The sequence below is a fragment of the Oryx dammah genome, unplaced genomic scaffold (assembly GCF_014754425.2).
Source record: "Oryx dammah isolate SB20612 unplaced genomic scaffold, SCBI_Odam_1.1 HiC_scaffold_27, whole genome shotgun sequence".
Taxonomy (NCBI): Eukaryota; Metazoa; Chordata; class Mammalia; order Artiodactyla; family Bovidae; genus Oryx; species Oryx dammah.
The window spans coordinates 110176555-110244206 of NW_024070211.1; the positions used below are offsets into that span (position 1 = coordinate 110176555).

At 40.2% G+C, this 67652-nt stretch overlaps 1 protein-coding gene across 5 annotated transcripts; it reads left to right on the top strand.

The window, feature by feature from the left end:
- The first annotated feature begins 21694 nt into the window (after positions 1 to 21694).
- On the top strand, positions 21695 to 57485 carry ERICH2 (glutamate rich 2). Of its 5 annotated transcripts, none has more exons than XM_040229315.1 (6): positions 21698 to 22022; positions 33578 to 33608; positions 45452 to 45636; positions 49787 to 49844; positions 56597 to 56668; positions 57290 to 57485. In XM_040229315.1, the coding sequence occupies exons 1-6, from the start codon at positions 21825 to 21827 to the stop codon at positions 57406 to 57408; spliced, it is 663 nt and encodes a 220-aa protein (XP_040085249.1). In that variant the 5' UTR covers positions 21698 to 21824; the 3' UTR covers positions 57409 to 57485. The 5 variants fall into 5 exon arrangements, with proteins under 5 accessions (XP_040085251.1, XP_040085249.1, XP_040085250.1 ...); XM_040229316.1 differs by having other exon boundaries at positions 21712 to 22022; positions 45545 to 45636; XM_040229318.1 differs by having other exon boundaries at positions 21715 to 21852.
- The last annotated feature ends 10167 nt before the right edge of the window (positions 57486 to 67652 follow it).

Genomic DNA, 67652 nt, shown 5'->3' on the forward strand with positions numbered 1-67652 from the left:
GCTGCAGCCTCAGTGCGGGATAGCTCATAGTCTCCAACCTGAAGAATGGTCCCCAGTCATCCTTGTCTCATATCTGCCTCAGACTAAACGAGACACATTATTTCTACCTGCTTCCCTTTGGTAAGAGTTAGTCCCGTGAACACGCCTGTATGCATGAGGGGTGGAAAATATAGAGATGTACATAGCTATTTATTAAACACTAACAATGTTTCACCAACATACTCATAAAAATCCAAATAAAAAACAGAGCAGAAAATAAAAGGGCCACTTTATCCTTTCCCTTCATAGATAACCACTGTTAACATTTTGGTTCTTTCATTCAATCAGCACATCTTTATTGATCTCCTGCACTGTCCCCGGCCCTGACCTTGATGCTAAATATGCCAGAGGTTCCTGATCTCATGTGGCTTCCAGCTTGAGTGTGTGTGTGTCTCCTTCTGGGTTTGGAAACTGCCTATACCCACACCTAGCTATATAATTTCAGGCAATCTACTTAATTCCCCAAGACTTGGTTTCCTCATTTGCAAAATAGGTATAATGATAGTACCTCATTTATAGGGTTGTTGGGCATGCATGCATGCTCAGTCGTGTCTGACTCTGCAACCCCTTGTGCTGTAGCCCACCAGGCTCCTTTGTCCTTGTAATTTTCCAGGCAAGAATACTAGAATGGGTTGCCATTTCCTTCTCCAGGGGATCTCACCAACCCTGGGATTGAACCTGTTTCCTGCATTGGCAGGTAGATTCTTTTTCACTAGTGCCACCTGGTAAACTCTATAGGGTTGTTGAGGCAGGGGGATTAAATTTGATAATATAAGTTAAATAAGAATAAAAAATCTGTTACTGTTGTTTTATATATAATGTTTGCTTTTCTATAAACAGGATTATATCACTTAAATGCAACTATGGTCTACTTCTTGAACCCTTTAGATATTTCTTCTTCCATTTCAAAGTATAGAACATGAAATTCATTATTTTAACTGCTTTATGGAATTCTGTTGTTTGTATTTATCCTAATATATTTGGCCGAGAGATTCATGGACATGGGGGTCCATGAATGGGCACTGTATGCCAAGTTCTTTCTGTACCTTTATTTCCCCCTGGACAGTGGATACAGAACTTAGTTACAGTCTGAAAAGATTCATAATCCACAAACAGGACCGTGATTGAAACAGGCCAGTCCTTGACTTGATCATGTAAGTTCGCCTCTTTGCTCCAGTCCTTCTATCTGTGGGTTAAGCTCAGTCAGGAAAGAATTTGCCTACAATGTGGGAGACCTGGGTTCAATCCCTGGGTCGGGAAGATCTCCTGGAGAAGGAATGGCAACCCACTCCAGTATTCTTGCCTGGAGAATCCCATGGACAGAGGAGCCTGGTGGGCTACAGTCCAAGGGGTCGTAAGAGTCGGACACGATTTAACAACTAAACCACCACCACCTCTTTCTCTTAGAAATGGGAAAGCTTTCTAGAAAACAGACAAAAACAGAAACACAGAGACTGAAAACCAACAGTTTTACTACGTTTAAACTTAACGATTTCATTTTACTTCCAGCTCCTCACTGGAGCAGGGCTAATGGCCGGCTTCTATTCTTGAGTTTAAACAATCCCAGGTACCTTCCCAGCTCAGGGTTTAGAAACCAGAGTTTCTGTACTGTTTATTCATAAGGTCTGTTTGTTTTCCTCTGTAAATTGTGTCCTCATTTATATTTTCCTCACTTTGATCTTCCCTGAAGGCTCAGATGGTAAAGCGTCTACCTACAATGCGGGAGACCTGGGTTCAATCCCTGGGTCGGGAAGATCTCCTGGAGTAGGAAATGGCAACCCACTCCAGTATTCTTGCCTGGAGAATCCCATGGACAGAGAAACCTGGTTAGGCTACAGTCCATGGGGTCGCAAAGAGTTAGACACGACTGAGCGACTTCACTCCACTTTGTATCCATCTAAAGTACCACTACTGAGAAGATACATATGCTTCGTTGAACCCTACAATTTAATGCCACTCTCTATACAGTCTAAATTTGTGATTGAAAATATTCTCTTTGAATACTAATGATTTTAATATTAAACTGCCTCAGATACAGTCTTTAAGGGGAAAAATACAACTGTCTATTGTGATTTAGGATTTCAGTTCTGAGATCCACACAGCGATTGCTCAGGTGTCTCAGTGTCTTTCGCGGGCACAGACTCGTCACGGAAGTTCCCTGCAGTCTGAAGACTTGTGGACCACAGAGACGAGTCTTCAAGTCTTAGGTCCTTTAAAGGCCTATTATCTATTGGTCTGAAATGGTTCATGAGGCACCATCTTACATATTCCTGAGGCCTTCAAAAAAATGTTTAAAGTCACACTGTTGGCTTCCTCTATGCTCTGAGACACTGTTTTCCTGATTGCACCCTTGATTTGACCTTTACACTGACCTTTACACTCTGAGGATGCTTTGCTGCTTGAAAAGACTGACTGGAGCTCTTTATACTTCCTCTAAATGTTGCTGCAAAATTAAACATAGCTATATTTTGTCATCAGTAAGTAAAAGAAACCAGTGGACACTTCCAGCATTCTTTCAGGAAATCTCCTTAGCCAGATCCACTAGTTCATTTGCTATATCTTCTATTTCTCATGTTAATCACAGGTGACGATGTTGCTAAACCTTTTGCTACAACTTAGCCGGGTCATCTTTTTTCCACCTTCCAATAACAATTTCCTCCTCATCTCTCTAGCTTTCACTGATAATCTTCTCAAGGTTCATCCAGATTTCACTAACAAACCTCTCAAGACCTTGAGAGACTGAATATACAAACAGATAAGGGCCAAATAATACATAAAAATTCTTACCCACAATCTGTAGCAGGCAGCCTAGGAAACTAACCTATTATCTATAGTAACCAGCCCAGAGAAACAATGGCAACTCACTCCAGTACTCTTGCCTGGAAACTCCCATGGTCGGAGGAGCCTGGTAGGCTGCAGTCCATGGGGTCACGAAGAGTCAGACAAGACTGAGCGACTTCACTTTCACTTTTCACTTTCATGCATTGGAGAAGGAAATGGCAACCCACTCCATTGTTCTTGCCTGGAGAATCCCAAGGACGAGGAGCCTGGTGGGCTGCTGTCTACGGGGTCGCACAGAGTCAGACATGATTGAAGTGACTTAGCAGCAGCAGCAACCAGCCCAGAAATCCAGCCTGCTATAAGACAAACTATAGAAAAGTAGATAGCTATCTCTTGCAACATTTGGCCCAAAATGACCAGGACTTGATTACTAACTTCAGCTTCCCTAATTTTTATCCCTGCTTCCAATTTAGGACCAACCAGTGAAAGCCAAATGTTCATCCTAACCAATCACATAGGATTTCCCACTTCTAGTTAGTCTGTGCACAGTATCTCCATGCCAACAGCCTCCAACCAGGGCATATTTGAAGTTTTCCCCTTTTGTCCACTACAAAACTGCCCCACTCCTCTGCCTGCCTTTGACTGTTTGCCAAAATGCAAATGGTGGTGGCTGACTCCCTTCAAGTTTTGAATAAATAGCCTTTGCTTGTTCTCATTTTATTGGTTTTCCTTTGTTTCCAAAGCTTTTTCCAGCTTTCCAGTCAAAAGCCAGTGGGTTGTGGTTTTGGGGTTTGTTATGGGAGAATCCCACTTTCAGGTACCAAACTCTATTCTCATTATCTACTGCTGTGTAAAAACCACCCCAAAACTTAATGGCATAAAACAACAGTTGTCTTACTATGATCACAGATTCAGTGGGTCAGGAATTCAGACAGGGTAAATAAGGATGGCTTGGCTCTGATGCACAACATCTGGGGCCTCACCTGGGAAACTTCAATAGTTGGGGGTGGGACCCACCTAGAGGCTGCCTCACTCACCATCATGATGACCCCTGGTACTTGAAGATCGGGCTCAGCTGAGGCTGGCAGTCAATTGGCTGGGCTCTTCACAGCTCTTCACAGCCATTGGCTGGGCTCTGTGAGGGCTTGTCCTGAGAGGCTCAGCCAGGCAGTGAGTGAGAGAGAAAGAGGTGGAAGCTGCAAGCCTTTTCTGACCTGCTTGGGAAGTCACGTGTGCTGGTTCAGGTGAGTCACTAAGTCTAACCTAGATTCAAGGGGAGGGAATTAAACTCATCTCTTAATGAGAGGGTGACAAAATCCCTCTGCACAAGGACGCACAGAGTAGGAGATAACTTTTGTAGGCATTTTTGGTAACTGATTTGCCGCCCCAGGCCACCCTCTTCTTCCTTTCAAAAAGAATTTGGAGACACGCAATTAGAATATGGATTGGCGAGCATGGAAACAAAACACAGGAAGTTGGTTGATGTCAAGTGATAATCTCATACAGGTACTGATTTATTCATCCCATACATCTTTTTAAAGTGTTAACGATGGGTTCCACACTGGAGACATAAGGAGATATGAGGTGAGCAAAATTGACACACCTCTTATTCTCATGAAGCTTAAGTCCAGTGGGAGAAGCAGCCATTTAAAAATAATCCCACAGGTAGATAACCACAGGTATTGTAGGCTCTTAAATGTTATGTAGCAATGGCCTGGGAGATGCACAGCACAGGAGCTTGTTAGATTTCCCTGCTCGGGGGGAAGGAGGAATATTTAAGCTAATAACTCAAACATGAGGAAGAAAAAGTCAAGTAACTAGGGTGTTGCAGAGCATGTTATATGGACCATTAGTGATAGAGAAATACATTATTATTATCATTATATATTTATTTTACAGTTTTGCAATTTATGACAGATGATATTGGTTTCCATTTTGTTGGCAGATGAAGTTTCCTTGTAAAATAAAAGTCTTTATGTTTAACAAAGTATCAGTTTAAAGGAAGGTGGTGATTGAAATGCCAGCTTCCCAGGTGGCACTAGTGGTAAGAGATCTGCCTGCAATGCAGGAGACACAGGAGACCCGGGTTCAGTCCCTGGGTCTGGAAGAGCTCCTGAGAAGGAAATGGCAACCCACTCCAGGCAAGTGTTCTTGCCTGGGAAATCCCATGACAGAGGAACCTGGCGTGCTACAGTTGGCATTACCTAAAAAAGGCAAATATCATGTAGGTGATATGTGGATACCTGAAGCTCAGTGTAAAGACTGAAGTAGATGTGTCAAGGGATGGGGTGGGGAGGGGTCATGGTCAGTGAAGGGAGCATTCTGATGCAGAAGCTCTGAGGAAGAAGAGTGGGGGTCCATGAAACAGAAAGGTGCCCAATATGGCTTGAGTGGAAAGCAGGAGGGCATAGTTTACAGTGAGCTGGAGAGGCCTGCAGGCCCCTGAGAGTCAGGGGCTTTTTAGTTCAGAACTGAAATCTCCGAAACTCAACATGAGCAGTTGCACTTTTTTTTCCTTTAAATGCTGTGTCTATGGCAGGATTAGTACAAAATCCTGGCATTTGAATAGTACATTCATAGTAGAAGAAATTTAGATGATACAGATAGCAAGAATATTAACCTGCAGTGTCTGAGAACCAATATTTCCTTTGGAGATAAGTTTGTTCAACAGGTTTAACTGTCCTAGAAGCAATGGAATATCATTGAAGGATTTGGGAAAAGGGAGTAATAAAACCGAGTTTGTGAGATTTAAAAAAAATAATTTTTGTCACTGTAATTCATGCATGAAACTATTGTCTAGAAAAGCTAATAATGATAATAACCAACATTCTACTGTCCAACCCTTCCCTGTCCCGGAGGCAACCACTTTAACTCTTCACTGATTTCATTCTTCTGATCGTTTCCTTCTTATCTCCAAAAAAAAAATGCTTGTATCTGTGTCTCTTGATTTATCAGATTGGGGTCTTATATCAGATATATCATACGGATTTACTCAGATTTCTTCAGCCTTCCCTTCCTCCCAGTCTCTCAGCTCACCTCGCCCAGGCCATCCCAGTGGTCACCACCTGAGTCTGAGCTGTTTCCACCCCAGGAGGCCATCAGGCCACATGCACAGATCTGCTTCCCCAGCGGCTCCTACAGGGGCCAGTGACACAGCCTGCATGTGTGGGAGAGTCAGCTCTCCAGGCAGCAGATTCTGACCAGCAGAAGAGAGAAAGCAAAGGCAGATTGTAGGTACGATTTCTCTACCTTTCTCCCTCTGATGGATTGTTCCAGGCACAGTATTACCAACCAGCCTGCCCAAAGAGCTTCTTTATGACTGAGTGGTCACCAGCTGAGGAACCAGCTATGGGCATTCCTGGCACTCTATGAAGCAGTGGCCAATGCAGTAACTCATCATTCATCAATGCAGTAACTCATTGTACTTGCTGCCAATCCTTCCCTGTCTGTCTTCCTTCTAACTCTCTCAGGGCAGGGGTTGTACCTCCTAATAAAACATTAGCCCTTAAGCTTCACCTTAGGCTCTGTGTTATAGGGAAATCAGGCCAAGACAAATATTGCCAATATTTTCTACTGACTCACAACAATGACTTAACATCATCACTCACATGTCCCACGTTCCTATAGAGAATTCATTGTTCTTAGTTATTTTAGTTCTGCTTCTGACTCTCACTTTGGTGCTTATAACTTTACTTCTTTTTCCAACCACCAGAAAGAGTACCTCTTGTCTCTGATATTTTGCAGGATGAAGATACTGGCATCCCTTCCCTTCTTTGTACTTCTCCTCTTTTCATCTCCCAACTGCTGCATCACACTCTCACATCCTTAAGGTTGATAGCACTTGCATTCTCTTCTGTAATCATGATGGTCTTCTGTTATCTTCCTAAGTGCTGCTTCTACATTTGAAAATCCATGCGTGTATATATTGTGTATGCTGCTGCTGCTGCTAAGTTGCTTCAGTCGTGTCCGACTCTGTGCGACCCCAGAGACGGCAGCCCACCAGGCTCCCCTGTCCCTGGGATTCTCCAGGCAAGAACACTGGAGTGGGTTGCCATTTCCTTCTCCAATGCATGAAAGTGAAAAGTGAAAGTCAAGTCGCTCAGTAGTGTCCGACTCTTTGCGACCCCATGGACTGCAGCCCACCAGGCTCCTCCATCCGTGGGATTCTCCAGGCAAGAGTGCTGGAGTGGGGTGCCATCGCCTTCTCCGATATTGTGTATAGTACTGGTATATATAGTACTGGTATACTATGATGACGATCCATTGAACAATAAGTTTCTTGAAAGTCTGCTATGTCCCAGGTCCTGTTCTCTAGGCTCTGAGGATAACACAGTGAACATAACAGACAGAAATCCTTGCCTTCATGGAGCTTTCATTTCAGTGGGGAGACAAACAATAAACAAGGTAAATATGTAGAATGTATGGTATGGCTGATAATGAAAAGTACTCTAAGGAAAATAAAGCACGGAAGGAGAATAGGAAGAGCCAGCCTGGGAGGCTGAAATTTTAGGTGCTCTGAGCAGGGAGGGCCTCGGGGCCCTTCTCAGTGAGAAGGCAGCCGCCAGCGAGCAAGGGAAGCAAACAAATGACCATCTTGGCAAAAAGAACAACATTCTAGGCAAAGGGGACAGAATGTCCCGTAGCCCTAAGACATGGATGTTCTTATTGTGTTTGCACAAGAGCAAGGAAGCTCATGTGGCTAGAGCAGACTGACCAAGGGGAGACTTAGAGAAAGAAGCGACGGGGAGTAGATGATGGGGGCTGTGTGAGTCACAGCAAGGACTTCAGCTTTTGTCGTAGGAGAGATGGGAACCCTTGAGAGAGTTTTGAGCAATGGAGTGACAGGATCTCAGGAACATTTTAACAGAATCACTCTGGATATTGTGTTGGAAAGAGACTGAAAGAGGCAAGGGAGGAAGTAGGGAAACTAGTCAGGAGATGATTGAAATCATCTAAGCAAGAGGTAACAGAGGCTTGAAGTAGGATGGAAGAAGTGAGGGATAGGAGAAGTGGTCAGACTCAATATATTTTGAAGGTAAAACCAACGCGATTGTTGAATAGTTGGATGTGAAGGGGGGCAAAAAGGGAGCCAAGAAAAGGAGCTGTCATATAAAGAGAAGGGAAGACTATGAAAAGAATAGGTTTGAGGGAAAAGATCAGGGACCCAACGTAGGCAGTTTGAGTTGCTATTTTGGTTCTCTATCACTGCATAACAAGTCACCCCAAAACTTCGTGTCTTAAAACAACAAGAATAATTATCATGTCTGATTATTTCGGCCAGTAATTAGATGGTGTTCAACCAAGCAGTTCTTGTTTAAGGTCTCTCATTGAAATGGTCCCAGTTTTAGAACTGAAAGTCTTGTGTCCTAGAAAGCCCCTCCCAAGGATGCAAAAAGTTCTAGGTTTCAGAATCGTGAGGTGGGGCTAGGGCAACCTCAGATACAGTATATGTCATGTCAAAGACTTTCAAATAAATGGTTGACAGACTGAGTGAATGAAAAGAATGGAAAAAGAAACCTTGTGTTTATTTTACTATTTTAATAGTTTAAATTTGAAGTTACTTTGCCTTCAGTTCAGTTCAGTCGCTTAGTCGTGTCCGACTCTTTGAGACCCCATGAATCGCAGCAGGAAGTTTTATTTTCATTTTCCTCTCTTGACCCAGATGGAAGAAGATTAATATATTTAAGTTTTAAAATTACCAAACCTATGATCACAGTGAGGTAATGTTAAATTGGGAGAATTTTAGGCCCAAGAAAGAATTGCATAAATCTTCTTTACTTAGTTAACTAACACAAATGTTCAATAGCTGTCTTTGTTGTCTGAGCCATAAAGAGGATCCCAGGGAATTATGTCTGAAAATGGAGAGAATAATGATGAGTAAATAATCCTACCAGTTAGGAATGCATTTAGCTAAAAGTAGCAGAATATCTGTGGCCAAAATATAGGGACTGAAAACCAGGCTGTTATTAGAGTCAAATGGATACAATATGAACTAACTGCCCTTAGTCGCTGTCACTGATCTTTCCCCTCACCGCTGATGTTGGCAACCACAATCTGTGGTTCACAATAATGGATCACGCATTGCTGCCTCTTTTCGAGCGATGTAAGTTAAGTGTGAAACGTGTGTGTGTGTGATCATGGCACTGAGGCATTGACAGTCTGTGTTTGACTTGGCCTATGAATTAACTGTTGTGCTTTGAATTAAGATTATAGAGGCCACCTTGAATAATCAGGCTAGATCACCATCCCCAAATTTGGTTCAGTCAGATGTTGATATTGATACACACAGCAAGAGGCTGTGAAAAGATTATTTATATCACTGAGGTCTCTGGGGAGGGCAGGGCAGGGCAGGCCTTTCAAGGAGGTCTAGAATGCTTTGCGAGAGCTGGTACAGAAGACATAATACTGGCTTGAGGTTTTTATTGTGGTGAGGGGAGGGGGTGGGGTTTTTATTGTGGTGAGGGGAGGGGGTGGGGTTTTTATTGTGGTGAGGGGATAGGGGTGGGGTTTTTATTTTGGTGAGGGGATAGGGGTGGGGTGAGGGTTCTCTGTATGGGAAGGGGCCTGTGTGTCTTCAATCTCCTGCCAGAACCAAAGGAGAGAGCACTCGGGCTTTCCTAGCTGCTTGTAGGGCAGAGGGGTAGAGGGAGGATGAGACCTAAAGCTGCTGGTAGTCAAACATCAAAATGGAGTCAATTCCTTATAGCAGAGATGGTGCTAGTTTAAGCTGGTTTCTTGGGGGATATTGCTTTACAATGTTGTGATCTCTGCCATACATCAGCGCAAATCAGTCATAGTCATATATACATGCCCTCCCTCTTGAGACTCATCCCCCCACCCACCTGGCCCACCCCTCTAGGTTGTCACAGAGCACCCTGGGCTCGCTGTGTCACACAGCCACTTCCTGCTAGGTATCTATTTTATACATGATAGTGTATACATATCAATGCTACTTTCTCAATTTCTCCTACCCTCTCCTTGCCCTGTAACTTTTAATGTTGTGAATATTGTGACAATGTTTTTGAAAGTTCTGATCCCAAAGATGGGAACAATTATGATATCACTGGCATTGACCCGGATACCACTGAAACAAGGGGCTAAATGGCTGGGTTCTTTTAATGACAGAAGGAAAGACACATACGACTAGACTAGGGAGGGAAATAGCCAAAGCAGAGCATGCTGTACAATATGCAGAAGGGAGTCTGGGATTGGACAGGGCAGAGGAGGAGATGGGAAAGACATGGAGACTGAAGCCAAGTCTGGGATTAGACAGAGAAATTCCTCTGAATTAATCAAACGGTTCTGTGGTCTCCCAAAGACACCAGTGTTCAGTGGGAAACAGTGAGCAAAGAATTAGTTTGGGCATACCACACGGCCATCACACATTATTATATCATTCCCTCTATGGCTCTGTGGAACTGAGGAGAGTACCATTTACCGATTCATAGGTTGGAACTAAAATGTCCTGTGGGGAAATTTGAGAACAAGTATGCTAGCCTCTCTTATGTTGCTAGGGCCGCAATAACAATGTCCCGTAAACCAGGTGGTTTAAAACAAACAAGCAAAAAATCATTCTTCATGGTTCTGGAGACTAAAAGTCTGAAATCGAGGTGTCAGCAGGACCATGCTGCCTCTGAGGTTCTAGGGACAAGTCTGTTTTATGCCTCACTCCTAATTTCTGGTGGCTCTCGTGACCCTTGGCATTCGTTGGCTTGTAGCTTCATCATTCCATTTTCTGACTGCATCTCCCCATGGCCATCTTCCATCTCTCTCTCTCTCTGTGTATGTATGTGCAAATTTCCTTCTTATAAGAACACCAGTCACAGAGACTTTCCTAGTGGTCCAATGGTTAAAATGCTGAGCTTCTTGTGCAGGGGGAGCAGATTCGATCTTAGATTCCACATGCTGTGCAGTGCAGCCAAAATAAATAATTCTTTAAATAAATAATCTCTTGTAGACAATATTAAAAAGTCTAAAAAATTTTTTGAAAGAACACTAGTCATATTGGATTGAGGACCACCACCCCCAGTATGACCTCTTTTTAACTTGACCCTATTTTCAAATAAGGTCTCAGTCACAGGTCCAGGTGGACATGACTTTCAAGGGGACATTAATCAGCCCAGTCAGCCCCTTACCATGTTGAGTCCATTCTGTCAAATCTTACCTGTGATCATGCTTTCTACACTATACAGAAATGAGTCAAATAATAGCAGTAAAAAAAAAAAAAAGTTTATCCACTCTTAGGTATTTGCATTTAAAAATGGAATTTCAAATCATTTTCTTGATTTCTATGATTTTAATAAAACTGTAGAAAACACAAAACAAATGAGTGTTGCTATCTTGTCCACATAAACACTAGAGTTTGCTCACCTGTCTGTAGATTCAGCAGAGAGTCCAAATGTAAATCTTGGCAAGTCCTATTCAGCTTATAAATACATATAATGTGGACTTGATAATAGTTGCGCTGCGAGTCAGAATGAATTTGCATTTGACTATATCCAGTTTTACCACTATATAAAAGAAAAAATGGATGTCTTAAAGGCCACCAGAAGTTCAGAGAAATATTTCTGGAAAAGCAAACAAGGAGATTAAAAATAACCTACTCCATCATGAGACAGAAGAAAACATGTCATTGTTACTGTTCATTAAAAACAGATAATATCTGTTTAATTAGTACTTTGTATTTATGTTCTCCTTTTAAAATATATTTATAGATCTTAAGACTATACAGTAACATAGCCCATACAATTTAAATATCCAATGTAGAGTTTTTTTAAAAAATAAAGTGCTATATCAAAGGAAAAGAACTATTAAAATATTGTTACATTTCTCTACATATTATTTGTTTAATTAGCCTGCTATTAATCACTTCTAATTGCCATTGGTAACTAGTCTTATTATTATATATTTAAATAATAGCATTTATATTTATATATTGATCTCTAACATTCTGCCTTTGAGAATAATTTAATAAAAATTTCAAATAAAAATTAGAAATAACCCCACTTCCTTAGACTTCATAATTACATTTTCCTATTTGTTTAATGAAATTGAAATGCATACCCAGCTAGAAGAAAAATTTGAATCCAGCAACCATTATTTTAATAGGAGGTAGACAATATTGCAGCCCACTCCAGTGTTCTTGCCTGGAGAATCCCGGGGACGGGGGAGCCTGGTGGGCTGCTGTCTATGGGGTCACACAGAGTCGGACACGACTGAAGCAACTTAGCAGCAGCAGCAGACAATATTTAACATTTTAGAAGATGAGGATTAACTGTAACTGAAATCAATATTTCATGATAGGATTTAATAAAATAGATACTAACTACATTATTTAATAATGTTCACCCAATCTGAAGGAAATCACATAAAAGTTTCATCTGTAGCCTTTATCTAATGCATCTATTAAAAATTAGTAGTCCCAGAAATCATTCCAGTTACACTGTAAAGAATCAGCATTATTAACTTACACTGATTTGCTGTTCAGATTCTTTTCTTTCTAGCTAATGGCATGGCCCTAAGGATGAGTATTAAGAATATCTAAAAAGATTTGCCAATATTAAATACATTTTAAAAGCCATTTTTAGCATCCAGTATTTTTCACCAATCCTCTTTGTTCTCCTGGAGTCCCCCCAAGAATGCTCTGTGACCTTGACAATAGTCCAGGGTGGAGGAGACTAGGTCAAAACCTGTCATCACTTAGACCACCCAACTCCGTGATGTATCACAACTGAAACCATTTCTAAAGTTGGTTTCACTTTAACTGAATATACTTAGAACAGAGGAAGACAGACAGTCCATGTTCAGGAGGACTTGATCCATCACAAAAAGTAACTGCCCTTTGACTTGGTCCAGGAGGCATGTACAGCAGGGCAGTCACTTCTGAGATTTAAGATGGGTAAGGGGTATGCCTTTTTTTTGTAAAGTGAGAGGAGAAGCAGAAACATTTTAGGAAAGAGTCCAGACAGATGTTAAGGATCCAGGAGCCAATTCCCTTAACTGTTTTCCTCTTGAAAGCAACCACAGTTTGAAGACCACTGGTGCAGGAGAGGAGAACAGATGGACATGTGGCTTGTGGCATGATGGTAAGGGCAACACTCAGGACCCCCTTGAGGTTAACCATAATGAATTTAAAATGAAACTAGTCATGTGTTTTCCATTAGCCACAGTCTGCTGGGCTGATACAGGCAGGAAGAAGGTAGAGAACTGGATTTAACCAGGGTTATGGATTTAACCAAGCAAGTAGTTTTGAGAATTCAAAGATGTGATACAGGCAGATAATGAACAACAGAATAAAAAGAAAGAAACTAGACTGTTCAAGAAAGGAAATGTAATCACAATGCACTACTAGACTGTGTAGCAATACATTTTTATGTAGATTTTAGCTCCTGCCTTGTCATACTGCCTAAGACCAGATTCAAGTAAAGGGTAGTGGCAGCTTGGTCTAAAGTGGTAGAAGTGGACCTGGAGAAAAGTACATGGTGTGGAGAGATATTCAAAATGACGTGACTTAACTTGGTTATGGAATAGAAATGGGGAATGAAAAAGAAATATTTGTCCAGGCCTCTTGCTAATGTTGCTTTTTTTTTTTTAAATGGGTGAAATTTGTATATATGTATTTATTTTTGGCTGTACTAGATCTTTGTTACTGCACATGGGCTACTCTCTAATTGCACTGAGAGGTCTTCTCTTGTTGCAGAGCATGGGCTCTGGGCACATGGGCTTCAGAAGCTATGGCAAGCAAGCCCAATAGTTGCAGCATGTGGGCTCAGTAGTTGTGGCACACAGGCTTAGTTGCTCCTTGGCATGTGGTATTTTCCCAGACCAGGGATCAAATTTATGTCCCTTGCACTGACAAGCAGATTCTTAACCACTGGACTACCAAGGAAGTCCCCTTGTTAATGGCTATACTCACTAAGATAGGAAGCACTGAAGTAGGAAAACATTTCTGGAGGAAGATTATTACTATATTTTTAGTGCTACTGAGCTTGACGTATCATTGATATATCAAGTGAAGAGATCAAGGAGGCATATGCTATACCAGTTTAGAGGTAATGCCTGAGAAGGACATACATATTAGGGTGTTGATGGTGTTATCCATGGGCAGTGAGCCAAATGAATGGATGAGCTCTGTTAGGAAATGAATACAGATATTGTAATACAGAGTAAGAAGGGGATTGGAGTATATTGTTATATAAAAAAAAGGGTGCGTATTCCTCTCATCCTGGTTTGCATGATTTTATGTGATGTTGCCTCCCATTAAGAGGTTGAATTTATTTCTCCAAATCTCTTAAGCCTGAGACTTCCTTGAACCAACAGGAAACAAGAAATGTAATGTTGGGAGAATCAGAATCTAGATATCAAGAGGCCTTAAAGCTTCCACTCTTGCCCTTGAGGCTGCCATGTTAGGAAGTCTAGAGTAAACCTTCTTGAGGATAAGTGACGAGAAGGAGGCTCAGCCAACAGCCATCGCTAACCAACACACATGTGCATAAGTTCATATTAGATCAGCCAGGCCTGAGTTTGCTCTCACGTGACTATCACTGCGTGAGTAACCACAGCCAAGAACAGCGGAACCCCTCAGCCAAGCCAGACTCAATTTGCTCACTTATAGAATCATGAACAAATAAAATATTTGTTAGGTTTACATCACTAAATTTTGAAGGTATGCAGCTGTAGACCACTCGCTGATGCAAGAGCCCAGGAATGAATCTGGAGTAACTCTAATATTTAAATTTTAGGTAGAGAAATAAAAGTGGTCAAAAAGAAGAGCAAAAAGCAAAAAAAAAAAAAAGTGGTACCTGGAGAGAGAGGATGAAAATCAGGAAGGTATAGTGTCACAGCAACAAGGAGTAGACCCACAGAAACCAAGAGGTATTTGGAATGATGGAATATCAATAGTGTCAAATATGGCTGAAAGGTCAAATAAGATGAAATGGAAAATTCTGTTGGATTTAATGACATGAAAGTCATGGCCACTCAGTGACATTTAGGACAGAGGAAAAATTGATAAGTTCAGGTATAGACAGACTTTGAGATGCCTGTAGGGTATTTAGATGCATCTGCCCAGCACATAGTTAGATTATACGAGCCTCAAGCCCAGTGGGAAGTTTAGGGCTAGTCAGCATGTAGGTGGTAGGACCATTAGTGTGGATGAGGTTCCCCAGCGAGACGATGTGGAGTGGGATGGGGGCAGGATTTTGGGGCACATCAAGGGCTTTGGAGGATCCACACTGGTAGAAATACAAAGACGTCCATGGATTAGGAGAACTAGGAGAAAGAAGTGTATAAGAGTGAAAGTACCAGTGTTTCAGAAAAGGGATGAGAAGTAACTGCATCAAGTGCAGCCTCTGCTCTAGTACGGCAGGAACCAGAAGGTCCCCCCTCCCCACCCCCGACGTTGAACATGGCACCATTTGCTAGAGATGTTTGAGCAACACTAGGCAATGGCTGAAAATTAGAAGGTGGATGCCAGTGGGTAAAGAGAATCACACAGAGGAGAGGGAAAGAGGGCACTTTCGAGGACCAAGGATTTTGCTTTTTATTCATTTTAGTTTGTTTTAAGGCTTTTTGAGTTAAGCTTGCTTATTAAACGAAAGAAAAGAAGTAGTTTGAAAAGACAGGGTTACACCATAATGGGATATTTTTTCCAACATTTGCTTTTCCAACTTTCACAAGTTCTTCTACATTTATTTAGTTTTTACAGCATCACCCTTTCTCTTGATATATAGTTGGTTAAAATTCACAGATTTGTTTGCTTTTTCCATTAGAATTTTAGGCTAGCTGATTCTTAATTAAGATGGGGAGGGACAAGGCATTTTTTTCTAACTTGGAGCTATTTTCCAAATCACAAAGGAATTATCTAATATTCTAAGAATTCTCAAGTGATGCTAAGAAAAGAAGTGAAATTTCCTGGTTAAAAAAATTTGAAAAAGACTATACATTTGAAATTTCCCTCTGAGAGACTGACAGAGTATATTAGACTGATAAAATCTCCATCCGAGACTTCCTACCTTATGCAAAAAAAAAAAAGCAAAAACCAAAATAAAAACCAAAAAAACCCCACCATCCCATTAAACCAATTACCCAGAGAATGCTTTTTTCTCTGGATGTTATTAACACATCAAAAGAATTTCGCCTAACACCAGTATATGAAACCCTGCCACAGCAAATTGGTTCTAAGTTCTGTAGATTCCCATAAGGTTTTACAATAGAGAGGGTCTTCCTCTTACCTCTGGATTTAGAGACTCATCTTACCCCAGGGACTTGGAGCCCACTGTAGACTACCTACAGTGAAGAATAATGGTGTCACCACCAATTACCTTGGGGACCCTTTTGTAACACCAGGGGAGGGGGCGGAATTAACAAAAGATTTGATTCAGGATAAAGATAGTCAAGGAGAGGTCAGCAAGAGACAATGTCTTTAATTAAGGCTAATGAAGTTTCCTGTTCTGTGAAAGGATTGGTCATTTATTACAAACCTTCCTAGAAGGACGTAAGTTGAAGACAGGATAAAAGTGCCTCCTTATATGTCTGGAGGAAACAAGCACCTTAAATTAATACAAACAATTGGAGATGGTAACGCATTTAGAAATTCTGATGGACTAAAGAAGAGTCAGGAGAGACTTCCCTGGTGGTCCAGTGGTTAGGACTCCATGCTTTCACTTCAAGGGGCAGGGTTTAATCCCTGATCTAGGAACTAAGATCCTACATGTCTTGCTGCTGCTGCTAAGTCACTTCAGTCGTGTCCGACTCTGTGCCACCCCATAGACGGCAGCCCACCAGGCTCCCCCATCCCTGGGATTCTCCAGGCAAGAACACTGGAGTGGGTTGCCATTGCCTTCATGTCTTGCAGCTCAGCCAAAATTAAAAAAGGAAGAAGAATCAGGATATAATGCCCACGGTAATGGGATGATCCACATTAGGGGTTGAAAGAGGGAAATCTGTGGAGCACAGATTTGTCAGTGTGGCCATGTGCTGTCTCCAGAGTGACTCAGAGAAAAGCAGAGAGCAGTGGGATTCAGGTTGGATCCACTGTGAACTCTGATGGAGTCTAGCCTGAACTGATGGCCAGTCTTCTTCCCCTTCCCATCTTATTAAAGTACAACCAGCCTTTAAAAAAGAAAAGATTGTTATTTCACATATATACTAGTATTTAAATTCATCCACACATGAAGAATTGGAAGATAATCATCATTTACATGAGACCTAAAATAACAGTGTTTTGGCTCCAGGCTCCCTCTACTGTCTCTGCAATAATAAACAAACATTTTATGGCACTCTCCTGACTGGATGCCAACATTTATGAAAATCAAAGCAAACACAATCTTGTATAATAATAAAGGCTATCCTTAATATGATAATCAGAAAGTTCACTATTTGAAGAAAGTTGACTATAATAAACTAGTTAATGAAATATTTATACAAACAGAACTATATGAAGTTGGTTGACCATTCTTAATCCACAAGTGGCAATTTCATACGTTTCAACCTTATGTATGTTCATTTAATCATCAAAGAACAGTAGGGTGTGTGTGTGTTTGGGGGAGTGATTATTACCTTTAATAATCTCTCTTATGAAATTCCCTAAATACATTGGTTAACTTACATGATATTTCTTGGCCAAAATTAACTATAAAATATGTTAAATCTCTAGTGTCTTATAGGAATGTTTATGTGATAACTTGGGGTTAGGAAAAAGAAATCTGCCTTCAGGTTAAAAAGTGTAAAGATACAAAATGTTTCACACCGGAAGGCAAAAGAAAGAAATGCGGAAAAGCCTTATGTTTACAAGAGGAAAGCTGGAAATAAAACAGTTAACATTTTAACTGTGAGAGGAGGAAGTAGGGCAATTTGCATATACTTCAAACAATCTCACACTGTTGAGAAAACCTGCAAATCCTGCAAAGAATTAGAGGGAAAAGCCAAAGTCAATACACTTCAAATACCCTTGATATTTCACAGACACGAACAAGAAAGCATCTTCTGGGTAAGTTCACACATTGCACAAAATAAATATTAATTCTGTTGTTGGTAATTTTCCAAAAAGTTAATATTTTACAGTTCAGAATTTTATTCCTTAAGTTTGCCTTTGAAGCTGGAAAATTGGTTTTTGAAGTTATGTTTTCATAATCCTAGGAATTCAGTCTAAGAATGAAAGATGCTGTTAAAGACCTGTTTACAAAGATGTTCACTAAAACCTTATTTTTATAGTCACTGTTCATCACTTAAATCTTATGCCTAGCATAGTGTCTAATATAAAGTAAATACTCAATAATTATTCTTGAAAGGAGTAAATTACAAATAAACTGTGGCTTATACATATTATATAATATATGACCACTAAAAATGTCTTTGAAGACTTATTAAGATTGGGGAAACAGGCATTAGAGAGAGTGTTAAGCAAAGAGGGATGCTAACAATGTATACACTATCTAATACAAGTTTTATAAGGTAAATATCTACATGCACACAAAAGGCTAGAAGGAAAAGTAAAATTATTGACTAAGTTGGTTTTTCTTTGTGTTTCTCTTTATGTTGCAAATTGTCATGAGCATGTATTACTTTTATAATCAGAAAAACACTAAATGTTAAACATTTTTCATCATGCTCTGCTAACAATTAGACATGTGATACAAAAATTAATCATTAAAAACTGTGGAGTTGAATAAAAGATAGTTGTTGGGAGATTCAATGTTTCTATAAGTGTATTTGGCTTTTCCCCCCTTCACTTTGTTAGAATAAATCGTCACTAGATACATAATTTTATAATTTATTCGGTGGCCTGAATGCACCATCAGAGCTAAACTGTGCTCCACTTTTAACGCCAAAAATAAATTCTGTACAAAAGTTAGATAGGTGAGTTAATTCATTTCTTTCTGTCTTTTTGTAGCTCGAGTGTACACACACACTGAGTCATGTTCAACTCTTTGCAACCCCATGGGATGGGCTTCTCTGTCCATGGAATTCTCCAAGCAAGACTATTGCAGTGGGTTGCCATTTCCTCCTCCAGGGACCCAAGGATCCAGCCGCATCTCCTGTGTCTCCTGCATTGCAGGCAGATTTTTTTTTTCTTATCACTTGAGCCATCAGGAAAGCCCCTTTTATAGCTTGCTGCGGCTGCTAATTCACTTCAGTCCTGTTCGATTCTGTGCGACCCCATAGACGGCAGCCCACCAGGCTCCCCCGTCCCTGGGATTTTCCAGACAAGAACACTGGAGTGGGTTGCCATAAAGCTTACCCTCCTTTTATTTCCTGGAGGAGGAAATGGCAACCCACTGTGCCTGGTAGGCTACAGTCTGTGGGGTCACAAAGAGTTGGACATGACTGAACGACTTTCACTTTCATACCACTTATGTCCATGCTTGATCATAAGTGGATACTTACATAATGGCTACTTTGAAGCTCCAAAGTATTCAAAGTTCTAGGGCCCCAGTTCAGTTCAGTTCAGTCGCTCAGTCGTGTCCGACTCTTTTCGACCCCATGAATCGCAGCACGCCAGGCCTCCCTGTCCATCACCAACTCCTGGAGTTCACTCAGACTCACGTCCATCGAGTCAGTGATGCCATCCAGCCATCTCATCCTCTGTCGGCCCCTTCTCCTCCTGCCCCCAATCCCTCCCAGCATCAGAGTCTTTTCCAATGAGTCAACTCTTCGCATGAGGTGGCCAAAGTACTGGAGTTTCAGCTTTAGCAGCATTCCTTCCAAAGAACACCCAGGACTGATCTCCTTTAGGATGGACTGGTTGGATCTCCTTGCAGTCCATGGGACTCTCACTTTACCTAATCTTTAATTTTTATAGCTATTCTGGATGCAGAGATTTTTATTCATATACATAGTGTAGGAGGAGTAACAGTGATAGCTAAGTGTTACTGATCAATTCTCAGGTGCCATGCTCTGTGTCAGGGGCCTGTTTTCTCTTGGGTCCTGTTCTGAGTAAGTACTTTGATCATCCTCACTTTGTACTTGAAGACCCTGAGGCTCAAAGTAGAAGTCCTGTCTGTTTACTCCTTGGTGTGGAGAAAATATTTTTATTTCCAAGATCATTAAACCATTTTTGCCCCTTCTTTCAGGGACAATATATACTGAAAACACTGTTTTCAACAAATGGACTCTTCTGTTGCAGGGAAGAGGGGTAGGAAGAGTAAGTTTAATCAGTTAGATTTGGGGGTTTCTTCCATTTCCTTGGAGCAGGACGATGGGAATAGCCAGTTAGACATTACCCATGTATCTGTAGTAAGAAAAATTCATCAAAACTAATGTTTTAAAAGGTATTGATCAAGAAGTATAATGAATTTTCCTTTGCCTTTACTGAACAAAAAGTCTTCAACCAAACTTAAGACATAAGGGTGTTCCTAAAATAGAGGAGATAGTGGTTTGCTATGTCCTTTTAAACTAGGAGTATATCTGTCAATGACTTAATTGAGCTCTTTAAAAAACTTCCAATGGAAACTTCCATTTCCACTTTTTCCTTTACCTCTTTCCTACCATCCTGGGCTCCAAGGAGGTTTAGAATGAATATGAACAAATGATTAAGAAAATTTTAAAATAACAGAATCTCTATATACACTCAGTTCCTGAAATGGTCCACCTGGCTCCACTTTATATAAATATAATTACAAAATTTACCATTTTAAGCCTGTCTACATGTCAGAACTTTATATACTTTGTCATTTGAAGCTGACATCTACCAAGGCACATATTCCTTGAGAGCACCTAAGAGGTTAAATAGCGATTAGACCTCATATCATATAGCTACTTAGTGAAATTAGAATCCAGATTTGATTCCAACAAACAGGCTTCCTTCAAAACACGTGACTTGGCAACAAATAGATCCTGGTGATTCCCTGCATCCCAAATGGAGAAAAACAATAAATTCCTTCCTAGAAGCCAAGCTTGAGGGACAATAAGAATTTTCTAATAGCAATTACCACCCGCTTCTGTGACCAAAGCAATATTTAAGCAGTAAAACCTTTCCAGTGGCAATGTCAATTTCACATCCCAGGACTTGGCCCCCTAGAGGGAGAAGAGGGTCCCTGGTTTTAATTACTTGAATCTGATCTTGGGAACATTGGAGAAAGAAATGGCAACCCACTCCAGTGTTCTTGCCTGGAGAATCCCAGGAACGGGGGAGCCTGGTGGGCTGCCGTCTATGGGGTCTATGCTGCGACTTAGCAGCAGCAGCAGATCTTGGGAAACGCGTTCCAGAGACCGCCCCCCGCCATTTGAGGAAACCCCCTAATCTTCCCGGGGCGATCTTAGGTTGGGGGACGAAATCCTGCAGGGGACATTTGTTCATCCACATCCAGGGACAACCCTCTCTCCCAACTCATCTTTTACTCCACAGGTTTAAAACACAAAGGCCACCTAGCGTTTTCCCCTCTCCTCGCCAAAATCATGATCAGTTGTGGACAAGGAAATGCCAGTCCCCCTCCAATCTGCCCTTCTCACGGTAACTGGTGCACGTGCGGACTTTCAAACGAATGTGTCCGACTGGTGGTGGTTTAGTCGCTAAGTCGTGTCCGGCTCTGTAGCCTGCCAGGCTCCTCTGTCAATGGGATTCTCCAGGGAAGAATACTGGAGTAGGTTGCCATTTCCTTCTCCGGGGGCTCTTCCAGACCCATTAATTTGACCCGGGTCTCCTGCATTGCAGACAAATACTTTACCGACTGAGCTATGAGGGAAGCGTCGGACAGTGTATGCACTCAATTCTCTGAGCTGTAGGAGTCCGACCCCGGGGCTCCCTGGCACGTGAGCTGCCCAAGTTCCTAGACTCATGGATCATGCTCGGCCCCCTTCACACTCCCTCAGCCCTGCCCCGCCCCGTCAGCCCTGCCCAAGGTTCGCCCCGCCCCTTCCCCTTGCCCCAGCTCAGCTTACTCTGTTCCAACCGCGCACGCGCTAGCGCGCCGTCTCGTCTCCATGGCGACGCGACTTCTACTGCTCCCAGCTCCCAACACCGAGCGGAGCAGGAGCTGGGCTAGCTTTCTCTGTCAACCTTTCCGATGCCCCGCGTGAGAGGGCCACAGGCGGGTAAGAGGCGCCACACCGAGCACGGTCGCCGTCTCCCCATCCCTGCGAGCAACCTGACCCGTTTCTTACCTCGGACTCCCTCAGGCCCGGCGCCTGAACCCGCCAACTTCTCTGACCGCTCCAGGTTCGGGCTCTGGCGTCCCACCACAGCCCAGGCAGCGCGCGAGAAGGTAGGGGCCGCGCGACCGGAGGTGCACCTCGTACTTGGGCTTCTTCCTCTGGCTGTAGTTCGGCGCTGAGGAAGGGATATTTGTGTCCCTGTGGGTGTGATAACTAAGCGGTTTTGACAGGCGCATCTACACCACCACTCTCTGAGCTGCCGATTCGGACATGCCATCTCCCTCCCCTGCTCATCCCCCAAAAAACAATGAAAGTATCCACGTTCCATCCCAGGGCTCCTTCCCTCGGTCCTCACACCCGCCCCTCTTTTTTTTCTTCTAACTTTTGTGGGGCGAGGCGGAGGTGTGGGGAGGACAGTTTAATGGCCAATAAATAGGAGGAGCAGGGACTCAGCTGGCTTGTGGTTAATACTTCATTACTCGCTAGACTACTTGCTTAGCCATGAAGAAATTTCTTTGGAATTTGAGCAAATCATTTAACCTCCCCGGACCTTATTTTCATCTTCTGCAAAATGATAGGTTTGGACAACGGATCACTGGACTTCCCTGGTGGCTCAGACTGTAAAGCGTCTGTCTACAATGCGGGAGACCCGGGTTCGAGCCCTGGGTTGGGAAGATCCCCTGGAGAAGGAAATGGCAATCCACTCCAGTACTATTGCCTAGAAAATCTGATGGACAGAGGAGCCTGGTAGGCCCCAGTCTATGGGGCCGCAAAGAGTCGGACACGACTGAGTGACTTCACTTCACTTCACTTCTAAGATCCAGTCTTCCGCCTTCTGTGAGATAATCAAATTGACTTGAAACTTCCAAAATCGAGCTCCTGTTCAAACTACACTGTGCCCCGGTAGCGTTTTAAATTAACACCTGGAGTAAGTATAAATAGTCTGACTTCCCAGAGGGCATAAGTAAAATGGACGAATCTGTTTTTACCCCCAAGAGTCCTGAAAGTTGCTTTTTGAAAATAGAGAAAGACACTTAAAGTGTCTTTTGATTTGTTTCATTCTCCTAAAACTAAATACAAATGTTAACCCAAATCCTCCATGTTAATTTTTTTTTTTTTTGAAGTTTTGTCTTAACTCTCAGGAAAACAACAGCACTGCTCTTTAAGTGTTGAGTTTACCAGAGCTGAATTCCATTGTAGGGACTCAGCTACATCATTCCAGAATTCCAGAACTTCCACCAACCACCCACCCACCCACCCACCCACCCCCCCCCACCCCCACCCCCACACCCCCACACTCACTCACTCACTCACTCACTCACTCACTCAGCCCCACTATTTGGGCTCAATCTGCAACGTTTTCTCCCCCTTCATTGCCCTGTCCAGGCTCAGTTGTGCACTTAGAACTCTTAAGTCAGAGTTCAGCTTCCGGGCTGTCTTTGCTAGGCTGTAGGTAGTAATAACAATAAGAGGAGGAATAGTTGGAGTGGTTAGAATTATAGGAGCAGATAGGTGCTGCTATTTACTGTGAGCTACTTATACTAATCCTCAAAGTACTCTGTAAAGCAGGTAATATTGAAACTGCTGGGTGGCATCTTGGAGGCTTCAAGGAACTCCAGTTCTTTATATCTCAACACAGAAAGAATGCAGCAAGAGACAAAGTAATAGATAAGAAGTGACTTATTAGAATAGGATGCTTCTGAGGGTGACAAGTTGGAGAGGGCACGACAGCCAGAGCTAAGTAGTCTACAGTTTTATAGTCAAAGGAAAAGTGGAGAGGGAAAGACGACCACCTTCTTCCTCATTCTTGAGTAGAAATCAGGCTTCCAGCATCAGTTCCTCCTCCACATCTGGCAGGGGAGTTTTTTTGTCCCCATGTGGTCAGATTGGGATTGTCATGGTGCAGTGGAAATGAGCAAAAAGTGGTGTGCTGTGCTGTGCTAAGTCACTTCAGTCGTGTCTGGCTCTGTGTGACCCTAGGGACCGTAGCCTACCAGGTTCCTCTGTCCATGAGATTCTCCAGGCAAGAATACTGGAGTGGGCTGTCGTACCCTCCTCCAGAGGATCTTCCCAACCCAGGGATTGAACCCATGTCACTTACATCTCCTGCATTGGCAGGCAGGTTCTTTACCTCTAGCACCACCTATACTAACATATGGCATATCTCATAATCACCATTTTATTATGTCATCTTTTCCTTATATTTTTGTTTTCTCTGCATGCAGAAGAATGTGTCCTAGGACTCATTCACTTGCTGAGCTCACTGTGCAGAATGTGGGTCTCATTCCACCGTTGTTTTATTGTTTTGGGACGTGTCTCGTGCTTCTGTTGTGTGGTTTTGTTGCTAAGCAAACCTACTTTCTTGAGTGATCATTAACTTACAGGAGTCTCCCATACTTCTTTATTTACAATCCCCTAGTGGGATTAACTATTTACTCACCCTGTCCCTTTCAGTATTTTTGTCATTTTACACTTGAGGAGAGTGAATCATACAGGGATTAAGGTACTTGCTCAAGATCACACCATTTGCTGGGATTTGAACATAGGCAATCTGACTTCAGAGTCTGAATTCCTTGTGCTGTATTATGCTGTAAAGGTAATATATAAAATTTATAGGTAGTCACCTTTAAATATGAATGTAAGTGAAAGATGATCACTGAAATCATTTTATACACACTTGAGACTTTGCAGTGAAATATTACCCTCTCCTGCCCGCTCTCCCCATTAAGCTCCTCTAGGATGGAAGTAAAAGACTGTATAGTCCATGGAATTCTCCAGGCTAGAATACTGGAGTGTATAGCTTTTCCCTTCTCCAGAAGATCTTCCCACCCCAGGAATCAAGCCCAGGCCTCCCACATTGCAGGCAGATTCTTTACCAGCTGAACCACAAGGGAAGCCCAAAGCACAAGGAAACCCATCCATCCTCGAGAATGGTGCTTAATTAGCTGTCTCTCCTCACAATTTCAGGGCCTGAGCATGTAGCTGTCTACCTATAACCCTCCCTTTGCCTGTTCAAATAAAAGATAATTTATAAAAACAAATAACACAAAAGGATGAAATAACTACACATGTAGGATGAAGAATAAATATATCTTTCAATTTTTTATTACAAAAAAATATGAGATGTTTTACCTTTTTTTGGTACTCTTTTAAGGTTTTCTTATTATTTATTTTTCACTGTGCTGGACCGTCGTGGCTGCCCACAGGCTTTCTCTACCTGCCGTACATGGGCTTCTCACTGGCGGCATCTCTTGCCACAGAGCGTAGGCTGTACACACGAGGGTTTCAGTAGTTGCAGCCCTCAGGCACTAGAGCGTGGAGTCTAGTTGTGGCGCATGAGCTCAGTTGCTTCGTGGCGTGTGAACTCTTCTCAGACCAAGGATCAAAACTGTATCTCCTGCATTAGCTGATGGATTCTTACCCACTTACCACCAAAGAAGTCCAGTACTAAGTCTCTATAATCTGAGGTGCATTTCTCAAATCTAACTGATCGCGTTTTAAGTGCTCAGTTGCCACATATGGTGAGTGGCTACCATATTGCAAAGCTCTAGTTTAATATGTTCTTTTCCTTTACTCTATTGTTGCTTCCCTGATAGCTCAGTTGGTAAAAAATCCACCTGCAATGCAGGGAATCCTGGTTCAATTCTTGGGTCAGGAAGATCCCCTGGAGAAGGGATAGACTATACCCACTCCAGTATTCTTGGGGTTCCCTTGTGGCTCAGCTAGTAAAGAATCCATCAACAAGGCGGGAGATCTAGGTTCGACCTCTGGGATGGGAAGATCCCCTGGAGATGGGAAAAGGTACCCACTCCAGTATTTTGGCCTGGAGAACTCCACGGACCCCATGTATATTCCATGGGGTCACAAAGAGTTGGACATGACTGGGCAACTTTCACTTTTGCTTCACTTGTGGCATTTCTTCTTATTCTATTCATTTAATAAGATGGCATCACTGACTCGATGGACGTGAATCTGAGTGAACTCCCGGAGATGATGATGAACAGGGAGGCCTGGCGTACTGTGATTCATGGGGTCGCAAAGAGTCGGACATGACTGAGCGACTAAACTAAACTAAAATATTTACCAAGGACCAATTTCTGTGACATGGAGTACATTAAGTACTAGAGATTTTTTTTTCTTAAATAGTTTAAATTTATCTATTCTTTGTAGCCCAAAAAACTAGCTGAATTAACCGAGTTGTTGACTGGGGTTTTGGTTGTTGACAGACAATTTTTCCTTAAAAGCTAGGGCTGTATCTGATAAAACCTAAGAATTTCTGGGAGCTATGTTTTGCATCATGTGTAGAAAATCTGTCTACATTGAGAGAGAGAAGAATGAGACCCATGTGAAAGGAGGAGAGATGAGCAAGGGAAAGTCCCTACTTTAAGCGCCACACTCTCGTGACCACAGCTGTAGCCACTGTGTCCTGATTCCACACAGCTTATGTATTCAACTTGGATTCTATGAGACAGGTCTTCCCCGTTTGTGCCTAAGCTACCTTGAGCATGGTTTCTGGAACTTGCAACTGGGAGTTCAGGCTCATACAGCTAGGAGACATTAAGTACATTTGAAAAATACATACTTATGTGATGGCTATACCTTTTTCTGACAAATTATCAGTCTCTGCTTTAAGTTTACCTGTGTTCTCAATTACTCTGCTTTTTCCCTGGAGTCAGTGATCTTTCTAAGCAAGTATCATTACTTTAGGGCTTATGTGATTGATTAATTAATTAAAAGTCCTTAGAGCTAGCCTGCTTGTCTCAATCACAGCAAAGCCTGCTTTTTGTTTCCCTAAGCAATCTTAATCAGCCCCTTAAGACATCATCTCAGTTTTTCCTTTGGATGAAACATCAAGTTGTTTCTACCATGTCCCTCCTATGTGCCGGCCACTGTACTAAACCCCTTACCCAGATCATCCTACTTAATGCTTATAGTGAGCCAATGAAGTTGGCACCGTTGTGACCCCTGCTTTACAGATGGAGGAACTGAGGCCTACAGAAGTTTTAACTCACCCAGGCTTACATGGGAAGTGGCAGAATGGAATATGAACTCAGTGTCTTTACTCAAGAGCCCAACTTTTTTTTTAATTTGATGTATAGTTAACTTACAGTGTTGTGTTAGTTTCTGGTGTCAGCAAAGTGACTCAGATATATATATACACACATGCACGTACATACAGTATACTTTTTCATATTCTGTTTCATTATGGTTTATTATAAAATCCTGACTATAGTTCCCTATACTAGAGTAGGGCTTTATTGTTTATGTATAGAAGTTTGTATCTGCTAATCCCAAACTTCTAATTTATCCTACCCTCTGCTTTCTCCTTTGGTAGCCATGTTTGTTTTCTGTGTCTGTGAGTCTCTTTCTGTTTTGTAAATAAGTTCGCTTTTATCATGTTTTTAGAGTCCACATGTAAGTGATACCATCTGATGTATCTTTGTCTGCCTGACTTAGTATGATTATCTCTATGTCCGTCCATGTTGCTGCAAACGACATTATTTCATTTTTTATGACTGAGTGGTAATATATTCCATTGTATATATGTAGCACATCTTCTTCATTCATCTGTTGATAAACATTTCGATTGCTTCCGTGTCTTGGCTTTTGTAAACAGTGCTTCTGTGAACATTGGAGTTCATGTATCTTTTTAAATTAGAGTTTCTTCTTGATATATACCCAGGAGTAGGACTGCTGGATCATATGGTAGCTCTATTTTTAGTTTTTTTAAGGACCCTCCGTACTGTTTTCCATAGTGCCTGCACCAGTTTACATCCCCACCACACTGTAGGAGGGGTCCTTTTTCTTCACACTCTCTCCAGCATTTATTATTTGTAGATTTTTTTCATGAGAGCCATTCTGACCATGAAGTGGAACCTCTCTGTGGTTTTGATTTGTATTTCTCTAATAATTAGTGACTTTAAGCATCTTCTCATGTGCCCATCGGTCATCTGCCTGTCTTCTTTGGAGAAATGCCTATTTAGCTCTTCTGCCCATTTAAAACAATTTTTTATTGAAGTATAGTTTATTTACAATGTTGTGTTGCTTTCAAGTGTACAGCAAAGTGAATCAGTTATGTACATATATGTATCCACTCTTGTTTAGATTCTTTTCTCATAAGGGGTGTTAGAGTATTGAGAATTCCATATGCTATATAGCAGATTCTTATTAGTTATCTATGTATACATAGTAGTTATATAGTTCAGTCCCAATCTCCCAATGTATCCCTCCCCTCCATTGTCTCTTGGTAACCATAAGTTTGTTTGCTACATTTGTGACTCTACTTCTGTTTTATAAATAAGCTCATCTGTACCCTCTTTTTTTTTTTTTCTGGATATCACTTATAAGTGGTATTATATGATATTTGTCTTTCCATGCCTGACTTACTTCACTCGGAATGGCAATCTCTAGGTCCATCCGTGTTGCTACCAATGGCATGGTTTTATTCTCTTTTATGACTAATATTCCATTGTATATATGTAGCACATCTTCTTTATCCATTCCCCTGTTGGACATTTAAGTTGCTTCCATGTCCTGACTATAGTACTGCAGTGAATATTGGGGTACATGTATTTTTTTTGGAAGCTGGCTTTTATTAGGTTCTGGGAGGAAGCTGGGGAGGGTTGTTTTGAACCAAAGCTCACTGGAGGAGAATGGGAATTCAGAGTTGTGGTGGTTTCTTGTGGGCACCAAGTGGTGGGCAGTTTGCTATTGCTAAGGTGTGTGGAATCTTCTTTCTTCCTGCTGATAGTGAATATTGAGACCAGTGGGATGCATGAGAACCAACCCCCCTTCCCCCCCCCCGTGTAGCTTCCTGACTCCATTTTGTATCAGGCGTCCTTAATCCTTTTTACCCACGGCATCTAAGTGGCACCCCAGTGTTTGAGGGAATGCCCCCTGCACACAGATTCTGTACTGTTCTGTAGATGAACAAAGACCCTAGGATGTGCACAGGAGAGTCCGTTTAGCAACTTGAAGGGCCTCCCAGCGTCCTCCTGGGTAGCAGCTCCTTCCTGAAGTTGGAGCTTCAGGTAGGCTTAGCAGTCAGTAGGGGCGACATCTGCCTGTTGTGCTGGGATCACGTCTGAAGGCTGTCAGAGACAGAACAGGAGTCGTAGTGCCTGTTCAGTCATGTCCGGTTCCTTGCAGCCTGGTGGCCTGCAGCCTGCCAGGCTCCTCTGTGCACAGAATTTCCCAGGCAAGGATACTGGCTGGGTTGCCATTTCCTTCTCTGCATGTATCTTTTGGAATTATGGTTTTCTCTGGGTATACGCCTAGGAGTGGAATTGCTGGGTCATATGATAGTTCTATTTTAAGTTTTTTAAGGAACCTCCTTAATGTTCTCCATAGTTGCTGTGCCCATTTGCATTCCTACCAGCAGTGTAGGAAGGTTCCCTATTCTCCACACCCTCTCTGCATGTATTGTTTGTAGACTTTTTGATGACAGCCATTCTGACCCATGTGAGGTGATCCTCATTGTAGTTTTGATTTGTATTTCTCTAATAATTAGTGATGTTGAGCATCTTTTCATGTGGTATTTGGCCATCTGTGTGTCTTCTTTGGAGAAATGTCTGTTTAGATGTTCCATGCATTTCTTGATTGGGTTATTTGATTTTTGGTATGGAGGTGCATGCACTGTTTGTATATTTGGAGATTAATCCCTTGTCAGTTACATTGTTTTCAAACATTTTCTCCTGTTCTGCTTTATTGACTATGCCAAAGCCTTTGACTGTGTGGATCACCACAAACTGGAAAATTCTGAAAGAGATGGGAATACCAGACCACCTGACCTGCCTCTTGAGAAACCTATATGCAGGTCAGGAAGCAACAGTTAGAACTGGACATGGAACAACAGACTGGTTCCAAATAGGAAAAGGAGTACGTCAAGGCTATATATTGTCACCCTGCTTATTTAACTTATATGCAGAATACATCATGAGAAACGCTGGACTGGAAGAAACACAAGCTGGAATCAAGATTGCCGGGAGAAATATCAATAACCTCAGATATGCAGATGATACCACCCTTATGGCAGAAAGTGAAGAGGAACTAAAAAGCCTCTTGATGAAAGTGAAAGAGGAGAGTGAAAAAGTGGGCTTAAAGCTCAACATTCAGAAAACAAAGATCATGGCATCTGGTCCCATCACTTCATGGGAAATAGATGGGGAAACAGTGGGAACAGTGTCAGACTTTATTTTTGGGGGGCTCCAAAATCACTGCATGTGGTGACTGCAGCCATGAAATTAAAAGACACTTACTCCTTGGAAGGAAAGTTATGACCAACCTAGATAGCATGTTGAAAAGCAGAGACATTACTTTGCCGACTAAGGTCCGTCTAGTCAAGGCTATGGTTTTTCCAGTGGTCATGTATGGATGTGAGAGTTGGACTATAAAGAAAGCTGAGCACTGAAGAATTGATGCTTTTGAACTGTGGTGGTGGAGAAGACTCTTGAGAGTCGCTTGGACTGCAAGGAGATCCAACCAGTCCATTCTGAAGGAGATCAGCCCTGGGATTTCTTTGGAAGGGATGATGCTAAAGCTGAAACTCCAGTACTTTGGCCACCTCATGCGAAGAGTTGACTCACTGGAAAAGACTCTGATGCTGGGAGGGATTGGGGGCGGGAGGAGAAGGGGACGACAGAGGATGAGATGGCTAGATGGCATCACTGACTCGATGGACGTGAGTCTGAGTGAACTGCGGGAGTTGGTGATGGACAGGGAGGCCTGGCGTGCTGCGATTCATGGGGTTGCAAAGAGTTGGACACGACTGAGCGACTGAACTGAACTGAACTGATGGTTTCCCTTGCTGTGCAAAAGCTTTTAGGTTTGATTAGTTCCCATTTGTTTATTTTTGTTTTTGTTTTTGTTTTGCCTTGTGAGACTGATCCTAGAAAATATTGCTGTGGTTTATGTCCAAGAATGTTTTGCCTGCGTTCTCTTTTAGGAGTTTTTTGGTGTCACGTCTTAAACTTAGGTCTTTAAACCTGTCTGAGTTTATTTGCATGTTTGGCATGAGGGAATGTCCATTTCATTGATTTACATGCAGGTGTGTCGAGCTCTCCCAACACCACCTGCTGAAGAGACTGTCTTTTCTGCATAATATAGTCTTGCCTCATTTGTTGTAGATTAATTGACCATAGGTTGTATGAGTTTATTTCCAAAGAGCCCCAACTCTTGAGTATTACTTCTTACAAAGATTTGTAAGATTTGCCTCCCAGAGATTTGTTCAGTTTTATAAAAGGAGATTAAGTGAACATTTCCTAGGTAATGATAAAGCCAGACCTAGCAGAGACTGGGTTTCCATCAAGGGCTGGGATCTGCACATCCTAGGTCTTTCTTTTCCAGGTGAAAATGGAAAGTGAATTATATGCACTGATGTTTCGTCCAGGTAAAGGATGCAAGTAGCAATCCATAAAGACCTTAGAGCTAGAAGCGAAAGTTCAGTTCAGTCGTGTCCAACTCTTTGCGACCCCATGAACCATGGCATGCCAGGCCTCCCTGTCTGTCACCAACTCCCAGAGTCCACCCAAATCCATGTCCATTGAGTCGATGATGTCATCCAGTCATCTCTGTTGTCTCCTTCTCCTCCTGCCCTCAATCTTTCCCTGCATCAGGGTCTTTTCCAGTGAGTCAGCTCTTCGCATCAGGTGGCCAAAGTATTGGAGTTTCAGCTTCAACATCAGTCCTTCCAATGAACACCCAAGACTGATCTCCTTCAGAATGGACTGGTTGGATCTCCTTGCCAGTCCAAGGGACTCTCAAGAGTCTTCTCCAACACCACAGTTCAAAAGCATCAATTCTTCTGTGCTCAGCTTTCTTTATAGTCCAACTCTCACATCCATACATGACCACTGGAAAAACCATAGCCTTGACTAGATGGACTTTTGTTGACAAAGTAATGTCTCTGCTTTTTAACATGGGAAAGGAAAGCTCTAAATACAATAGGAAGACCCAGACACATGGGCACCCACAGGATGGGGGAATCTGTGGCATGTAGGTACCTGTCAGGAGAGGTCACCTTAGATTTCTTTTGCTAAAATCTTTCTTGGTTCATTATTGCATTGTTTTTGCTTCAGAGCTCCACTGCTGTAGAGAATCAAGAGTAGAATCTTTCATTCATCCTAGAGCTTGGTCTTCTACAACTGTTTTCCCAAAAAGATGTCTTGCTTTGCTGAGATCCTTTGGCTTTTTCTGTGAGCTTCTCAGAGGACTAATCAGATTAATAATATATATAATGTCTGGCTTGATCAAGGTTCTCCAGAAAACAGTGCCTAAGGCAAAAGTATACTATTGCAAGTGCAAATAAGTGTGAGGAAGACACATTTAAAAAGAGAAAAACTTTATGCAAAATAATGGAGCTTCTCTTTTTATTGTCTACAGTTTTGGTCCTGAATTTTATGTTCCAGAAATCCCTAGATATTACTACTAATAATTTTTAAAGTCTGGCTTGGAATATAGGGGCTGTTGGGGGGAAAAGGGCAAGTGAATTAAAAAAAACTTAAAAGTTGATTTTTCTCTTTACAATTAGAATGAAATTGATTCAGATATATAAAGACCTAAGTTATAGGAAAATCAGTCTACATAGGCTAATTTTAAAAAGATAAAAACATTCCAAGAGAAAACGTTGTAACTTGTAAGTATTGATAAACTCATAAGGGGACTTTTATCAGGTAAGAATTATATTTTAAACTGTATCTTTGGATAAAATCAAAGGTTTATTTCTAAATGTGTTTTTTGAAATATTTTACTAAAAATACTGCATCTTGAAATATCATTGAAAAACTTCTTGTTCTGGCTAATATACATCTATAAAGGTGTTTTTCATAACACAGATGAACTAGAGTGTGGCAGGTAGTTTGGTTTACATGTTGTTCTTCTTTGTTAAAGTGGGAAAGGAAAGCAGTGTTGTAAACACATGCCACACCGAATTTGTGATTTCTGGGGTCAACTGGGTAGGAAAGTGATACCCTTAACTTGCTGTATCATAACAATATTTGGATCCAGATCTAGAGTCCGAGTTGCATAAAACCAAAAAGGTAACATAATTAGAGACTAATTTAGTACATCACTTTTCTGACTTGCAAAATTATCCCTATTGCTCTTTTTTACATAAACTCCAGGGCTTCCTTAATAGCTCAGTTGGTAAAGAATCCACCTGCAATGCAGGAGACCCCGGTTTGATTCCTGGGTCAGAAAGATCCACTGGAGAAGGGATAGGCTACCCACTCCAGTATTCTTGGGCTTCCCTTGTGGCTCAGCTGGTAAAGAATCTGCCTACAATGCAGGAGACCTGGGTTCAATCCATGGATTGGGAAGATCCCCTGGAGAAAGGAACCTACTCCAGTAATCTGGCCTGGAGAATTCCATGGATTGTATAGTCCATGGCGTTCCAAAGAGTCAGACATGACTGAGCAACTTTCACTTCACTTCAAGGTGAAATGGGATAAGGAAGCTTTAATTTCTTTATGCTTTTTTAAAATCAGATTTCATAATCCAGAGGAATAATGTTTTTCACTTAGTATGAAAATAATGCTACTAAAAACAATACCAAAATACATGCTTACTGCCCTGCTGACAGACTGAGTTGTGCATTCTGTTTTATTTATATTCCAAGTTTATAAAAATGTTTAGAGACTTACAGAGTAAATATTTTGGTTTTTTGCAGGAATCATCTAGACAGGACAGATGCTGTAAAGGTAACAGAATATAAACTAATTTCTAGGATGCTTTAGTTCTTTCTTACCATCAATTTATATAGTTTTGGAATAATTGACTTTAGTATAAAATTATATTTTAGCCTGAAAGTGAAAGTCACTTAGTCATGTCTTACTCTTTGCAACCCCATGGACTATACCGTCCATGGAATACTCCAGGCCAGAATACTGGAATGGGTAGCCTTTCCCTTCTCCAGGAGATCTTCCCAGCCCAGGGATCAAACCCAGGTCTCCCACATTGCAGGCAGATTCTTTACCAGCTGAGCCACAAGGGAAGCCCAAGAGTACTGGAGTGGGTAGCCTATGGCTTCTCCAGGGGATGGATCCTCCCCACCCAGGAATCTAACTGGGGTCTCCTGCATTGCAGGTGGATTCTTTACCAACTGAGCTATTAGGAAGCCCCCTATATTTTAGCCTAGATAATAAAAATGTTCATATAAAGGCTGTGAATAAATTATTCAAGTACCTCAAGCTAAAATAATATTGATAATGCTAGTTTTTATTTCTGCTTCTCTCATAGGCACCAAAAGATAGACAGAATGGCAGATTGCTAGTGTTTGATCCAAAGGGTAAATGATTTGTTACTTTAAAAGAATATATTTGATCACCCTTTTGTCCTAAATATTAAGAAGATAGTCTATAGGAATGGTTGAGTGTGGTTGAGTTAGCAATTAAATCCTTTATTATGCTGCCTGTCACTCAAACAATGCCTAAGTATTTGCCAGTCAGGAATTTCTATTAAGAACATCACTATTGATAAAATACTGGGTTGAGTTTTTTTTCTTCTCTTTCAGAAAAAGTGATGATTGAACCAAATGAAGGAATGTCAGAGTAAGAAGATGTCTCTTGTTGAGCATCTGATCTATCATGCCTTTTAAGCAATTAGAAGTAGATAATGCAATCATTTGTCATCCAATTAAATTTGAAAGGCCAGAAATGCATGGATTAGCACTTAGCTTTTGCTTCAGTCAAAGCAACTGTTTCTTAGATAAGAGGACACTTAAAATGAAAAATGAATTTTGATAAAAATGTAGGGGTATAGATAATATTCAAACCTACTTCTCAACTGCTTAAACACCAAGTATTCTGTATTTTACTTATATAACTTTCATTGCTCATTCTTGTCTCACTTTGATATTTGCTCATTTCTTTGAGAATATCATTTTAAAGGAAAATTTACCTTAAAATCAGATTTTTATTTACTATGAGAAGAACAATTACTACTAAATAAGGAAAATAATCACCCCAACTAGTTGAAGAGATCAGTGTTGAAAAAATCATAGTCCAGTTTCAATTTAGTAGCTAAATATTAAGTACCTACTTTGTTCAAGGCACTGATTTTGGTAAACCATCAGAGTCCTTCCTGACATAATCATCTATCTACTGAAAAAAACTCAATTATTTATTCCATGAAAAATTGCATTTTGAAAGTTGATCATAAAACACATTCATAATGTTCAATTATTGACAAATTGGTAGTATGCTTCTAGTAGAATTCTATTCAAATCAAAATTATTTTGAATTATTCTGAATATTATTGGCTGGGAAAAATATACCTTATACAACATATGTTTTAACTTATATACTGTCAAAGCTGAAAATTAAAATTAGGGTTCACTTTGACTTTTGCAAATTGTGTAGTAAATATGTGTTTTATATTAAAGAGAAGGTAATAAATTAAAGATCAATGACAGAATCTGTGCTTATTTCAGAGTAAATTTTATGGACAACAAGGAAAAGGTAAATGCCCCATTAACTATATTAATCTAAATGTAATTATATATTATGTATCCTATTAACATGGTTGAAAATACTTAAATAAAAAATCTAAGAATTTTAGTAGTGTTTGAGAGAAATATGATCTAACTTTAATAATAATGAGAGTTAGTAGCTATTAATGAAAATTAATATCATGTCTATGAACCCCAGTGTTCATGGACTGTGATATGCAATGCCGGAACTGGAGCAAGGGGTAACCCATATTCTGAGGTTGTTAAATCCCAGGGGTAAATCAGATGCAGTCTGGGCCGAGATAGAAAAGCAGTGTGCGTGTGTGCTCAGTTGTGTCTGACTCTTTGCAGCCCCATGGACTGGAGCCCACCAGGCTCCTCTGTCCTGGAATTTTTCAGGCAAGAATTCTGGAGTGGGTTGCCATTCCCTACCCAAGGGGCTCTTCCCGACCCAGGGATCAAACCCACATCTGCTGCAGTGCCAAGAGGATTCTATAGTGCTGTGCCAGCTGGAAAGCCCAAGTGGCTGCCAGTTCTCTTGATCTCATTAATTGCATCTGGTTATCAAACTACTTTTTGCAAGAGCAGTATGATCCTGTTCTGTTCACTTCACTTATAGAGAAGAGTTTGGGTTTGGTTTGGTTATTATTTGGAGTAGGGTAGAAGGAGGGATTGGCACCCCACTCCAGTACTCCTGCCTGGAAAATCTCATGGACGGAGGAGCCTGGTGCGCTGCAGTCCGTGGGGTCGCTAAGAGTTGGACACGACTGAGCGACTTCACTTTCACTTTTCACTTTCATGTATTGGAGAAGGAAATGGCAACCCACTTCAGTGTTCTTGCCTGGAGAATCCCAGGGACATTGGAGCCTGGTGGGCTGCATAGTCCAGTCTATGGGGTCGCATAGAGTCGGACACAACTGAAGCGACTTAGCAGCAGCAGCAGCAGGAGGGATAGGTTGATAGCCAGTAAGCTTCATAGGTGCATGACTTTGTAACTCAGCTACCTCACCCAAGCAGATTCTTTACCATCTGAGCCACAAGGGAAGACCAGTCTCACTGAGAGTTGAAGGTAAACAGAGCCAGTTCTGGGGGAAAAAAAAAAAAAAAAGTAAAAGATCAAGTAGGAACACAGAAAGCCATGGGGGACCTTTACTGAGCAACAGTGTGACTGACCCACAGACTTGATGGATTTTCTCAGCGTAGCCTGCATTTCACTCCCCACCCTCCTTCCAGCTTCACGGTCTGACTGGCAAGTGGAATTTCCTGAAAGGTTCTATCCAGGTTGGATTAGGGAAATGTAGGCATTTTCTTTCCCCACCAGTTCTTTGCCTTAATCTTCTGATTGATTCATTCTAATCTGAGCCACGAGCAGTGTGTGAACTTTCATAAACCAGGAGTTTCACAGTTATCTGTACACAAAGGCCAAATAACTCATTTCCTTTTTTCCTCATGGATCCCGTGTGCCAGAGATTTTGTCTACCCAACAAATGGAACTTAATTAACAAACCACTTTCAGCAGTAAAAGTAAAGTGTATCTTTAATGCTGGATAAAGTCTTATAGATGTTGGACCTTCGATCTGTTGGGTTATTTGGTCAAGCTTTCAAGTTCATAGATGTGTGGGGAAAATGGCTAAAGGAATCCCACAGAACTCAACTCTTTGAGGTTGATAAAATAGTATCTATAGGTTATTCCATAATCATATTTTATCTTTTATAAAATGTATGACACAATTTTTATTCCCACTTTTACTCTTTAAGTAAATGCCTCTTTAGACATAGACCAAGATTGGCAAGCAAAATTTATACCTCACTGACTTTTGCAAGTCTCTCTAAATATAGCAAAAACAGTCTCAGAAAAGTAAGTTTAAATTAATTTTGTTTTTAGGCTCATGTTTGATAAATATAAGTTCAGTTCATTTCAGTCACTCAGTTGTGTCTGACTCTTTGTGACCCTGTGGACTGCAGACACCAGGCCTCCCTGTCCATCACCAACTCCTGGAGCTTATTCAAACACATGTCCATTGAGTCAGTGATGCCATCCAACCATCTCATCCTCTGTCGTCCCCTTCTCCCACCTTCAATCTTTCCAAGCATCAGGGTATTTTCAAATGAGTCAGTTCTTCACGTCAGGTGGCCAAAGTATTGGAGTTTCAGCTTCAGCATCAGTCCCTCCAATAAATATTCAGGACAGATTTCCTTTAGGATTGACTGGCTGTATCTCCTTGCAGTCCAAGGGACTCTCAAGAGTCTTCTCCAACACCACAGTTCAAAAGCATCAATTCTTCAGCACTCAGCTTTCTTTATGGTCCAACTCTCATATCCATACATGACTGCTGGAAAAACCATAGCTTTGACTAGATGGACCTTTTTTGGCAAAGTAATGTCTATGCTTTTTAATATGCTGTCTAGGTTGGTCATAACTTTTCTTCTAAGGAGCAAGCGTCTTTTAATTTCAAGACTGCAGTCACCATCTGCAGTGATTTTGAGCTCAAAAAAATAAAGTCTGTCACTGTTTCCCCATCTATTTCCCATGAAGTGACGGGACCAGATGCCATGATCTTAGTTTTCTGAATGTTAAGCTTTAAGCCAACTTTTTCACTCTCCTCTTTCACTTTCATCAAGAGGCTCTTTAGTTCTTCTTCACTTTCTGCCATAAGGGTGGTGTCATCTGCATATCTGAGGTTATTGATATTTCTCCCAGCAATCTTGATTCCAGCTTGTGCTTTATCCAGCCATTTCATATGATGTACTCTGCATATAAGTTGAATAATAGAGTGACAATGTATATACAGCCTTGATGTACTCCTTTCCCGATTTGGAACCAACAAGCAGTCTGTTGTTCATGTCCAATTGTAACTGTTGCTTCTTGACCTGCATACAGATTTCTCAGGAGGCAGGTCAAGTGGTCTGGTATTCCCATTTCTTTCAGAATTTTCCACAGTTTGTGGTGACCCACACAGTCAAAGGCTTTGGCATAGTCAATAAAGCAGAAGTAGATGTTTTTCTGGAACTCTCTTGCTTTTTTGATGATTTCGATGTTGGCAATTTGATCTCCGGTTCCCTTGCCCTTTCTAAATCCAGCTTGAATATCTGCAAGTTCATAGTTCACATACTGTTGAAGCCTGGCTTGGAGAATTTTGAGCATTACTTTACTAGCGTGTGAGATGAGTGCAATTGTGCGGTAGGTTGAGCATTCTTTGGCATTGCCTTTCTTTGGGCTTGGAATGAAAACTGACCTTTTCCAGTCCTGTGGCCACTGCTGAGTTTTCCAAATTTGCTGGCATACTGAGTGCAGCACTTTCACAACATCATTTTTTAGGATTTGAAATAGCTCAACTGGAATTCTATCATGTAAACTAGCTTTGTTCATAGTGATGCTTCCTAAGGCCCACTTGACTTCACATTCCAGGATGTCTGGCTCTAGGTTGGTGATCACACTATCATGATTATCTGGGTCATGAAGATCTTTTTTGTATAGTTCTTCTGTGTATTGTTGCCACCTCTTCTTAATATCTTCTGCTTCTGTTAGGTCCAGACCATTTCTGTCCTTTATTGTGCCCATCTTTGCATGAAATGTTCCCTTAGTATCTCTAATTTTCTTGAAGAGATCTCTAGTCTTTCCCATTGTATTGTTTTCCTCTGTTTCTTTGCACTGATCACTGAGGAAAGCTTTCTAATCTCTCCTTGCTGTTCTTTGGAACTCTGCATTGAAATGGGTATATCTGTCCTTTTCTCCTTTGCCTTTTGCTTCTCTTCTTTTCTCAGCTATATGTAAGGCCTTTTCAGACAACCATTTTGCCTTTTTGCATTTCTTTTTCTTGGGGATGGTCTTGATCACTGCCTCCTGTACAATGTCATGAACCTCTGTCCATAGTTCTTCAGGCACTCTGACTATAAATATAAATGTAAATAATTTGATATAAAACAAAGTTTAAAATATGAACTTTAAAGAATTATTATTCCAGTAGAAACTTGAGGACATTTAATGTACTTAACATACTAATTAATTATAAAACCTGGATTATCTGCCCTCTAGCATACATATGTTCCAGTGGGATATTTAACTTGACTGTCTAACTTTAGTAGATACTAAATTAAATACTTTCCATCTTCTAAAATGTAATAATTTTAATCTTTCCTCAACTGTAACTGTATTTAAAGAAAACAGATCTTTTAGAGTATACTGGTTATCTGTTTATGTTAATTGGTTAGAGGCACTGTTGCCATAAGTCACTTTCTCAGATGAAGTCAACAGACTATAGTTGAAGAGGAGGTTGGAGTTTGGGCCTCTTCTTTGAAACTGTGTATAAGGAAGACTGTATATAAGAAAGTGAGCAGAAGAGGAATTCATATTTTACTGTTGATTATTTGGCCCCCTTCTCATATGTGTCTTTATGGCATGTTCACTGCTTTCAGATAGTAATATCCTTTTTATCTTCAGGCTTCCTCCATGTTCTGTCATTAAAATCATTAAAGGCATTTCATACTATTCAAATATCCAGAACTAGATTAGCTAAATTCCCCTCTTTAGGGATGTAACTTAGTGAATATATAAGTACAATCTTTCATAGATTCTGAAGCATGCATATTTTCTTTATATTGTAACATTTCTTACAGTTGATGACATCTTATACTGGCAATGCTTTTTCTTTCTTAAATATTAGTATGTCTTATAATAAATAGGTGGTATCTTTGGCTGGACCTGGAGATTACCATACTAAGTGAAGTAAATCAGACATAAAGACAAATATCATATGAGATCACTTATATGTGGAATCTAAAATATAATAATACAAGTGGACTTATTTACCAAACAGAAACAAACTTACAGACATAGAAAACAAATTTACGGTTGCCAAAGGGGAAAGAGGGAAGGAGTAAATGGAGGAGTATGGGATTAACAGGTAAACACTACTATATATAAAACAGATAAACAGCAGGGATTTATTGTATAGCACAAGGAACTATATTCAATATCCTGTAATAAACTTTAATGGAAAAAATATGAAAAAGAATATATATATACACACACACATATGTTAAACTGAACCACTTTGCTGTACACCTGAAACAGTATTGTAAACCAACTATAGTTTAATCTTTTTTAAAAAAGAAATAGATACTCTTAAATTCAGTGAAATTCTGTAATAATAAAAAGGCAGTATATCTAATCTAGATAAAAGCCCTCCTTTCATAGATAAAAGGAATAGATATTAAAGCGTATGAATTCCAGTAATCATTTGTGGTGACCTTTGGCATAATAGGATTCTGTCATGCTAGAAACTGAATCCTTAAGTGACTTCTCAATTTTTCACATGTAGGGCTTCTTCTTTGATGTCTCCTTTCACAATTAGAAAATCAAGGAGGGCAGAAGAAGAACAACTGTAAATCTTCTTTGCTGTGTATTTTTCATCACCAGAGAGGGGTTTTGCTCTAGCAGCATATACTGGGGAAGTAAAGGTTCCATTCCCTCCATAGTATTAGGAATGTAAGAAGCTGTTTAGCCTATTTGCTAAATCACTGTGCAAAACCACTGACTTAAATACTAATGTTATAGAGTCATATTTCAATGAGGATAAAACAGAGCCATCATAACTTTGGGGAAAAAAAATAATACTTTATATCTTTTTATATCTTGTCATGCAAACCAGAAGTTGAATTTTTTAAACTCAGTAAAGGAGACATACTAAAATGATCTTAAGACCACAAAAAATGAACATGGGGTTGTTTTCCCACCAGCATGGGTACCTGTCAGTGTACCACACAAAAATCCTCTGTCTCAATACATTATCTGTTGACGTGAGATTTCAAGAGAAAATTAACTAATCTTTATTTCAGCCATTTAATAAAAAAAAAAAAAACAGGCTACTTCATACTGTGAGCAAGGGTTAATAGCTCTAAGCATATTGGACTCTAAGCATAAACATTGGGTTAATAGCTTTGGACTCTAAGCATAAACATTTAACAGTGGTAAGAACTGACTTGAGAAGAAAACCCAAAGTCTAGTATTCCTTAAATAGTTTTATTTCACCATATCATAATGATATGCCAGGGACATTCATATAATAGATTGCTTATATGTTCTATGTTAACTCTGAAAAGATTCTAAGAATCATTACACAATGACAAATGCCTGGTAGAAACAGAATTTTAAACATTAGTAAGACTTATTTTTAATGCTTTTCCACAAAGAAGATACTGCATTTTAGCTATTTATTATTGATATACTGTATGTTTATAATAAATGTGTGTTTGTGTATGAACCCATATAGAACCTTTATCAGAATTGTAATCTAGAAAAGTATTTTTTAACTATATACTTTAACATCTAGGAAGGAAGTCTCTTCAAAAAATATTGAAAATAAAATCTCTTCAAATAACACTAAAAATAGAATATCTTCAAAGAGTATTTCAAACAAAGAAATAGAAACAAATCTACAATCTAATCTATGGTTATCTTCCTTCTTAAAAGCAAGCACAGGTAATAACATTTATTTTATTTGAGTAACCATAGCTTCTATTTCAGCCTTCCTTCTTTAGGACCTTTGGGATGTTGACAACTTGTAAGTCTGGGGCAAGTCTTAGGAATCAGTAATTTTTCAAACTCATGCATGGGATGATTCTGATATGCAGTCAGGTGTGATCCAGGGGTGTATATTACATAAAATGATAATGATAGAATATTAAAGTTTAGAATGGATTGAAATACCTATGAAAGCAATAACAAGTTCCAGTCATTCAACAGTGGTTTACTGAGTGCCAGACACTTGTTTAGAAGCTGTGGGTATCATAGTTATCAAATAGGAAAGACGCTTGCCCCTATGAGGTTCACATAGATAGCCAACTATTAAATAATAATAATACAAACAAATAAGACAAAGACAGGTCGGGCTGGGCACTATAATGTAAATGGTAGCGGGAGGACTACCTTCGATCTGGGGATCAAGGAGCCTCTCTTATGATCCTCAGTGTTTGTGAATTCAATGAGTCCCTGTGACATCACATGAAGTTCTTAATTCCCTATTATGACTATCTCTGATGACACCAGCGTGTTGGGTCGGTGAACTGGCTGGGTACACGCTGTAGGTTAGAGTGGTCGTGAGTCAACGGAGACTGTAAAGGAAACAGGTAGATGGCCTGAATAGCCCAGGCATCACACTCTGAGTATCTCTTTGGAGGACATTATCTTTTGCTTAGAATGAGGAGTTTTCCCAACCTTTTCTTTGGAGGGGGGAGAGCCTGATTTCCTTAACATTGTCTTCTGTCAACCTTTCCTGGATTTCCTTATTTTCTTCCTTCTAAGACCAGTGTTTCTACATGTTTAAAGTAGCTCATGGCCACACTCCCATCAAAGAAGACATCTCACAAGACTTCCCACACACTCAGAATTCCAAAAGCAGGGGATGATGTAGCACAAGTTCAGGTTGAAACTGTGAAATTCATCTGCAGAGCAAAAGAGTTGGCAAGCTCAATAGTGTTTCCCAAAGAGATAATTTTAGGAAACACAGGGCAAACTTTTTACAATAGTGGTATATTTTAATGTGTATTAGAAAAAAAATAAGAACGTGGTTAAGAATGTGGACTCTGGAGCCAAACTCTCAGATCTACCTTAATTAGTGGTGTTAAGTTGGGCGAATTATTTAACCTGTCTCCTGTCTCTCAGTTTCATCTACAAATGGGATAAAAACAGTACACACCTCATTGAGATGTTGACAAAATCATATGATTTAATATGTAGTATTCAGAAGAGTACTGACATAATAATATTTGCTGTGATTGTTATGTCTTTTATTAATACCTCTGTCAATTTGGGGTAAATTTTTAAAATTTTTTATTTACTTGTTATCTGTTGGTCATACTGCATGACATGTGGGATCTTAGTTTTCTAAGACCAGGGTTCCAACCTGTGCCCTCTGCATTGGCAGTACAGAATCTTAACCACTGAACAGCCAGGGAAGTTCCCCCAGTAATTTTTATGATCTAGCAAAATTTCTAAGTTAAAAAGGTAGATTTAAAAAAGATACTAAGTAAATAGTATAGCTTACTTTCATATGGCAAAATGGATAAAGTGTTATAAGAATTACTAAAATTTGCAAAATGTCTGCCATGGAGATTTTACCTCTTAAATATTTCTCTGATATCTCTCCTCCTTTATCCCTGTTTTAACAGTGCACTATCAACCATCTTTTTCACCTCGACTTTTTAAAATATGTTTTCTTTTAAAATATTTCAACTTATAGAAAATGAGCAGAAATAGTGTAAGTACTCCAATAACCCTTCATATACAAGCAACTTGATTTAAGAGGTAAAGATCTCATGATCCTTTACCCTAAGTCAACATGTATTTTCTAAGAATAAGGACAATTTAATTAGTTGGTGAACTCCAAGAAACAAATTTTCTTTTTAACCAATATGTAAGATTGTCTCCCCAGTTTAGATGAAGAGCAAGACATACACACTTACATACACAACCATTGAGTCCGTTTTTGGATTTTGTTCCTGAATAATATTTTCTAGTTTTTGCTGTCTTTTGGCATATTTGTAGTCAAACAGCAAGTGCTATTGTGAGTTGTCAGTAAATGCAGTCTAAAAACTGCTTAGAAAATTCCTATTATTAGAATTCATTTTGAGCTGGCTTTTTAACAGCCCATAGGGCCTCTGAATGCAAAATAAGGAAACAAAGTAAGAGGTGGGAATCCACCAGTTTCCTCTTCCACAGTTTTATTCAGTAAAGTTACTGCTGTGAATCCATACAGAATCCTGGAATCTTCAAACATCTCTGACTCCTGTAAGCCTTGAGAAAATGTGAAGGTGTTTCCTTTTGTCACAGCCTTTCTGAGGGTTATGACAAAAGACAGAAAGATGTTATGGTTTCTCCATCTCACTCCCCTTCCAGAATGTTACCTGGACTTTTTAGAGGTGATTTTTTTCCTAACCACCTCTCTCCCTGCTCTTTCTGTCTTTTTTTTTTTTGTTTGTTTGGTCTGCCCTCAAATACAATTTCTACGCTGCTTTCCAAGAGTTCCTTCAGAAATTAAAAATCGATCATACTTGTTTCTCTACTTAAATCTTTCATGACTAGCCCCTTCATTCTTAGGATAAAGTTCTAATTCCAAGACTACTGGCCCACAAGAATCCATTATCCAGCTTGTACCCCTCTGGCCACATCTGTCACCATTTCAGCCTCAACTTTGACCCATAATAAGCACATCAAAGTGTTGCTCTACTCACATTTTTGTACTGGTTCATGCTGTCCCCTCTCCTTGGAAAAACTGATCCATTCAGACCAGAATGGGTCTCTCCTTTCTTCCTGTGTTCTCTCATGTACCTGGTATATACATCTTTATCACTGGACTGCCGTATTGTTTTACAGTTATCCATTATGTTTCTGACTCCCCAGTTAGAGTGTGAGTGAGTACCCTGAGATCAATGACTGTACATTATAGTGTTCGTGGGGCTCACATTGACTGGGTAGTCAAAGTAGAGCATATGTTTTATTTCCAGTCATCCATGACTTGACATTAAGAAAAATCATTAATAATGTTATATAACCTCTAGTCATATCTAGAATACTTCACATATATCTGATTAGTGTGTGTGTGTGTCCAGGGAGAGGGACAGTTTTATTCTCAAGTATCTGTACAGTGACTATCTGCCTAGGAAGAATTACTTTTCAGCCTCTCTAGTCTTACTTTTACTTCCCAAGCTCTTTATTTTACATTTATATTCCCATAAGAACAATTTAAGAAATATATTTCTATGGATAAAAGAGAATTAATTTTTTTCTTGAAATTATATTCTTTATAAACAAAACTGTTTCCATTTATTACAGTTTCAAGCACCAAACAATTAACATCAGCTCAGTATTATCAGTTGGTATTTTTTCCTCTTTCATTTAGCAGTTTTATTACCTTTTTTTGGGAAATGGAAATCAGGTAAGTTTATTGCAGTGCTGTTTAGTCATAAAAAAAAAAAAAAATCCAGGACAGGAGAACACATGGTAACATGTGCACTTGCTACATTATAATTTTGGAGTGACAACTGTAAATTTATGAATACGTTTCAATATTTACTAAATTACATATATTGTTTTAGGTGAAATGAGCAAAAATGTAGTCATTGCAGAGCAGGAGAAAAATAATGAACATTGCCCTGAGGATATCAATGATAAGTTGTCTGAATCAACAGATGATGATGGCGAGGATACCAGTGATGAAGATAAGGAGGAAGACAGCAACCCTAATAAGGATACTCATGCCCCATTGGAGTTAATGGCAGAAGTAAGTTTTGCTTCTATAACTCAAAAAACTTAAAAATATTAAAATAGCTAAATAGTATATAGCCTTGAAGACTAAAAAAATAGTTGAAATATCCTTGCCCACACACAGATGCTTACCTGGTTACTCATCTTTGTTACTACTTTCATGAGGGTAGAGATGAGAGAATATTCTGGCAGTAACTCAGATTATTCTGATAAAGTCCGAAACATGAATAAGAGAAGTTTTGGCATAAAACTCCTCAAGGACCTCTTTTAGAGAAACTTTCTACTTACTGGGTACCATGCTAGTTACTTGGGATATTTAGAGATAAATAAGAAAGACATGTCTTTACCCTTGAGAACTGAAAAACACTTATTATGTTATCTAATGCAATCTATAATATGTGCCAGTAGAGATGTTCATAAAATTCTCTGGGAACAGGGAGGATAAAGGGACTAATTGAGAAATGATGCAGGAGAAACCAGGAGGTAAAGGAAGGATTAAGAGGAAGAGACAAGAAGGGAATCTTAGAAACTTGAAGAGGAACATGTAGGAACTCATTCGGTAAACAAAATGGCACTCCTGGCATAGGAAATAGCATTGTCTGTGTGTGTCACACACATACAGAGGGTGTAAGAAGGGAGAGGGAGTGGAGGGAGATGGACTTAACAGATTGTAACAGCAGAGAAGAAGCCATGAACTTGAACACATAGCCTTATAAATTTCTCAAATAAAATACATAGGGGAAAAAAGGAACATCAGAGACTTTGGGGACACTGTTGGGTGGTCTAACATATGTATAATTATAGCCCAGATAAAGCGAGGGACCCACTATGTACAAGTAAAACATGTGACATGGATCATACAAAGGATGAGAAGGAGGAGATGAAAATGCAGTGTTATGAAGTTCTTACTGTATCCATGAAGTTGTGTAATATTACTAAAAGGTAAACTCTGATACCACAACACGTGAGGTAAAACTGTTTTGTTCTCCATAGAATTATCAGTAAACATTTGTGAGCAATTTTTGCATGTGATGTTTCAGGCCTCCATGCTTTTGCTGTTTCCTATGTTTTGCCAATGCTGTTTCCTATGCCAGGATTGCCTTCTTGATTTGTTTACCAAATGAATTCCTACATGTAAGATTAGTGTACATGCAAATGGTTCAGAATGTCACACATGAGCAAGAACAGTCCCCCAAGTGTACTGTTCTTTTTTTAATAAAAGCTATCCAAATAATAATGGGAGATTAGTCAATTGTGGAGCCTAAGTAAGTAAAAAATATAATAATAATGTTTAATTCCATGGGGAGAAGATGATCATGATATGTGGTGTATTTTTTTTAAGTTACTGAATAATCTTAGTTTTTGTAAGTATATATGTGTTCCTTTATGGAAAAAAAAAAAAACTAAAATGATGTACATGGAGATGTTTAAAACAAACATCTCTCTGGGCTTCCCTGGTGGCCCAGTGATAAAGAAGCCACCTGCTGTTGCAGGAGACACAGGTTCAGTCCCTGGTCCAGGAAGATCCCACATGCCATAGAGCACCTAAGTCCGAGCACCACAACTATTGCGCCTGTGCTCTAGAGTCCATGGGCCACAATTACTTAGCCCACGTGCCACAGCTACTGAAGCCCGCACTCTCTAGAGCCTGTGACCAGCCAACAAGAGGAGCCATCGCAATGAGAAGCCTGCGCACTGCAGCCGGAGAGTAGCCTCCACTCACTACAACTAGAGAAAAGCTCATGGAGCAACAAAGACCCAGCACAGCACCCCCCAAAATGAAATTATCTAGAAAAAATGGATGGTAAAAATACAGATGCTGTTTAATTGAGGACAGGATGTGTTTATTTAGCATTTAAATTTCCTACATACAACAAATGAACCTATTTGCAGGGCAGGAATAAAGACGCAGATGCAGAGAACAGACATGTGGGCACAGGGTGAGGAAAGAGGGTTGGGATGAATTGGGAGGCTGGAATTGACATGTATATACTACCATGCATGAGACAGATGGCAGTGGGAACCTACTGTATAGCGCACAGAGCTCAGCTTGGTGCTCTGTGGTGACCTAGAGGGAGGGGATGAAGAGGTGGCTGGAGGTCCCAGAGGAAGGGGACATATGTATACCTATAACTGATTCAGTTTGTTGTATAGCAGAAATTAACACAACATTGTAAAGCAACTATACCCCAATAAATAAGGGAAAAATGTATAACACATAGAAAAATATGTGTTACAAAAACAGAAATACAGACCAATGAAGTGAGATAGAGATCCCAGAGATAAACACACTTATGGGTAACTTTTTTTTGACAAAAGAGGCAAGAATATACAATGGGGCAAAGACAGCCTCTTCAATAAGTGGTGCTGGGAATACTGGACAGCTCCATGCAAAAGAATGAAATCAGATCACTACCTAACGCCATACACAAAGATAAACTCAAAATGGGTTAGACCTAAATGTAAGACCAGAAACTATTAAACTGTTAGAGAAGAACATAGGCAGAACACTCAATGACACAAGGCAAGATCTTCTATGACCACCTTCTAGAGTAATGGAAATAAAAACAAAAATAAACAGGTGGAACCTAATTAAACTTAAAAGCTTTTGCACAGCAAAGGAAACTACAAACAAGGTGAAAAGACACCCCTCAGAATGGGAGAAAATGCTATCAAGAGAAACAACTGATTAGTTTCCAAAATATACAAGCAGCTTATACAGCTCAATATCAGAAAAGCAAACAACCAAAGTGGGAAAGGGACCTGAAGAGACATTTCTCCAAAGAAGATATACAGATGGCTAACAAGCACATGAAAAGATGCTCAACATCACTCATCAGAGAAATGCAAATCAAAACTATAGTGAGATATCACCTCACACAGACAGAATGGCCATCATCAAAAAGTCTACAAATGATAAATGCTGGAGAGGGTGTGGAGAAAAGGGAACACTCTTGCATTGCTGGTGGGAATGTAAACTGATACAGCCACTCTGGAAGATGCTATGGAGAGACTCCTTAAAAAGCTGGGAATAAAACCATCATATGACCCAGCAATCCCACTCATAGGCTTATACCCTGAGGAAATAAAAACTGAAAAAGACACATGTACCCCAGTGTTCACTGCAGCACTATTTACAGTAGCTAGAACATGGAAACAACCTAGATATCCATTGACAGATGAATGGATAAAGAAGCATGGTACATAGATACAATGGAATACTACTCAGCCATAAAAAGAACACATTTGAATCTGTTCTAATGAGGTGGACGAAACTAGAGCCCATTATACAGAGTGAAGAAGTCAGAGAAATATAAATATCATATACTGACACATACATATGGAATCTGAAGAGATGGCACTGATGAATTTATTTTCAGGGCAGCAGTGGAGAAACAGACAGAGAACAGACCTGTGGACAAGGTGGGAGGAGAGGAGGGAGAAGGGGAGATGTATTGAGAGAGTAACAGAAATTCACAATACTATATGTAAAACAGATAGCCAATGGGAATTTGCTGTATGACTCAGGAAACTCAAACAGGGGCTCTGTGACAGACTCAAGAGTGGGGTGGGGAGGGAGATGGGAGGGAAGTCTGGGAGGGAGGGGACATGGATGTACCTATGGCTGATTCTTGTTGATGTATGACAGAAAACCACAAAATTCTGTAAAGCAATTATCCTTCAATTAAAAAAAATTTTTTAATGTTACTTTATAACAAAAAATACAATAAAATAGTAAAAAGAAAAATGTATGGGATAAGAGCAATCAATATTAGAAAATATTGAAAATACATAATTGTATTATCATATAATTATGGACTAAGTTCACAAATAAAAACTGTATCTGAACCTAATGGATATTAAAGTGATTAAAATGTTCGTGGCTTTGCCAGTTGAATCAACCTAAGTATTCTCAGATTGTTTGGTAGTGTGTGCACAGTGTGGGTGCAGTCAAACAGAGGTGAGACGCTTGCTCTGTGGCCCTGCCATTAGGAGTGCTTAAATATTCTTCACTAACTGATTGATTACAGACTCACTCCTGGAAAAACATGTGTAAAAGTTAAAAGCAAAATAATCATCAATGGAATATTTTCTAGGCAGTTTATAACTGACGTTTAAATTCTCTGTAAAACTGCATAGCTGAAGAATTTCTTAATGTTTTCCAGTTCCTGAGAGCAGAAATGGGCCACGACTACCATTTGGCAAAAAAATTATGCCAGATGAGTAAGTACAAAATACTTCTCTTTTCCCAGTCGTCTCTTTGTTTCTAAATACATTCCCTAATATGTAAGATGGTTTGATTACCATACAGCTAGTGAATTCCCTCATAGTGTCTTGGTGAATCCTTGATAGTAAAAATTGGTATAAGGACTAATTTAAATTAGAATTCTAGAGTAACTTTGAGTGGGATAAACTGACGAGGACGCCATTAGAAGGTATGTCAAAATCATTAGCTTCATGACAATGGTTAGTAACATATGCCTTTAGTTTCAAAGAAGTGTCATGTAGTAAAACAAGCCTTCCTTAGAAGTGAAGAAGAAGTGAAGTCACTCAGTCATGTCCAACTCTGAGACCCCATGGACTGTAACCCATGGACGGAGGAGCCTGGTGGGTTACAGTCCGTGGGGTCGCAAAGAGTCGGACACGACTAAGTGACTTCACAAGCCTTCCTTAGCATGTAGTTATTCCACAAATATTTGAGTTACCTACCTGCCAGGCTCCTCTGTCCATGGGGTTTTTCAGGCAAGAATATTGTAGTGGGTTGCCATTTCCTCCTCCAGGGGATCTTCCTGACCCAGGGATCAAACCCATGTCTCCTGTGTTTCTGAATTGCAGTGTATTCTTTACCACTGAACACTGGGGAAACCTTAATAAAGACTTTAAAACTTGTGTGCCAGTGCCTCTGTTTAGACACTGGGCAAATAATTCCCGCACTTACTCTAGTGTCAGACAACAAACATATAATTAGCATGTCATAGATAATAGGTGCTATGGAGGAAAAGGGAAGGAGTAGAGAGTACTGGGAGGAAGCAAAGCAGTTTTAAGTAAGACGGTCCAGCAAGGCTCACTGGAAGACTAGAGCAAACCCTTGAAAAAGTTGTGGAAATGAGTCCTGTCATCTGAAGAAAGTGTGTTCCAGGCAGGACTAATAGCAAATATCTGATAGATGAGCGTGCCTGACCGGGAACAGCAAGGAAGGCAGCAGAACCGGAGCAGATTAAGCCAGGGGACGTGTGATAGGAGATGAGGTCGGAGAGCTTACAGGTCGGGGACCGTGCAGACTGCAGAGCATCTTTCCACAGCTTAAAGACCTTGGCTTTCTCTCTGAGTGAACAGAGAAACCACCGGATACTTTTGAGTAGATAAATGATATGAACCATCTTACTTTTCTATCTGGGTTTTAGAAGTTTGACTCGATGTTCAAAATGGTGGTGGTTTTCTTTGTATTTAAGCAAAGAGAGGTTTGGGAGATTTGCTGAGTTTCTTAACTCTGTGGGTTGATGTTTTCATCAGCTTTGAGGACCTCTTGGCCATTAATTTTCAAAGATTACTTCTGCCGTATTCTCTCCCTCTCTTCTGTTCCTGAGTCACCAGTTACACACAAATTAGATTTTTTCCTTGGTGTCCCACATATGTCTTATACTCTGTTTTTCCATTTCCTTTTATTTCTATGCTTTAGTTTGTATATTTTCTGTTGACCTGTTTTTGAGTTAATTTATCCTATCTTTTGCTGTGTCCAATGTGCTGTTAAAACTATATGGTGAATTCTTCATTTCGAGGATTTTATTTTCCAATTTTAGAAAGTTCATCTAGTGGTTGTGAAAGAATCCAGGTCTCTGTCAAAATCCGTAATCTTTTCAACTATTTTACCCATCTTTTTCTCTTCGTTAGTCTTAGTTATTTTAAAGGAGAAAATGGCAGTTCTACTATTAAACTTTATTAATGACAAGTCTTGAAATATTAACTATTGTAGACGTGTTTTATGGTTAAAATCTTTTAGTGACAATGTGGTGTAGAGACGTGGGGTCTATTCTTCCTTGCCTCAGAGTCCCCACTGTGGCTACAGTACTTCCTAAGTACTAAGCTAATTTTTAAAATCGATTTCTTGAATACATTAACACTACCTATTTTATATCCAGAATAATTTGCCTTGTTTAATCCTTTCAAGCACTTTTGACCTTTAGAACCAGACAAAAATAATTTGATCAAAACTATTTTTGGTGGCCCACAAACATAGAATTTCCAATCAGAAGGAATCCCTAGAGAATCATGTCCAGTCCTCCCTTTTTATAAGTAATGAGACCAAAGCAGAGAGAAGGTTAAGCAGCATGTGTAGCCCTGCTCAGGGAGTAAGTGATACGGCTGGAGCTGGAACCCAAGCCTCCTCCTCCCACAACTGCCTTTCTTCTCTGTGTGGCCAGGACAGAAAGGAGTGATGCTCTAGCTCCCAGTTCTCTGAGTTTTTCTTGTGGAGTCGAATTGTAGGAAAATGTATATATTATTTTTGTTTTTATACCTATCAGTTATTTTAGAAAAGCCTCTGGCCGAAGCTTGCAAAATATAGACACTGACATCACCACATTTGTCAGTGAGTCTTGGCTGTTAGCTCCGCACTGTACAGCAGGTGCTCAATAAAATGCTTGTGGGCCTCAATAAAATGCAATGCACATGCATTAGGTGTCAGGTAAATGAGGATGAAAAAGTTCAAACTGACCTATCTTAATGGGATTATATTCCTTTTAAAAACTCCCTTCCTTCCTTTCTTCCAGCCCATATACATTGAGCACTAACTCTGTACCAGACATTATGCTGGGAGCTAGAGAGAAAGCAGAAATCAGACTACACCTTCTAAAGTGCTCTAAACCCTTCTGGGGTTGACATCAGGCGCGGTTTGGTGTGGTTTGCACCTTTACTGACCAACTCATCCAATAATACTGTTTACTCTTTTCTACCCATGGCAAATAGTGGTGCCTCTACAACTGAGGGTTAAATTCTAGGAAAGGATGCTATGGAAGGTCCTAAGACAGGCACCATTTTCCAGGGAGCCAAATGAGAAAGAATTGCTCCCAAGAGGAAGAAGAGGGAAATGTGGGCCAAAGTGCCCAGAGAATGGGGGTAGAGCACAGGGAGTGCAAAGTAAGATTGGCTACCCCTGACACAGATTGCCAGTCAAGGATGTGAAATGAGAGAAGCCCAGGTTTTGCAAATCCAGGCAGATTGAAGGCAGAAGGCAGAGTTGTAGACTGTCTCAGGGAAAAGCAAGTGTTATTTCTTTGATGCCAGTAGGAACGCTTGGCTGAGGGCTGCCTAAAGTCCCTCTCTGTGTTCAGAGCAATAGAACAATTTTTTTTTTCATCTAGCATGCACCCAAAAATATATATAAATTCTTACAGCATAGATATTCTAAAATTTATCACAGGATGTTGAATATTGTCCCCTGTGCTATACACTAGGACCTTGTTGTTTATCCATATTTTATATAATCGTTTGCATCTGCTAACCCCAAACTCGCATCCTATTCCTCCCTCACCACCTCTCCCCCTTGGTAACAAGTCTGTTCCCTACAGCATAGATATTCTTTGTCTCTTTTGTTCCCCCATCTTCTAACTTTTCCACAAAACAATCCACCTTTCTCTCTATATATATATATATTCATATATTTATAAAATTACTCATGTAAACATAGATTATGTGTTTACTTTTTATGTATTTATATATATATGTATTGAGCACCTACTATGGGAACATTCTTGCATACAATTTTTAATTCTTACAGTTATGTGGGGCAGATAGGATTAACCCTGTTTTACTAATGAGGAAAGCGAAGGTAGCATGGAGAATTGATTTACCCAAAGTCACACAGCTTCCCAGTGGTAAAGCTAGATCCCACGTCTGACTTGAGAGCCTATGATTTCTTGCTATATTTCCATTTCTTCATTTGAATAATAAGCTTATATTTCTGGTCAAGCAGGCAGAGACTTGAAAAAGAAGTGCTTTTATGAATCAATCAGATTGAAATGGCTCCTGTAAATTGACCAATATATATTTTTGTTTGTATCTAAGGCAACTAATTTATATGAAGTAATACATCTTTGTCCCTTCAGAGGTGTCTTACAAATTCACTCTCTTGAATAGCCTCCAGTTCCTGGTGTATTTCCTTGCCATCCAATCATGATATGGTCATTTGTATCTTTACTTGGGTGCAGGGCTTCCCACCCTGCATCCCAGGTGCAAACGGTTTCTTTTCTTTTTTATCTGCTCTTCTAAAACTTTTGCTAGGGAAGGCTTGGGAAATTGGTTTTTAAATGAGACTGAAAGTCAGGAATAGCAGGTACTTTTCTTAGTTCATCTCATGATTGACTGTGAGATTTTCTGTCGGTCTTCCCATTTCTTGGTCTCTTTACTTGCAGCTCAGTCATCTCAGGGTGCCAACACTTCTGCTCACAGGCAGTCTACAAAAATAACCTGTAAGCCTGGAAGACCTATTTCATCAATTATAATAATTGTAAATGTTTAAGAATAGTGGCCTGAAAACCAAAATGGTTCTCGTCATTATGCATCTAACACAAAAACAGATGTAACTTCAGATACAGAAGAGAATTTCTATAAAGTTTTCTATTTCTTTTTGAGTAAACTAAATCACCATTTCTTGGGGTATAATTTTATCAAGGCATAAAAGACTGCTTCCTACCCAGTCATCTATATTCATTTATTCCATTATTTTTTTTAATGTTTTGAGGTCTCCCGCTCTGTCAAGTACTCTCTTAGAGCTGCAATAGTGAACAAGACCAGCGTCCTGTCTACCCTAAAATCGCCTGCCATCTGAGGGCCTTAGAGCCCCATGGAATTCAGAGTTTGCCCCACCCCAGGCCCCAGCACCCTGCCCCAGCCCTTCAGCCAGAAGGAAGCATCCGCTGCACACTTAGGAAGGAACCAAGCCTTTCACTCCAGGAAAACTAATAATCAACATTTATTCAGTATTTAATGCAGCAAGGACTAAACTAAGTACTTTGTATTATCTCCTTTATTCATCAGATATCCTGATGTGATCAGTAGTGTTACTATAGATAAGGGAACTGAGGTACAGAGACATTAAATACTTTCCCCAAGATGACCCAGTTATACAATGGCAGAACCAGGGTTCTCATCTGACAGTCTTTCTTCAGGGTCTGTACTGGCCTCTGCTTATGGGCCCTGGTTGGGAAACAATCCCAATGGCATGGGCTAAGGGCTTCTCTTGCCTTTTTACAAACCCTAGTGACCTGTCAAAAAGTAAAAGAGTTTTTTATTTATCACCTAGGATGAATATTGGGGCATCCCTGGTGGCTCAGTGATAAAGAATCTCCTGCAATGCTGGAGACCTGGGTTTGATCCCTGGTCAGGAAGAACCCCTGGAGGAGGAAATGGCTATCCATTCCAGTATTATTGCCTGGAAAATCCCATGGACAGAAGAACCTGGTAGGCTACAGTCCATGGGATCTCAAGAGTTGGACACGACTTAGCAACTAACCCAACACCACCGGGATGGATATTGCAGGGCTGAGTTTCAAAGCAGATACTTTCCCTCACTCTTAAAATTGACAGCTGCCAGCAGTTTTTGTTAAACCATGAAAATAGCTGATCCCATACTCCATTCCCATGGAATAATCCTAACTCCAGCATGAAATTTTCTAAGTTGTTTTCCAGGGAATATTAGTTCAAGAGTGCTTAATAAATATTTCACCAAGAAGGATTCCATGGGAATAATAAATTAGGGAAACCATATTCTCTTCTCTGTAAGATACATACTAGTTCTGAGCATATTAATAGCTATGTAAAATCCTGCAGTTGCTCCTTACTGTAAGCTTTGATTAACTTCATTTAACCTAGTTTCCCACATAAATATTAACATCTTAAGAAACTAGTGTCTCAAGGAGCAAGTTAGAGAAACTCTGCTCTAGGAAGAGGCTTAACCTCAGAGAAAGATTTAGACTGCTAATGATAAGCATGTTTTAGTTCCAGTTAAAGTGTGTAAAAAGTCACTTTTATTAAAGCCTTAAAAGATGTATAAATACCCGTAGAATCCTTAAAAGCAGATTCTGAGCAGGCACATACTCATGCTGACCCAGAATGACGGTACATTGTTATGTTAGTGGATTAGAAAATAAAGATATTGGTTTAGTGTGTCAGGATGAAAGTCATATGGCGTGAGGTCCTCTGAGCCACTGGGGCCTAGTTGAACCATCCCACAATTCTCACTTTTAGCCAGGCGAATAGCACACTTGATGTTTCAGTGCCCCCTGGGGGCCATCAAGATATTACACAGAAGTCACAGCACTCAATGGATGATGCAGAATTATGAATACGCCTCAAGGCAGGTAAGAAGACGGCAGAGAGAGATCTGTAGAGCAGGATCTGGAAAAATTAAGTTAACTAGTCTAGAAAACTCTGAAACAAAAGGTATAAAGCTTTCTGGCTTCTGGGACATTGGTACATTAGACCAACAGGCGTAAAAAATTCTGTTGATTTAGTCCAAAGGAAAGATGACACATTCACATAAAGGATCAGCAAAAAGGAGTAAATAGCACTTAAAAACAATGGATCTGATGAAGAGGTGAGAATACTGTTAAGTAGGTGATGACTGGGTGTCATTAGCAAAGTCTCCATGCATTACAGGATTTGTACCTTGTTTGGGGAATGATTATAGTCAAGCAACAGCATGGCTAAAGCCTTTGAGGGATGTCTCATACTGATGGAGATTGCATTTTTTGGACAGGTGGTAGAAAATATAATGAGGATTATTTCCCTTGCAAAGTACCTAAGATAAGTAGAGCATTTCCTCTGTTTGCACTTGAATGTTCCTGTGGTATAATTGTTAGTGTTTTTGCTTTGTGCATTTTCACTTAACTGATTGACAGTTTCAATCTCATACTGAAGAGGCTGTTTGCTGAAATACTTGGAACGTTAATAACACACATTCTGTTGTCCATTTGCAGTTCTAATCTATGAACCAGAAAATCCTGAGGCCAAGGAGTTTTTCTCACTGATTGAAGAAATGCTGCTGTTGGGTAAATTTAAAAATTGAAATTCCTTCTTTCTCATAGAATTATGATAAGTCACTATTTAAAAATCCATTATCCCAGAAAACTTGCAAAGTACCTCCTCAGGAAGTGGTTAAGAAAAGGCGAAATGAGTATCTCAGATGGTTTCATGAAACCGGCTTCTCCTCTACGGGTGGTCAAGATGACTCCATTTCCCCTGTGGGGTGGAACTGCCCAAGCAGAGCAGGCTCCCTGGGCAGACAGTATTGGGCACTGACAGAGTCCCCAGAGGGAACAGTTCCTGCTAATGCCCCAGGAACAGAAAGGATTATCCCACGGTTCCCAGTCTGTACCCTCTACATTACCCTGAATCTCACTTTACTCTTATTCTATTTAAGTAAGAAGTTGACAGTAGTAAAAAAAAAAAAAAATTTGTAGACCAATGTTTTAAATATTTTTTTAATTCACAAACATCTTTATGCTAGTAAAAAAAATACGTTCTTTGTACCACTGCTTTGACCCTCAGCTCAGTTCTCACATTCTAAAACTATGTACTTCTTGATGGAGGGGGAAACAAGGAGGATTATGATTTTTCAGGGTAGAACTATTAAGAAATATTTTAAACAAGTCTCTTCCTTTCTGTGGCAGAGAAAGCACAGAATCTTGAGGAAGATGATGACGAGAGTGAAGAAGACAATAGTGAGAGGGAAGGAGAGAGCACTGAGGATCCAAGTGAAGAAAGCTCTGATGAGTGTGAAGATGGGTGACGACAGCTGCTGCTGCAGTTTAATCTTCATGTATGTTCATTACTGTATACTGTGGAAATATAAAGAAGAGAGCTGCATTTCAGTCTAATTGTTCTTTATTTGGCATAGAGTTCCTTTAATATATCCGTATTAGCTTGAGCTTCTTAACAGTTAGATTTCAACTCAACGTGAGCTACTCAGAAAGCGAAATAGTCATTGAAAACACTTAAAAGCAATAACAGAAAGATAAACTCAAAATGGATTAAAGATCTAAATGTAAGACCAGAAACTATAAAACTCCTAGAGGAGAACATAGGCAAAACACTCTCCGACATAAATCACAGCAGGATCCTCTATGATCCACCTCCCAGAATTCTGGAAATAAAAGCAAAAATAAACAAATGGGACCTAATTAAAATTAAAAGCTTCTGCACAACAAAGGAAAATATAAGCAAGGTGAAAAGACAGCCTTCCGAATGGGAGAAAATAATAGCAAATGAAGCAACTGACAAACAACTAATCTCAAAAATATACAAGCAACTCCTGCAGCTCAATTCCAGAAAAATAAACGACCCAATCAAAAAATGGGCCAAAGAACTAAATAGACATTTCTCCAAAGAAGACATACAGATGGCTAACAAACACATGAAAAGATGCTCAACATCACTCATTATTAGAGAAATGCAAATCAAAACCACAATGAGGTACCACTTCACACCAGTCAGAATGTCTGCGATCCAAAAATCTGCAAGCAATAAATGCTGGAGAGGGTGTGGAGAGAAGGGAACCCTCCTACACTGTTGGTGGGAATGCAAACTAGTACAGCCACTATGGAGAACAGTGTGGAGATTCCTTAAAAAATTGCAAATAGAACTGCCTTACGACCCAGCAATCCCACTGCTGGGCATACACACGGAGGAAACCAGAATTGAAAGAGACACATGTACCCCAATGTTCATCGCAGCACTGTTTATAATAGCCAGGACATGGAAACAACCTAGATGTCCATCAGCAGATGAATGGATAAGAAAGCTGTGGTACATATACACAATGGAGTATTACTCAGCCGTTAGAAAGAATACATTCGAATCAGTTCTGATGAAATGGATGAAACTGGAGCCGATTATTCAGAGTGAAGTAAGCCAGAAAGAAAAACACCAATACAGTATACTAACACATATATATGGAATTTAGAAAGATGGCAATGATGACCCTGTATGCAGGACAGCAAAAAAGACACAGATGGGTATAGCGGACTTTTGGACTCAGTGGGAGAGGGAGAGGGTGAGATGATTTGGGAGAATGGCATTCAAACATGTATAATATCATGTAGGAATCGAATTGCCAGTCTATGTCCAATGCAGGACATGGCACGCTTGGGGCTGGTGCGCGGGGATGACCCAGAGAGATGTTGTGGGGAGGGGGTGGGAGGGGGGTTCATGTTTAGGAACACATGTACACCCATGGTGGATTCATGTCAATGTATGCCAAAACCGATACAGAATTGTAAAAAAAATAAATTATTAAAAAAAAAAAAACAATAACAGTGTGCCAGGTACTGTTGTATACACATTAATTTGTTGAATCCAACAAAACCATGTGAATACCATGCGAATAACACTCTCATTGTCCCCATTTGACAGATGAGAAAACTGAGGCACATAGAGGGTGGGTCATTTGCCCAGCATCATATTCCTGTTGATCAGTAGAGCCTTGATTTTTATATGAACATTATGGCTCCAGAAGCATACTCCTAGTCCCTACCATGTCCAGGCACTTTTATTTATATCACTTATTTCATGTATCAGTACCTGAAATTCTTATTTACTTTTGAGATTTTATTTTATACTAGAGTATATTTGATTTGCAATGTTTGCAATCACAGCAAAGTGATTCAGTTATTCATATACCTATTTGTTTTTTAATTCTTTTCCCATTTAGGTTATTGCAGAGTATTGAGCAGAGTTCCCTGTGCTTATACAGTAGGTTTTTGTTGGTTATCAATTTTAAATATAGTACTGTGTATATATGTCAATCCCAAACTTCCAATTTATCCCTCCCCCAACTTGTTCTTTTTATCTTTTCCCTTCTTGTCAGAAAATGTAACCTCCACATAAGCAGGACTTTGTCTTTTTTACCATTATATCACTAGCAACTGGACAGGTGCCTGGAAAATAATGGGATGTGTATACCAAGTGAATGAACGAACTGCAAGTTAAGAACAATGTTTATATTTTTTCTAAAAACATTTATAAGACTTTATTATACTTTTATGTATCTGTTACATTATTTTTCTGATTCTGTATTCCATGATGAATTTCTGCCACCTTCAAACTAGGTTATAAGGTAACCGAGGTAAAAATGAGAAAAATACTCCTAATTAATTTGTTTTGAGTGTGCCAATCTGATTTGGGGTTAGGCAGTTTGAGTTTTTATTCTTATATCAGCACAATTTCATGTCATATCCAAAATGCTTGAAGCATAATTCATTCTTTGGGCATTTTGTAGCATGCTAACATTCAGAGGAAGAAATCCTGCTGCACCATTTTCATAGAACTGTCTGAAAGAAGTAAAGACAGGTATGTATAATCATCTAGTTGCATAATTAGTTGGATAGCCCTGGTTCTTTTCATTTGTAGGTTGTTTGTTATTCCTCCTATAAACCACCACCATATGTCGATCAGGGCTTCCCTGGCGGCTCAGACAGTAAAGAATCCACCTGCAATGCAGGAGACCTGGGTTTGAATCCCCTGGAGGAGGGCATGGCAACCCACTCCAGTATTCTTGCCTGGAGAATTCCATGGACAGAGGAGCCTGACAGGCTACAGTCCAAGGGGTCGCAAAGAGTCAGACACGACTGATCAACTAAGCATATGTCGATCTAAATGCCACTTACCTGACTTTGGAGTCCTCCCCATCAGAAGTTTTTTAAATATCCTAAAACTGATATCGCAGACTAAATGAATTATACTGGTAAAATTTTAGTTTTCTTTTTAAAGGCCAGGAAGTTTCTGAGGAAGAAGCTCTCTGAATAAAAAGCCATGATATCATAGGTCATATTATAGCTAAATCTAAGAATTTTTGAAGTTTGATCATGCAGAATAATCTGTATTTATGACCACCCTTATGGCAGAAAGTAAAGAGGAACTAAAAAGCCTCTTGATGAAAGTGAAAGAGGAGAGTGAAAAGTTGGCTTAAAGCTTAACATTCAGAAAACAAAGATCATGGCATCTGGTCCCATCAGATGAGGAAACTGTGTCAGATCTTATTTTGGGGGGCTCCAAAATCACTGCAGATGGTGATTGCAGCCATGAAATTAAAAGATGCTTACTCCTTGGAAGGAAAGTTATGAACAACCTAGACAGCATATTCAAAAGCAGAGACATTGCTTTGCCAACAAAGGTCTGTCTAGTCAAGGCTATGGTTTTTCCAGTGATCATGTATGGATGTGAGAGTTGGACTGTGAAGAAGGCTGAGTGCCAAAGAATTGATGCTTTTGAACTGTGGTATTGGAGAAGACTCTTGAGAGTCCCTTGAACTGCAAGGAGATCCAACCAGTCCATCCTAAAGCAAATCAGTCTTGAGTGTTCATTGGAAGGACTGATGTTGAAGCTGAAACTCCAGTACTTTGGCCACCTCATGCAAAGAGTTGACTCATTGGAAAAGACTCTGATGCTGGGAGGGATTGGGGGCAGGAGGAGAAGGGGGCGACAGAGGATGAGATGGCTGGATAGCATCACCGACTCAATGGACATGAGTTTGGGTGAACTCCAGGAGTTGGTGATGGACAGGGAGGCCTGGCATGCTGCAATTCATGGGGTTGCAAAGAGTCAGACACGACTGAACTGACTAACTGACCCTTTATCCATAGTCTTCATCCTACTTGCACTCCTTACTCGGTGTAATTCAGGGTGCTGGCATAACCTGACATAGGCATGCACATCTGAACATGGTAGCTAAATAATATAATAGCTAAACATAATTGCAAAGTATTTTTTGTATTATTTTATATAAGCATTTTATATTATTTAATTTATTGGCTTCTCAGTCCTAAGAGCATGTTACTCTATTTTCCCTTTTGGTTATACAAATTGAATTTGGGATGCTGGGTGTATCCAAGGGTAAATGTGAACTGGGGTACTGGAATTCAGATGAGGAAATTAAGACTATGAGATGCCAGGTTATGTTTCAGTATGAGAGATCTAGTGAATCTTGAACCCAGTGTTTCATGTTGCTTCACACACAGCTAAACTGTAGGTGAATCAGCACACAAGCAGTGTCTATGAAGACAGTTCAGTTCCAGACCTGTGCCTTCTTCAGAACATTACAGTGGTGGGAAGGAACCCAAACATTCAGCAGCTTGCAAATGTATGAGAATATCCACTCAATGGACTTACGATGGGAACCCAATAATATAATTTCATTTATTTATTCAATCAATATTTACTGAAAGCCTACTACTTGAAAGCCTATGGAGAACAAAACCTCGTCCCTGCTTTCAAAGAGCACTGGCGTAGTTGAAATGCAGGGTGACAGACACTGCCATTGAGGAAGGCCGGGATGCTAAGAGAGAATACAGAAGAGCCACCTGAACCGGGCCAGGTGTACAGGGAAAGCATTCAGAGGGATGTGGAGTCTAAGCTGAGAAGATAGAATGGGGAGAAATTAGCTACAAGGAGAGGATGTGGGGAAGAGTGTTCTATTAGTAGATTCACCTGAGTCCAGAGAGCAAGCAGGCATGGTTGGATTGCAGAAGGAAAATGGACCAGTTAGAGCCAAGACAGATGAAGCTATAGTAATAAAGGGGCTGCGGAATGGAGGATCTTACAAGCCATGTTAAAGTTTGAATTTTATCATTAAAGTAGTGGGAGGCCATTGAGGGATTTTAAAGAAAATAATGACTGTATTTTGGAAAGAGCATTCTAGTAGCCAGATAGAAAAACTTGTTCTCAAACTACAGATGATGATCCATTGGTCAGTTATGAAATCACTATAGTGAGTAAAAAATAGCTGGGTTTCTTAAATACATAAAATAGCACACATTGCAAAAGAGTATATGGGAATTAGTTTTGTGAAATTTTTCATTCAGAGTTTTTGTGTATATGTCCTCGATCTTGATGTGAAATGTGTTTCTTCCTAAGGATCTCCATTTTAAAAAAAGAAAAGAATTATATGAAGCATAGAGAACAGACTGGAGCGGGTTGGAAAGGAAGAGCGTCAAGTATTCCAAATCCCAATCATTTTACTCTAATGCCCTACCCTCCACTGTGCTTTCTTCCCTAAGATTCCAGTAGAGAGGGACAGATTGAAGAAAGAGAAATAACTAATGAAGTAAAGACCATCTAATGCCATGGAGAATACATATGACATAACATTAGTGTGTGGCCATCTGGACAACTGCCCCAGCATCCAAATGTGCAGTCAGAATGGCCTCTTCTTTCTTCTCTTCATATAGTCTTCAGTTCTCCTGCATCCCCTTATACAACTGACCCTCAAACAACATGGATTGGAACTGTGTGGGGTCTACCATATGTGAACTTTTTCAGTAATAAATACTACAGTAGTACATGATCTGCAGTTGGTTGAATTTGTGGGTGCCAAACCACAGATCCAGAGGGCCGATTATTAGTTATGCTCGGATTTTTGACTGCATAGTCAGCACCCTATTCCCCCATGATGTTCAAGGATCAACCATATATTATGCAAGGTGATAACCTACATTCCCTTTAACGGAAGTGTGTTTTTTCCCTTGGTTAATGTAAGGTATATGTGATTTTGATTATTTGCCTGGAATATTGATCTTGGACAGGTGGGAGTGGGCAGTGGGGAGCATTTGACCAGGGCTCATGATGCCAGATGTGAAGGAAACCCTGGATCCACTTGAAATGTTTTGGGGTTCTGGGCAAGTGTCCTATATTGGGAGGTATTGAGAACTCATAAGAGGCAGGTAAGATGTGGCCTCCAAGACCAGTCTAAGGAGGACAGAGGTCTCTGGTTGGGTTTCCTAATGAACTACCCAGCTGACATGGGATGTAAGTTATAATGCTGGGCTGGGGTGGGGTGGGTGTGCCAAAGTTGGAGAGGCTTGTGAAGTGAAACATTGGGAAATGAGATGGGCTTGGGTAGCTGTTGTGCTGAAAGTTTTCACTTTCGTCTCAGGTTCAAAAGATTTGTCAAAAGAATAAGCCACTTCTTCTATACAAATGAATAATGCCAATATTTATTAGAGAATTATCTAGCTTACTTTCAGTATACTAACATTAAAAGAAAAGAGATAGAAACAGCAGAGGATACATCACCAAACTGGGTTTTGACCAAACAGCGCTGGGAAGTCCCGTGTCACAGCACATCCAGAGTCCCAGCTGGCAAAAGGTCCCAGGCAGTGCATCCACTCTGTGGGTGAGACTTCAAAGATTGCAGTTCAGGGTTCCCACTTATAATTCCAGGAGGCAAACGGATAGCATCATCAGCCTGTGAGCAAATTTCAGCTCTTTTCATATTAATGCCATTTGTTTTGTCTTATAAAACTTGGAATGTTAAGCCTGGGGCTTGGTTGGCCAGAGCTCTCGCAAGGGCTCAACAATCTCAAGATTTATCCCCTATCATATCTATGGTGCTGTAAATCTTATACTCACAGCAGGCAGTCAGGGCACTCAGGGCAGTGTCCAGGCAGGTTAGAAGCAAGGTCAGAGGCCTGTCCTACTTTGTCTCTGAAGCCTAAACAAGACTATTTATTTAGATTCCCTAACAGTTCAGTTCAGTTCAGTCGCTGTCGTGTCCGACTCTTTGTGACCTCATCAATCGCAGCACACTATCCAGCCATCTCATCCTCTGTTGTCCCTTTCTCCTCCTGCCCCCAATCCCTCCCAGCATCAGAGTCTTTTCCAATGAGTCAACTCTTTGCATGAGGTGGCCAAAGTACTGGAGTTTCAGCTTCAGCATCATTCCCTCCAAAGAAATCCCAGGCTGATCTCCTTCAGAATGGACTGGTTGGATCTCCTAGCAGTCTAAGGGACTCTCAAGAGTCTTCTCCAACACCACAGTTCAAAAGCATCAATTCTTCAGCACTCAGCTTTCTTCACAGTCCAACTCTCACATCCATACATGACCACTGGAAAAACAATAGTCTTGAGTAGACTATTAAAATGCCTCTGCTTTTTAATATGCTGTCTAGGTTGGTTATAGTAAAGCGTCTTTTAATTTCATGGCTGCAATCACCATCTGCAGTGATTTTGGAGCCCCCAAAAATAAAGTCTGACACTGTTTCCCCATCTATTTCCCATGAAGTGAAGAGACCAGATACCATGATCTTCGCTTTCTGAATGTTGAGCTTTAAGCCAACTTTTTCACTCTCCTCTTTCACTTTCATCAAGAGGCTTTTTAGTTCCTCTTCCCTTTCTGCCATAAGGGTGGTGTCATCTGCATATCTGAGGTTATTGATATTTCTCCCGGCAATCTTGATTCCAGCCTGTGCTTCTTCCAGACCATCGTTTCTCATGATGTACTCTGCATATAAGTTAAATAAGCAGGGTGACAATATACAGCCTTGACGTACTCCCTAACAGTAGCCTTGTTCAAATATACACTTTTGCACCAGGAAGCAGCCTATAGCAGGCACTGGTTGATTCCCCCTCCACCCTTTTCAACCTAGGTGATAAATCTAAGCTAATTATGGTACTTCCATCCCACTTGTTACTAGTTTGTTTGCAACAGCTTTGAAATGTGACATAAAAATTATATTTTATATATATTTCACAAGTACAACTTGATGTACATTGTGAAATGACCACCACAATCAACCGAATTAACATATCTAACACCTCTACGTAGTTACTTTGTGTGTGTGTGTATGTTGAGAAGACTTAAGATCTATCCTCTTAGCAAATTTCGAGTATGGGCATACCTCAGAGATATTTTGAGTTCAGTTCCAGACAACTGCAATAAAGCTAATGTCACATTAATGTGAGGCATGTAAAGTTTTTAATTCCCAGTGCATATAAAAGTTATATTTACCACTATACTGTAGTCTATTAAGTGTGCAGTAACACTATGTATAAAAAGTAATATGTATACCTTAATTTAAAATATTGCTAAAAAATGCTAACCATCATCTGAGCCTTCAGCAAGTCATAATCTTTCTTGCTGTTGGAGTTTGAAATATTGCAAAAATTATCAAACTGACACAGAGATACAAAGTGAGTAAATGCTGTTGGAAAGATGGCCCTGAAAGACTTACTTGCTACAGGGTTGCCACAAAGCTTCAGTTTGTAAAAAACGCATTATCTGTGAAGCACAATAAAATAAGGTAGGCCTGTGTATAATAAGTAACGTTAACTATTGTCACCATGCTGTACTTTAGATCTCTAGAACTTATTCATCTTGCATAATTGAAACTTTGTACCCTTTGACCAATAGCCCTTTACTGCTGGTTATTACTAGACAAGGACAGAACTCAGCCAGTCTCAGCTAACATGAGACAAGAAAGCATAGAGCCCTCACAGATACCTACAGCAACTTAGAACCATGGGAGGCTTTATGCTGAAGCCAATGCTAAGGACAGTGGAGGAGAGAAAAGAAGAAACTGGTCCTTGATGACATTTTTAGTGACAGTGAACTCTGGTTTAGTCCTTTCTGTACCTCTGAATATCCTATGTAAAACAATAAATTTTCTTACTGTAGTTTGTTTCTTATTTTCTATTACTTTGCAGCCAAGAGCATCCTACTGTATGTCTCTGCGACGCATAGCAAGTGTAATGACAACAATGACATCTTCTAGGATTGTAAGCCTAACTGGACTCTCTAGGTTACCATCAGGTCCCCAGTGGGTCATGGCCACCCAGAGCAGGAAGAGGAATTGGTAGATCCTTGTGCCAGTTACAGGTGCAGGTAAGTGGAAAGTAGAAATACGAAATCAGCTAGAATGGTTATCTCTGGGCTGTGTAAGTGAGGAGGGGAGGTAGGTAAGAAGAATTTTACTTTTCAATGCATGCATTTTAATTTTTTTTCATGGGCATGTGTCACTTATAACTGAAGTCTTTTTTATTGGTAAAGTATAAAATACAATTTACCAGTTTAACCATTTTTTAAGTATATAATTCAGTAACATTAGTACTTTGATACTGTGAAATCATTACCATCATCCATCTCAAGAACTTTTACTTTTTCTCAGAATGAAACTTTGTACCCACTAGATAATAACTCCCCATCCCCCTCTACCCTCAGCCCCTGGCAACCACTATTCTACTTTCCATTAATTTGACTACTCTAGGTACCACAAGTAAGTGGAATCCTACAGTGTTTGTCCCTTTGTGACTGACTTGTCTCACTTAGCATAATGTCTTCAAGGTTCTTCGGTGCCCTGCTGCTGCTAAGTCGCTTCAGTCGTGTCTGACTCTTTGCGACCCGTGGACTGTAGCCCACCAAGCTCCTCCGTCCATGGGATTCTCCAGGCAAGAGTACTGGAGTGGGTTGCCATTTCCTTCTCCAGGGGATCTTCCGGACCCAGGGATCAAACCCAGGTGTCCCACATTGCAGGCAGAGACTTTAACCTCTGCACCACCAGGGAAGCTCTTAAATATAAGAATACAGTCTCTCAGAAAACCTCCTCTAGGGACACAGATCTTCAGATCCAAGTACTAACATCAAAGATTTCACGGGAGGAAAGAAAGTCAGGTTGAAAGAAGAAGGGGGAGGAGGTGGGAGGGGGGATGGCGAAAAGGGTGGCCTTACACTGACCTTAGGAACAGAAAAGTTTACACAAGGAAGAGAAGAAACAAAGCAATATTCATGAGTTGCCTATTGTACGTGAGGCATTTTAGCAGGCCTTAGTACACGTTTTGGTGTGCTAGAAGCTTCCCATTAGGATCAATGTGTGTGTGTGTGCTCAGTCGCTCAGTCACGTCTGACTTTATGCGACCCCATGGACTGTAGCCTGCCAGGTTCCTCTTTCCATGGAGTTTTCCAGGCAAGAATACTGGAGCCAGTTGCCATTTTATACTCCAGGGTATCTCCCTGACCCAGGGATCAAACCCACATCTCCTGCATTGACAGGTGGATTCTTTATCACTGTATCACCTGGGAAGCCCAATAAGGATCAACATTAACAAGTAAATAAGTAGGCCATTAAGTTCAGAAAAGATGTCTTCTGAGACAGAAATGCTGATCTTCATAGAATATTAACCACTTAGAACACTCACACACTGGCTTATTCTTATGCCCAGTTGGATAATTTAAAGAAATAATAGCAAACAATCATCAGTAGATAT

What these genes read in the sequence shown, in the direction of transcription:
- ERICH2 (XM_040229315.1), top strand. Translation starts at nt 21,825, where the DNA reads ATGCCCCGCGTGAGAGGGCCACAGGCGGGTAAGAGGCGCCACACCGAG. An exon ending in CCCAGGCAGCGCGCGAGAAG is followed by an intron (nt 22,023 to 33,577) that starts GTAGGGGCCGCG and finishes GGTTTTTTGCAG; the next exon opens with GAATCATCTAGACAGGACAG. An exon ending in ACAGGACAGATGCTGTAAAG is followed by an intron (nt 33,609 to 45,451) that starts GTAACAGAATAT and finishes ATATTGTTTTAG; the next exon opens with GTGAAATGAGCAAAAATGTA.